Source organism: Epinephelus moara, chromosome 3 (assembly GCF_006386435.1).
Source record: "Epinephelus moara isolate mb chromosome 3, YSFRI_EMoa_1.0, whole genome shotgun sequence".
In the NCBI taxonomy this organism is placed as follows: Eukaryota; Metazoa; Chordata; class Actinopteri; order Perciformes; family Serranidae; genus Epinephelus; species Epinephelus moara.
In genome coordinates, this window is record NC_065508.1 from 22,851,036 (window position 1) to 22,923,124 (window position 72,089).

Below are 72,089 nucleotides of genomic sequence, written 5' to 3' on the forward strand. Positions count from 1 at the left end.
CATGCTACACTCAGTGGTCTTTGTAGCAAACACTTGTAGTATTATACTGATGCCATAAGAAACAGTACAATAGCTAAATAAATAACAGGGCAACACAAACCACTGTAAGCAGCACAGGTGATGTACTGTAAATGAAAACAGTAGGTTTGGACATGCTTCCTGTGATCAAGGGTGGATTACAAAACAGGCCTACCAGGGCCAGGGGCTGAAGTTTCAAGGGGCCCCTGGCCTTCACTTGCAAAATGTCACTCAAATTAACATGTACCAACCATGAAGAGACTCAAAATGACCACAAAAAAGACAAAATCACCAAAAAAAAGACATAAATCACCTGAAGGTGACACAAAATTACCTCAGTAAAATATAAAATTACCTAAAGAGACCCAAACAACAACAAAAAGACACAAAACAACCGCAAGGAGACGCAAAATGACCACAAAGAGACATAAAACAACGACAAGGAGACACAAAATGACCACAAAGAGACATAAAGCAACCACAATGAGATGCAAAATGACTACAAAGCAGCGCAAAATAACAAAAAAAGACATAAAATTACCTCAAAGAGACACAAAATTACCTCATTAAAATATAAAAACAACCTAGAGAGACCCAAACAACAACAAAAAGACACAAAACAACCACAGCAAGATGCAAAATGACCACAAAGAGACATAAAACAACCACTAGGAGATGCAAAATGACTACAAAGCAGCACAAAATAACAAAAAAAAAGACATAAAATTACCTAAAGGAGACACAAAATTACCACAAAGAGACACAAAACACCACAAAAAGATGCATAAAGAGATGCAAAACCACCACAAAGTCTATGTCGCTTGCTCCTACATAGGAGAGGTGGACGGCCCTTTGTACATTTGTGCCATGTGGGGCCCATTGTCTCATAATCCACCCATGCTTGTGACAAATAAAACCATGTCCTAACTGCATTATTGTGCTTCAAAACTGGTACATCAAGTCCACACATCTAGTCAAGAATAAGATTGTCCTCATCAATTTGTGGTGATGATAAATATCCACGGTCTGGGCCTCTTCATATTGACACAACGCAGACAACACTGGAATCCAGTGCTTACATAAAGAGAGCAGAAACATCTGAAACAAGTGCCAGCATTAGTGACATGTCACCTGTCAGTGCTGAGGAGAGAAGGTATGTTGCATCACTACTGTATCTGTGGCTTGCAGCTAGTGAAAACAAGCTCATGGCTGCTAGGACTCTGAGCTATGAAGCGCATGTGGCTTATCTACAGCTGTATTTCAGCAAGTGGTCTATTTCTGTTTCCCATATGAGGGTGTGTTGTCTTTTGAAGCAACAATAGAAATGCTTAGTGGAGAGTACAATTCATTCCTGTGTGTTTAAGATAAATAAGTATGTACACTGTTGTGGAGACAATGAAGGGCAGGAGCACATAAATGCACATGGTAATTTTCTTCAAGTTGATCCTGTTGCATCTAGTTTGAGCCGAGCCTGTGAAAGTCGCGGTGAGTGTTTGGTGTGATATCTCACAGATGAAGATGTCCAGGATACTAATCGTGTAGAGTTAAGGTTTGTTATCTCTCTCATCGGACTCCTTTTAATAGATTTCTTTTTTCTCATAACGTGTATTTGAATGTTTTTCTAGCCCCTGCTATAAACAACACACTCCATTTTCTGACCACACACGACCTTTGTCTTATATCTGTGTGTTTCTATTAAACTTCTATGAATTAAATCTTTTGTGCCGCTGTCATTGCTCACTATGACTAACCTTTATCATTCTCTGGACCTGCTGCAGCGTGCAATGAAATGCACAGTTGTGGCAGCTTTTTATTATTTCCTGTGTGGCCATGTGGACGGTTGATTAGTTAGGATGTACGACAATCGTCTACAGCCACCCATCATAAAGGTTTATTGTCTGCGACATCCCAAATTCTGCTTGCCAATTCCACTATTTCATCAGCCGTGGATACAATAGGTTTCAATTGTACTCATGGCCGCACTTGACCTTTGGCAGCATGACTCATTTATTTCTTTTTTGTGTGATGGGGATACACGGTTTTGCAAAAATCACAAAATTAAGAAACATGACAAGGAAAAAAAACATAATTTGGCAATTTTTTTCTTACAACAATTTAAATATGAAATTAAAAAATAAATCAAATTTGCAGTTATTGCTAAATGAGTGTGTGTGTGTGTGTGTGTGTGTGTGTGTGTGTGTGTGTGTGTGTGTCCGTGTGTGTGTGTGCGTGTGTGTGTGCGTGTGTGTGTGCGTGTGTGTGTGTGTGTGTGTGTGTGTGCAGTTGTTTTTCCTCCTTTCCTGCAGTTTCTCAGGTGAGTCCCGCCTCCCTCCCCGCATCTGATTGGCCCACAGGACTCATCCCCTACTGTCATTGGCTGTGCCGCGCAGTGACTGTCACCTCCAGGTAGCAGGTCCGTACTTGAGCTCAGGTAAACCTACCTGTGTGGCAGAACAGAGGGGAGGGCTGAGGAATTACTACGTAGTTTTCAGCTTTAGTAAGGCGCATTTCACAGTAATAACTCTGTATGTACTTATAGAAATAAATCTCCCTTCTGAATTTTGGTTTTAAGAAGTCATTTAAATGGCAGCGAGGGTAGGACAGGCCATGAATCCGCCGCATACGACAGAAGAAAGGGCGGTTTTCACGCAGCTGAAGCCGGTGAGGATGCCGGGGGCGGACAGCGCAGAGGAGGCGGCCGTGTTTGAGGACGTCAAACCCGGGGTGAGAGTCTCCGCCGACCCGCGGAGGACGGCCGGACCCCCCGGTTCACCGGGAGCCCGGCCTCTCCGGGTATTTTAACCACTTTTCTTCATCTCTTACCTTCACTTTCATGTTTTAACAGACAGCATGACTGCAGGTGCTGCTTCAGTCATAATAAAAGGGCGTTTTGGGTATACACAAAGCTGCTAATAAGCAGTGAATAATCGCAGAGCTGCATGTTGTGCATGAGGCAGCTCACCTGTGCAGGTTAAAGTCCTTCACAGACACCTGACATGTTAGAAAACGCAGGTAAAGTTCACCTGGAAGCTGTTTGGAGCAAAGTGACAGCTCTGCAACACAAATTATTCAAATCTAACTTTATTTGTGCTTCTGAAATGCAAGGTAGATTGGTTTTAGTGGATTTAGTTTGTTGCTGTTTTGTTTTTAAGATTTTTATACAGATACAGACACTTCCATTGATTTGTATTTATGCTAAATATATTGTGTAGTTACTTTCTCTTAAATAATTTCCATCACTGTTAACATATTTACAGGAAAGCAACAAAATGTGTATTGTAGTTTTTAATTGTTGGGGTTTATTTGCCAACAAACAAGCAATATATATGTATACCTGCTGTGCCGTGCTGATATGAATGTGTTGTTAAATTAATACTTACACTTATTTTTTATTATGCGAGGCTACACACACTATGTTTAATCAGAGAAGAGCTGAGGACACACTGTTTGTTTTACTCGAATGAGAATGACTGACCCTGCCTGCAGAAGCAATTCAGTCATGGGATTTGATCACATGATGGAGAGAAGCAGGTTGAATTTTAGACAAGTCTGCAATATGGCCCCCTCTCCATCCATCCATCCATCCATCAGTCCATCCATCCATCAACGCATTCCTCCGTAGATCTGTCTGTCCAAGATAATCAGCAAATAGTTGTCACTCTGATGCCAGATATGTGCTTGAACATCTCAGGAAGTGTCACGTTTTGGCGGAGGATTGTGTCCCTAATTAATCACAGAAAATTAGTGATACAAAAGGACAAACAGCCAACCACCACCTTCTTTGTCAAACACGAACAACAGCGGAGACGTGACAGCTGCATTAAAGTTATATGTCTGCGAATTGTACGTCAGCCCTGCACGGTCACAACAGAGTGCAAACAGAAACCAGAAGCCTTTGTACAGTGATGAGTTTGGCCCTCTGCCAGGTGTTTGGTAAACAGGCGGCAGACCCTGAGACCTGAGGCTAAAAACTGCTCTGCTCCTCTGTGGATCCCACATGGCCAGCAGCGCTGAGCCCCCAGTGGATTGGATGGGTTAAAGATGTTTGTTCGGGCTTTCATTTTGGTTTTTCTATTCCAATGCATGCTTTTTCGTGTGTTCCTCACAAGGCGTCATGCATTGAGTAGGCCGGGATCACGCTGTTGATTTTTATGCAAACATGGAAGGAAAGCGGTCACGTGCTGGAGCTGTTTTTGAACTGACTTTATTGGCACTGTCAGGTGGACAGGTGCGATTGTAGAAGCTAACCAATGTTATGTCTTGTATTTCTTTGGATAAATTCACATTATGACATATAATTACACTGAATAGGATGAATATTTATGCTATTTTAATTTCAGCTCAAGACAAAACATTTTGTAAGTGCTCAATTATCAAATCAGCAGTCGGTCTCTTAGTACTTCTGTATACAGGTTTTCATCCCGTGTCTTCTGCGTGATGTAAAAAACACTGTGTACCTTCTCTGCCTTGCTTGCAGCAGATAAATGTAGGTCAGAATGACATCGTAAACAGAAGTATTTTATAGCCTAAATGAACTGGTTTGTATGCTTGTTGGATTGCATGAATCAATCGCAATGTAATGCAGCCAAAAAACACTTGAGCATGAGCACAACTGCACGTTTAAGTTGTTAATCATTGATTTGAGCATCATAAGACGAAATGTTTTGTTTGCAGGAGGATCCTCTGATAGTCAGACCTGTTGCTTCAAAAGACACCTTACAAGTTTATATTTTTAACATGAAAACATGTCATACTTCCTCTCTACAACAACATTGGTTATGTCACTTTTGTTGTTTGCTCTGAAGTTTTGCTCAAAACAAAACGGCCAACATTCAACTGCTTTTTCTCATGTTTCTCATCGCTGTAACACGCTGTGCTTGATCTTATGCAAAACATGACTTTGTCAGGAACAAAGAAGTCAGGTTAAGTAAAATAGTTGCCCCCGCAGGCAAATGAAAGCAGCCGCAGTGAGAGGGTTTACCTTATGTGCTCTTGAGTCGCTGCAAACATGAGTGAAGACGGTTTATTAAAGGCATTCCTCACAGATCGCTGAGGTTGCTCTCTTTCATTTTCTCTTACCCCCCATTCATCCCCTCTCTTCTCCTGTCTCAGACACAGGGTGTCCGACTCAAACAAAGCACAACAGAGAGTTCTGTTTTTTTTTTTAAAAAGTGTCTGTTTCTTGTCTTTACGCTCTCTTTTTTAACCCTCTGAGACATGTCTTTGTGTCATTGTGTTGCTGTTTTAAAAAGCGCTTAACTAAGCCGGTGTCGTGACAGCAGTATGTTGCCCAACCTGTCTGAGCAGGGCCCGCATCTCCATAGGCCGCCTCGAGGCAATGGGGAGGATGATAAAGGGCCGACCTCATGAGAAAGTCACAGCAGCAGTGAAAGGCTCATGAGGCTCCCGTCACATGCAGGTCTTTGGTTCGCACAAGTGTTGTTGTCTTCACGGTTCTTATCGGGGAAGGAAAATATTTTGCTACAGAGAATTTGTCAAAAACCTGTCTGTTAATGAACTCACTGATCTTTAGGTCTTGAGCTCTTCCATAAGAGCAGAGTGGTTTTCTTTTAAACCTGCATCTATTGATCTTTTGGCCTCTTGGGTGCAGGGCAACAAGCTGTAAAGTCATCTTATAAAGTCCGTTTTTCAAAGGTCTATGAACATAGCACAGGCAGAAAACTTCAGAGCTTTGTTTTCTTCCTCAGCAGTTTGTTGAGTTTGAGTTGCGTGGTGGCGAGTTTTGTGCTTGGATAGATCAGGGCTGATCAAATCAAATTTCATTAGAGGAGCAGCTCCTGCAGAGTGAAAGCAAAATTTTTAGAGCCAGCCCTGGACCATGAGGTGCACCGTTTTCATGGGAACGCAGCCGTTTTCCTCTGAAGTAGGTTGGCAAAATGATGGACAACGCTAAAATGAAAGTTCTATTTCTATATGTATTAATGGCCGGTTAAGTTTCACTTCCACTATGCGGAGTGTGGCGCTCTGAATAACCGAATGGTATATATATATTAATGAACGGCCCAGCTCCAAAACTACAAAATCAACATGTGCCTGCTAATGCTGACATTGTGGCGCACCACCACAGATGTATGAATGTGTGGGGAACCATTTGGCTACATGTGGTCACTGGAAAGGAGGTTGATGAGAGCTGAGAAAGTGAACAGAACATTAAAGCAGCACGCTGCAAAACCAAAACAATTGGCTGAAAGACGCTACAATATCCTTAAAACTGAGGGAAACTTCAGAGTCAGTTGATAATACTTTGTGTGTTCATCACTATGAGCGACCCCTTTTACATTACACATAGTCCTTTGACCCATTATTTATATAAAGATATCAGTGCAGCTTTGAAACAAGATTTGCAGATGCTGCTCTTGCAAAACTTCTCGAGAAACTTCCTTTTGTCGCTTGAGGTATTTGGACTTTTTTTTTCCTTTTACAGTAGCCCAGTTAGGACATTTCTGGTCACAGGCCATTGATCTGGAAAACTATTCTGCAACAAGTGTTTTCACTGGATTAGTGTTTGTTATGTAGCGCAGCAAGCCAACCGTACAGCCCCTTTTTAATGAACACAGCAGGGGCATTAAACCATGCTGATACTAAATCTGCCTGCTGAGTTTGGAATGTAAAATTTAAAGAGGTCAACTTTGGGATCCAGTCTTTGTTATGCTTAGTCTGTGATGTTTCTGCAAATCACCTGACTGGATTTGATTGAATTGGATTTAATATCTTCATCAGTGGCCATACAATGGAGGGACATGTTGTTGTTGTTTAGCATTGTACGGAACAGGGCTGTAGCTTTTATTTCCATTATCGAGCAATCTGTTAATCAGTTTTGCAATTATTTGTGTGAGTTATTTAGTCTATTGAATATCAGAAAACAGTGAAAAGGTCTAAAATTCAAAGGTATCCAATGTCCTATGTTACAGAACAGTGACAAACTACAAGTCTGTCTCTTGGAGAAGTTAAACCACAGAAAATTTGACCTTTTTTCCCCCTTTTTGCAGCCAAAGTCTGAAGTCTGACCGCTCATCAAAACATTGTGGAAGCTGAATTTGTTTCAGTTTTGTGTCCATCTCCTGGAGGTTTATCCATCTACTTTCCTTTCAAACAGTACATGTTTATTCTGGAATTAATCTGCTCATGTAACTCGGCAGTAATAGCAGAATAAGTAACTAATATGAAACCTATTTCCAAATTCTTTTGTCGTTAAATCACCAGTGGGTTTCCTGTTAGACTGAGCACAGACAGAGGAAGTTACAGAGTAACTTCATGGCGTGCAGTTCAATTGTGTGCTACCAGTCACGCCTAATGATTCCTGAAGATCAATACTCAGATATGGTTTAAACTTGGTTTTCAAGATGTTCTTTCCATCCTGGGATTGTGCCGGCACCTCACCTTGTTTGATTTCATGCTTCTGATGTCATTCTGAAACTCTTCCTCATGTTTTCCCATCATGTCAGCCCTCCATTAGTGACTTGTGGTACATTCGCTTGTTTTTTCTTGTCCTCGTTGCTGACGGACCTTTTTCATGCTGCTGAAGGCTGAAATGGTTTTGGTTTGACTAATGATTTGACTTCTAGGACAACACACGCAGCTGCTTTGCATCTGAGCATCTGCTGACAACGAGTCTCAGCTCGCAGAATCCCAACCTAATGGGTGATGTGAGCAAACATGATTAATTTGTTTTTTACGTTCTTGAGTCAAACATTTGGGAAGACTTGAGCTTATTTTGGACTTTATGTCTTTACTTATCCAACATTGGGTTTGAGGCAAAAGGAGAGTCCAAGCTTTTAATTTAGGGACTTGTGTTGGTCTTTCTTCCTGTTGGTGTAATTAACTTGATATCATGAAACAAAACAGACTATTGTTTTAATCTCTTCTGCAAATTCATCAATAGATAAAACAGTTAACACAAACGTACTCATTTTACCTTCAATTTTGTGGTGCAGATTGCCTCACATCCCTCCATGTGAATATCTCTGGTTGGGAAAAAAAGGCTTTTGTGCAAGTTATTTTTTTGTTTTTAGCTTTTGCTGAGAGGTTTTATTGAGCTGTGGTGAACCTGCATCATATAGGCAACAACTGGCATAGCTGCAGACCCATGAATCAGTCTGATCCTCCCGCAGAGTGACAGTTCACCAGCAGACTGAAAAACCAAGCTTTAGGAGTTTTATCATTTGACTCATGCTGTTCTCTGTTCGGGTTGTTTGGTCTGCTGATGTCATCCGTACCCATCATGCCCAGCCATGTGTCTGCGGGCGGCCTGTGTTGTCTGGTACAGACAGTCCTGTTCTGATGTTTCCTAATGCCTGTGGTCTACAATCTCATCCACTGAAGCTGCAAAATCTCTTAAATGACTACCACTGTTTACCGTTCAGTGTCTGGAAAAACAATGAGAATTGCTCTGGTGAATAAAAGCAAAAGGTGAAATCATTTTGTGGTGAGTGGAGGAATCTTTTAGTATCTTTAAACATGTCGTTCAGACAGGATGTGGATGTACACGCACCGTACCATCGAACAAATGTCTTTATTCCCATTTCTTCAGGCAGTTTGAACTCCGTAGAATGTAAACTGATGGTTTTATACATATATTTTTATGCACACCTCACCCCTTCCTGTGAGCTAAATCTGAGAAGGACCCTTTCTTTTTTTGTGGGACAATATAGAACAAAGGGTGACAAGAAATAAGAGACAGAAATAGGACGACACGTGAGAGAGGTTATTGTTTGGATGAAGCATCAACCTGAATATTAGGATGTTGCAACTCAGTTCCAAAGGAATCTTTCCCCACAAAAAAATATGTTTACACAGTGATTCGTTGTAATTTTTTGGTGTTTTAAGAGTTGCTGGTTCAAATACAGCCCACGGCAAATAACAGAACTAAAACTAACATGCTCCATAAAGCAATCAACACAACAAACATTGAACACCAGCAAAGTTTTCTGAGTAATTTATCCCCACTGTCGGCTAACTCAGGTATTTAAGAAAGTCAGATTCCTGTAAACTATAAAAACACCTATAAAACTATTCCCATACATCAATTATATACAGTACATGTACATATATGGAGATTTACAATATGTTGGGTTGCCATATTTATCTTAATTTATGGGCATTTGTGTGTAAATCATTTAAAATTACATATTGTATCATCATACATACAGTACACTTAATCCAAAATCCACTGACAAAGTGGATTTTGACCACCCAGCAGTTAACTCTTGTCCTCACTCATCACTGTCCTGTGAAGCCAAAGCAAGCCTCCGTATCTCTCCCTCCATCAGCGGGGCCATAAAACATCACCACAGTCTCAAAGGTTTTGTTTTTGCTCTGATGACCCTCACAGCGAGCAGACCGGGGGCCCCGACGCTATCAGGTTTTTTTTTATTTTTTATGGAGATCCAAAGGCGAACAGCCACCATTTCTCCACATTCCTACGAGCCATAAAAGCAAACCTGGTGTGCAAATGCAGCTAGTTGTATAGCAGTTAGCAGGGGGACGGGGTCTGATGAAGATAGCCGTATTTGTAGCTTGGGGGCTTTTGGGTCAGAGGAAGCAGAGCGAGGTCAAAGGGCTGCTGTCGTTGTTTGTTTTTTATTGTATTTTTCTTCGGCATGATGATGACTGCTTCAGTATGAAGCTGGCATATGTCAGAGATGAAAAAGGTTTTGGAAATTAGGATGGCTGTCCATTAAGACAGAGGAGTAAGTTTGAAAGGCACCCCAGTCGCTTGAAGAAAATGTTGTACGTTTCTGCAAACTACAGATACGTTGCATTTGTATGTTTCATACACATTATATCAGTGTTGCTGAAGTGAAGCTGCAGACCACTGTAGACCAACAAACAAAAATCCGGTTGTTTTCTAGCGAGGGTCATCTCTGCGTTTTCAGCCGAGATCGTGCCACGAAAAGCAGTTGTTTTTTACAGTGACATCACCACATTTTCAGCCAAGATAGTGCCACTGATACTGGACGTTTTAAGCTAAAACATGGTCTTTCCCTAACTATAACGTAGTGTTTTTTGTGACTAAACCTAACCACATGTTAACCACAGCATTGTTGAAATTTAAAGTTTCAACTTATCCGCTACAATGCCAACATTTATTCGGGCCATTGCTTTGTAAAAGGAGTGCAGGCAGATCATGACACCTCATTCTTCACTGAATCTCCCAACACAATTTCAGCATGATGGATATTTGTGACATTATTAAGTGATCAAGTGCAGATATGTATAGATCATCCAGCCATTCACTCAGTGTCCTGATCGGTTAGAAAACTGATATTGGTGAATGAGTGGCTTTGATGTTTGGGGCATGTGGAAATTGCGAGGATGCCTGTTGAACCTTTGTGAATACATTGCCTAAGTAATGGCATCGCTGTGAACATCATGTCTGCTTTTATTTATTTAAAATCCATCCTGTTTTGTGCGAATAAAGTGCAGACTTTTCAAAATCATATCAGCTGCACTCAACAATAATCTAACTTTGTCAGCAAAAGCAGACAAGATGTTCGCTGTGGTGGATTCCTGTCTCACGCTAGCTTCGAGTGTCTACAGGCTGATTCTCATACTGAATGGAAACTAGTAGCTGCTGGGATTATGAGGGGGAAAACACTGCTATGATTGTCAAATAGATAGCTCTGTAATGTACATTCTCTTTGTAGTAAATATGGCTAAAGCATCGAGATCCTTTAAGGATGGATGACCATATTGGCTGGAAGTGTGGAAACTCCCACTCCATCCCATAAACCTGAACTGAACTGATAAGAGACTGTTATCAGGCAGAAGGATTCATAGCGGAGCAGTTGTACATGTTCTCTAATTATTAACTCAGTCTTGGCCTGAAGACATTCAACTCATTTACCACGTAAAATCATACAAAGACATTTTGAAATGTAGTTCATCAACTAGCTTTGAGGTCGCCGGGCCTCTTGTGTAATGTGTCGAGGATTGTTAACAATACTAACAAGGCTCTTTTAAGAACACTTGGAAGACGGTCGCCTCAGATAAACACAGACACACCTACTTTTTGAAAATGGCAGGGTTTTCGTTTAGCTGTTAGAATATTATATAAAAGTACGACTCTTTGAATTTTACAGTATTGAGATAGTGGAGTCATATTGTTCTTTAAGGGCTGACCAAAGATTTTAGTTTCTCTCTCTGAGAAGGGAGGAAGAGGAGGCACTTCTTTTGGGCAGGGACTCATTTTAAATGATTTATGATTTTTAACGGTTGTCTCCTTTTTTAGGTTTTTTTTTTTTTTTTTAAATCCAGGGGAGGATTTACTTTAAAGTGTTAGACAATCCACCTTTTTTGCACTTCTTTTATTTTGAGATAAGATACTAGTTTATCTCATAGCCATCCACAAATTGAGCTAAGCCAGGCTAACCTAAGCCTTCAGCATATCTTTGCACTGCATGCAGACACATAAATAAAGGCATTCTTGGTTTGTTTTTTTTAGGTTTAAACTTCAAAATAACTTCAGTATTTAAACTTTCGGTGCAAAATTGTACCTGGCATCCTGCCTTGATCCCAACAGCCTTTCTCTAAAAGCTAAACAGGGAACTGCCAGTAGTGGAAAAACGATGCAAGCAAATCAGGGAGCAGAGCTTGACAGCAAGAGGGATCAACAGCAGGCCAGCAGGGGAAGTGACCAAGGGCACCCAAGGGTTACAGCTGCCAGCAGCCCCCGCAGCACAGGGCCTGTTTGTGTCCCGGCCTGAGAGGCACACAGGAGCCCTCAGAGGGACGGAAACAGAGAGGCTGTATTTGTTGTCCTTTTTTTCCCCTCAGTAAATACCCAAGACTTTAATTTCACCCAGCACTCAGATTGCACTGATGACAAGGCGGTGTGAGTTCACCGGCGACGAACGATGGGCATCTATTAGCCACCGTGAGCACCAATGATTAAACACACACACACATGCGTTCTCAGGCACTTACACAGAAACACATTTTTTCTGTTTGTACTGAGCTTTGAAAAAAAAACAAATGTGCAGCTTACCATTCGAAAAAGATGAGTTGCATTGTTTTAAACACTTTCAACTGATATTATATCTGTTTAAAACCAGCTGAATGTGCATTAATACTAAAGCTCTAAAAAGCCTGAAATTATGGAGCCAGTGATGAAAGCAGAAACATTTCAAGATCACATTTAGCACGACATATCCTTCACATTACAAATATGTTTATATAGTATTTACACACACAAAGAATCGACCCCTCCAGCTGCCCAAAAAACAATAACCCTTTAAAGTTTGTGTATGAAAATATATCAGCAGATTATTAGGGGCTGTGGGGTGTGTGTTTGTGTGTTGATGGCGCTGGCACTTGAAGCAGCGTTGCACAATACGAGTGTTGAAACAGGTCTTCTCTGCTGCTTTGTGCCTCCTGTTCAGCTGCTTGGACACGACCTCGAGCACATCAGCACCTCGTTAGGTCATTTGTACCAGTTCATTCGATCCAGTCCAGGACTTCACTGTACACTCTGGGTTATGGTTTCTGTAGGGCAGCGATACTAAACTTACATCCCATGGGCCAGATCCAGCCCACATAACGGTAACATGTGGCCTGCTGACCATTTTATTAATCACAATGAAAATAAATAGCTTCATAATGGGATTTTTTTTGTACTTTGAATGTAAGTAAGGTGCCAGAATGCATAAAAAGGATCCCCCAAACCCTTCCTGTTTTTTTTCATGGTTGTTTAAAAAATCAATCAGTGTATAAAAAAAAGTAAAGAGTAAGAATTATTTTGAACATGCGTTTGGTTACACAACTGAGAGAAATGAGAACCGTCGTTACATCTGTGCAGCAGCGAAATGTTCAGCATGTTACTATGAATTCAGAAATGTGCAGATTTCCCATCAGGTGTGTGTGTGAGCTGTTTCCTGATCAACCGTCGCTTTGAATCCATTCTGTTGTCCTCATCGGGTTAGCTGCCCTCATTCTTGCATCATATCAGTTTCATAATTAGCTGCTCAGTCATTTTCTCCCTCTTTCTCTCCTGGTTTTTTGTTCTCTTTCACTTCCTTCTATTTTGTTTTGCTCTCTTTCCTCCCTCCCTTCATCCTTTCTTCAGAACCGTGTATCTGTTGTCACTGCGATGATCAGATTTGTCTGGCAGGTCTATTTTTACCTGACTCTGTTTAAGTTTCGCCACATCTTTCTCATGCCTTCAGCCTTTGTTTTGGTTTGGCTGATTGCTTTGTTTCTCGTCATATTCTTCACGCATCGAACCACTTCCATCGGCCACACCCATGGAGGGAACTCTCTGTTTGTGTGCCCGTGTGTAGTTGATTGCGTGTCGGTACATTGGCGTGCATCTGCGCATGCATGCCTTCATTTGTGTAGGTTTGTCCTCGCAGACATACATTTGCTTTTTTGCATTTGTGTGGCACATGTTCCTCGGTGTGTGTGTGTGTGTGTGTGTGTGTGTGTGTGTGTGTGTGTGTGTGTGTGTGTGTGTGTGTGTGTGTGTGTGTTTGTGTGTGTGTGTGGTCTCTGCAGCACAGATTCTTTACGAAACAGCTTGTGCACCTCTAAAAGAGTGAGTCTCTGCTTCATAGACTCTGAATGACACACACACACACACACACACACACACACACACACACACACACACACGTGCACGCACACACACACTAGTTAATCAGGATTAAGATCAGATAATGCCCTCTGCTTAAACAGGGAGAAAAATACCTGCAATTTATTTTCTTAGACAATCCTCCACCTGTCTGGTCTTGTCGCTTAAAAAAACCTCTCTCTCTATTTCAACAAATCCGCAGTTTCTTCACCTTTATCATCTGTTACGCAAGTAGATCGGATCAGATTTGATTGACTGTTGCGTCGCCCTTTTAACATAAGAAAACAGCAACAGCTGTCATCAGGTTTTCATTCTTATATTGTTCAGTTTTGTTCGGTGTTTGAAAATACCTGACATCACTGTTTTCCCCACAAGATCTCACCTACTTCAAACCTGAGCACATATGAAAACATGAATGTACAGATGTTTTGTGAGAAGTCAGCAGTTTGTCAGATAATAGTCTGATTATGTAGGATTTCATCATTTAGAGTGAAAAGACGATTAATGAAATAGGTTTTATAGCTTTGCATGAAGCTGCACATTTAAGAGGTGAATTCTTGCTGCTACTGGCAATTTTAACTCACTTTGTGATTTGTGTGAGTTGGTTTATTTGATTTGACTGTTTTCTAGGGAACAGGCTCTCTGCATGTTTTATGTCTGTGGTATCACCTCTCAGCGAAAGACAGTCTCTTAAGAAAGAAAAACACCACTCTTTTGTTGGAAAAGATAAAGAATGGACTGTGGTGGTGGTGCATCTATTTCAGACGTCTGTCTCAAATGTTAATGCATTTTCAGACAGGTAGTCAGCGACCAAATGTGGCTGTCAGGTGCACATGACTGCTAGTTTTACCAATATTTGCAGTTATCAATAGGTTTTACTGGGCTAATTTTGAGGTGGAGAGGAGTGGAGGTGGGTTCCTGGTTCAAACCAGCGTGGGTTTTCTCTGGGTGCTCCAGCTTCTTCCCACAGTCCAAAGACATGCAGGTTAATTGGTGACTCTAAATTGTCCATAGGTATGAATGTGAGTGTGAATGGTTGGCTGTCTCTATAGCCGCTTTTACACTGCCAGATTTTCGGCGAATGTTGGGCCATTTTGCCAGCAAGCTGCAAGCGTTTAGACACACAGAGCCGGATTGGCGAGTTGATCCGAGGTGCCCAATTTAGTTGATGACGCCGCATGTGCGAGCCACTGGCGGTGGATAAACAGGAAACAGCTGATAGCAGGAATTAGCGAGCAGCTAGTAGTAAGAGGGAAACCTGCCAGACATTGTAAAGATGAGCAACTCCTTGTCCTCGCAACCGAAGAGGCCATTAACCGGCAAATGACGGGAACGGTGCAGAACGGCCCGACTTACGAGAGAATCACAGAAGGACTGACCAGCCGCGGCTTCCCTCCCACGTCACTGTTTACGTCACACGCTGAGCTACACGTTTTGTTACTTGCTCACGCCCCCCATTGCCCCGAAAAAGGCGCATTCTGTATGAACAAAAGTAGGTAGGCGGCATTTTGCCGCACTCCCCGATTTTGAGTTTATACTGCCAATGCTGAAAGAAGACTGATTGGGCTTTCCTGCAAATTTGCACAATTCCTATTTAAAAAGGGCTCATGTATCAGCCCTGCAATAGTCTGGTGACCTGTCCAGTTCTCTCCTTTTTCCCTTTTCTTTACCTGAAGTGCACTGCATCATACTGATCTTTGTATTTCTTGTGGCTTGATTGCGTCTTCCCATCTTCATCCCAGATGAAATGGAAATGTAAAACACATCACTTCCCTAAGAAACAACTGTTGTACAATGAGATCTTAAATCAGCAAAGTGAAAAGCTTTTAGTGTCTAGGTTTTGTTTTTATATCAGCTGCGAGACCCACCTAATGATTAGCACATGAATAAAGCAACAACACCAATAAATATTCACTATTTGCTTTTATGAATCTATGACAGTTTGCAGATTTTAATTCCAACCAAACAGTTACTTACCACTGATTAATTCGTTTCCCAGCATGCAACAGGTGCTAACTAGTGAAACATGTTGCAGCCCTGAAGGTAAAAGGGGTAACATACATCTGGATAGGTGGAATCCCTCTTTAGCTGTCGGTCTCTCATCCTTGTTTTGGCTGTTAGTCAGGGCAGTGAGCTCCACTAGGGAACAGGAATGTGAGGTATGAAGGAGGGGAGGATGATGAAGGGATGAAGGAGGTGGTCTTGGTACCGACTTCTCTAAAACCTTTCTTTAATCCTAAAACAGCTTTCACTCTCTTTTAATTACTCTGCTGTCTCTCACCTCAATGCATATATATACAGTACGCACATCTGTATGTATTTTGGCTTCATTCTATTAGCTGTGGATTGGGTGGAACTGAGCCATGTCACAGTCACCTTATCACCATCTGCAGCCCATTGATCTCACAAAATAATTACAGCAGTTAAACAAATACTCTGTCCATGTCGATGTTAAACAAATATTGTGCCAAACAGTAGCTGCTGCTGCTGTTGTGGATGTTTCCACAGTGTCCTATAGCTGATACTTTGGTTAAATGCTTTAGTGGAAATTAAACCCCAAACCCTGGGAGTGACGATGCAGTATTTTAGAAGATGATAGAAGAAGTTGTTGTGTTTGCATGGCAGTGTGCTCAACTCTGACTGACACCAGGTTCATACTCTTATGTAAGGCTCAGTAAGACATTTGGGAAATCACTTAGTGAGGACCAGGCTCTACAAAATAACTAGTTAAACTTGTGGTAAATTGCAGTTTCATTACACATGTTTTACTCACCCTCTCCTTTGTTTCTTTTCAGACTCGACTAGAGTTGGACAAATACCTCCCCCAGGTCAACAGTCCTCTCTTGAGCAACCTGATTGACACCGTTGACAAGAAATACAGACGAGACAGCGCCTCTGTCGTCGACGAGTACTTCTCTGAGGACAAAACTGGCACCCCTTACAGCCTCAACATCAACGTCATCCTTCCCAGCACCACTCACCTCCGCACAGGCCTCTACCGGGCCAACACCAAGACTCTCACGCCACAGCAGATCAAGATAGAGCCCGGGCTGGAAGTGCCCTGCTCCATCCCCAACACCACCACCCAGGCCCTGCCAGACTTCACCTCTGTGTTCACCATGCCGCCTGTAGTCAACAATGTTTTCATCAAACCAGACATGAGCTCTGGAGGAGTGGTGACTGCGCCCGCAGGGTCCCAGCAGCAGCAGCAGCAGCAGCAGCAGCAGCAGCAGCAGCAGCCAAATTTGGACACAGAGCTTCACATCGGCCCCCCGGCCCCCCAGCCGCAGGTCTACCACATGCCCATCACCAGCGCTGCTGACCTCACCATGACTCTGACCCACACCAGCCCGTCTGCACACGCCTCCACGAGTGGCAGGACCATGCTGAACCTCGGCAATGTTGCGTTACCGACAAGCAACAGCAACTACATGATGGTAGAGCATCAGCTACCGCAGCATCACGGTTACTACCAGGCCTCTCCGGCCAACTCATCCCAGCACACAGCACCCCACAGCCTGCCACCCTCACCCCCAAACTCTCAGCCAGGGAGCCCAGACGTTCAGGCGGAGCTGCTCAGCTTAGCGCCCCAACTTCCGCCTCCATACCAGCAGCGTCTGGGAGGGATAAAGCTGACAGGGTTGTCTCCGCATGCTTTGCTCATGACACACGGCCAGGGTGTCCTGACAGGTCCCAAATACAACAGGCGGAACAACCCAGAGCTGGAGAAGAGGAGGATCCACTTCTGCGACTACCCAGGTCTGTTTGCGTTTTACTTTTAAATTTGAAACATGTTTGTCTTAATTTTACAATGACTTTTCATAAAGTGAGGAAATAATTCTCCACTGGTGACAGGAAACATCTTTTCTTTGTCGTTTGTGTTCTTTGATTTTAGTGACAATGTCTTGAACTTAAACAGATTATTCTACAAGCTAAAAGACAGTGTCACGGAAATGATCTGACTGTTTGTTACCTCTCACAGGGTAACTACCAGTGCTGTCTGAAAAGCAAACTAAAACACATAATTCACGGTCATTATCGGGCTTTTTGGTGCAGTTTCCTTCTTTCTGTTGACTTTTCTGGAGCTTTCCTGCTACATGACACATGCTGGTCATGCACTCTGCTTCTGTACTGTGCTCTACATCCAATATTGCAGTGAGCAGAACATATACCACTGATCACATGCAGAGCGTCTTTGGGATCATACAAACCAGCATGCCATCCAATATCTGCCCATACACATAAAGTAAACATTGAAGCGCCACTACCATACCTCCATTTTTAACACGAGACACACACACAATGAGAAGCTTAAGCCCTGCATGGATCCCTGGGATTTATTAACCGTTTGCGACAAAAATAACTAATGAAAACAAAACAAGTTTCAACAAAACCACTCCAACAAGTTGGTTCAAATTGCTTTCTACCAATGTCACTGTTGTGTAAATAAACTCAAAGCAAAAGCACAAATGCAAATCTGTCAGTAATACACCGCCTCTCTTTTACATGTCGCACAGATTCCAGGTTGCCGGCATATTTGATTACAAACTGCAAAAACATTGCTCTCAATTAGTCATTCTCAGCCTTCAAGACTTTGATTAATTGGGAGTGTATGAGACTAGTTGTTTGGAATGGTCCACTTGGTTTCCCTTACAAAAGATCCTGGTTGGCGAGTGCGTGTTTGTCTGCTGGTATGTCATTCTCACTGGGTCACAGGTGAAAAACAAAGTCAAGAAATGGCACATTTTCTCTGTGGATAACAGCTTTATGGCCAAGGTAAACTTTGCACCAGGTGAGCACCTCTCTGCTGTCAGCCTGGCTCATGATCTTTGTCTTTGATTTCTTTACAGGCTGCACCAAAGTTTACACAAAGAGCTCTCATCTCAAGGCACACCAAAGGACGCACACAGGTAAGAAAACACTTCTCTGGTTCAACTTGAAATAGATCCTACATTGGTGTTTCATTGCCCTGACATATAATTGCACATCACTGTCCACTATCAGAAATGAAAGCAGTCAATGCCAATCAGTTAAGGGAACTTTGCAGATTTTCAACCAGGTCTGTGTCACCGCGTTGTGTTGTGTGTGCAGATGAATGGCGCCAAGCCTCCCCCTGTGCCGCCAGCACCGGGTTGCCCCCCATACTGTGAGCAAAAGCTGCTGGGTGACAGGAAATGCATCATCAATGACGCATTTCACACCACCTAGTGCACTTTGCACACACTGCTGTGAAACAGACCTGGTCGAAAATCAGCAAAGTTTCCCTTTAATGCGAGCGTGACTTCAGCACTCTGAGTGAATCAACGCAATGTTCCATTTACCAACAAAGAATAATCTGGCTGACTTCAGGTCTGCAGTTGCATCAGGTGGCTGGATTTTCTGATAAGATATTAAGTCACTAACCAATGGCTACCTGATTGAAAATAGTAAGAAATATAACTTTGTATTGTGTATTATGGAAGAAAATCAGCTTTCTCGGATCTCTTGCACCTAAATAATAGCATTAAATTTTAATTTCTGAGAATCAGGACTTGCACAAATTCACACCTGTGTGCTGCCCTCTGAAATCAAATGTATTCACTCTTTCTGTCCAAATATCTGAACTAATTTTGGGATTCAAACCAGCGACCGTCCAGTCACAATCTCACCACTGTAACTGTTTAGCTCAGAGTTGAGTTGGCTTCAGTTTATATATTTGTGTATTGCTTATATTGTCACATCGCCAGTTTCGTTACACCCAGTAGAGGTGAAGAACACAATGAAAAGGAAAATTGACATAGAAGCATTAGCATTAGTTTTCTGAAGACTTTTTTTTTTCTCTGCCATGTTTATACGTGCTCATACCTGTCGTCTGAGCTTCCCCAGAGAGAGAGAACAAAGGAGAGAGGGAGGAGGGGAGGAGGAAGGAAAGAGGAAAAAAAAAGAGGGAAGACATGCTGTTAAAACACCGCTGTTAAAAGGCCAAACCAGTTACTCCAGCTTTTCAGTCCCTTTTCAGAGGATGGAGGAGGAAGGTGGAGGGGGGTTTGCAGAATGGGGGAAGGCTGGTTTCGATGTGTTTCCCTTCTGTAAGATGAAACCTGCGGATTCCCAGCAGCCTCAGACCTAGATTTTAGAGATTTACTCATGCGATAAAAGCTGCGGAGCTCCGCCAGTGTGAAAACAGTGACGAGAGAGAAAGAGCGAACACGTGAATGAGCGTGCAAATAGAAACAGATCTCTCTGTGGTCATAAACAGATAAGATGAAACTTTATGGATCGCTGTGGGGAAGTTGGCTTGTTGCAGCAGGATACATCAGCGCATAAGACAAATAGATTGTAAAATATGCAGTGAGAATAGTAAACAGAACAATACAAGAAACCAGTAAGAGAGTAGAGACATTATTCGGGTACGCTGTTGACAATTTAGACACAAATGTAAAGTGTATTAGAGAGAAATGTCATATATGGGCTGTATAACATGGTGAGATTGACACTCCCATCGTCACCATCTTACTGGCTAAGCTAACAAAGACGAACAAATACTGTAAGTTGTTATCAGTTTGTCTGTGACATTACTGACCACTTTGACAATAGTTGAATCATCTGTGGTAAACTCATTTTGCACCTGGAAGAGGTTTTGTTATTAACATGACATCAAATAAATCAAACTGTGAAGCTCATCTGCTCCCCTTAGGCATGATTCAGAATTGTTGTGGTTCTTTTTGCATCTTGTTCTCGTTGCAGAACAGTTTTAAGGAGATCCAATGGGCTATTAGTTAACAGTGTTTTTGGCTTTTTACCCCTCAAAACCAAGCTATGTCTCCCTGCATCACAGGGTGAATGACCAGTTCAAACAACGACAGGTTATTCCTTGTCAGATTGCTTGTTCTTTCTTTCCTTATTCTGTTTCTTTCCTTCCTATCCCATCTGGCATCCCCCTTTGGTGTATCCTGACTCTTGGTATGGGAACCACTGCACTTAAAATCTCCCCAATGTTGCAAACTTAGCAACTGTATTTCTAGATTCAGCAGGTTTTAAGACAACAATATACAGCCAACTAAGTTCCCCTTAAAGAGAGCCACTGACACTCCTTGATGAATCGACAGTCCCTTCTGCACGTTGTGTTAATTGACCAAAAATCGCACCATATCGCACAGCAACATGTAGCAGACTGCACTTTGTCCAGAGTTCGTGTGGAAAGTAAACGCCCCGGTAAACTCATTCTGGTCACTCTGAGAATCTCTTAAACTGGCTTCACATGCGATCTGGCAAAACCAGGCTTGCCTAATCTTGTTTTGTATCAGTTGATGATGACTAATAAGTTGAGCATGTGATGAAATACTGGCCTGGCTGTTGTAAATCGCACTGGAATATTTTAGGCAAAATAAACAAAACCTGAACAAGTGTGTGGACGTTGCATAGATCAGTCCTCTTCTCTCATTACTTTCTAATCCTGCACAAATATGGTGATCTGTAGGGCTGTCCCCTGAAAGTTTGGATATCCAAATCATCAGTCAGACGTTTTGGTCCCAAGATTTTGCTCCAGAGTGAGTGCTCATAACTTTTACAATACTGTTTGGTACAAGCTGCTGCAAACACGATGCAAAGAGGGAGGAGGAGAGACTCTGCACCGTGAGGCTCTGACATAACTTTATCTCCCCTCTGCTTCGAAGTGGTGAATTTTTCGGCTCACAGCAACTTGAAACACAGTCTCTGGCTTTTGTTTGATATTTAGTATAGTAGCAAAAATGTTGCACATTTCCGCTGTTGTTAGCACAGCAAGTATGTCACAGGGATGGATGCTTTTTGGCTAATAATCCAATTTTAAATGTCTAATAGCTTAACAAAATACTCTTTTTCTGCTCATTGAACTCATAGAATTTGGCAATCTGACACTTTACACTGCACCTAATTTTGGACTCCAAACTTTACTTTAAAAATCTAGTCCAGTCCCTTTTTGCATTAATTTGAAATTGTTTCAATATGTAGAGGTTTTTTTCACTCTCTGACTTGTATACTCTATCTTTATCAGAATTGATAAATGCAGCTCTCTGTTTGCTGACCTGAGTGGTAAAGCCTGTTCACACCTTCAGCTCATACAGAATGCTGTGGCCAGTCTTCTGTTCACAGCAAATAGAAAAGATAACATAATCCACATTGTAGCCTCTTTGCAGTGGTTTCCAGTTGATTTTAAAACGTTTCTAATTGCTGGCTTCAGACATAATTATTGTTATTATCGTTATAATTATTATTATTATTATTCCTCATATAGACTCTGTGTTTACACCCTTGTTTACATTTGATGACAGATTGTGATTGACAGACTTACTGATAAAATAAAACCATAGTGTCTCCATTCGTGTGACTAAGGGAGTTGAAGGCCAATACAGACACCAACAGTTAAATTCAACAATTGATCGTTCTATAAAATATCAACAGAGCAATACCCACCCCAATATCCCAAAGCCTAAGAAGTCTTTAAAAACAGTGAGTTTTGGCATTTAGCATCTCTAGATCGATTACTCAATTGTTTCCACTCTAGCATGCAGTGCACCTGTGTGTCTGATTGTGCATGCCACAAGGAGCATTGCTGTCATTCTATACAGTAATCTATACATTGCATCAGCACTCTGTCATGTGCCGGCAGCCAATCTTTAATGTTGTGAAACATCAACCCTCATCAGGGTCTGTTTCAATTCGCTGGAAGTGAGATACGAATTTTTTTTTTTTTTTTCAACCTTCAGGCGATAGTATCAGGAAGTTGTGTGGGTCTGAGAGTGTGAGTTACAGCAAGAGTATGTCAGTATCAGTTGAATTTCTTCACCAGAAGTAGCCTACTTTTCGAACACTGATACGCACTGATATTGATGTCGCACTGACCATTATAAAGAGAAGTCGTCTTCTCACAAGGTTTTCCTGAGAAATAAAGTTGGGGAATAAAGAAATAAAGCTCAGGAGATTAACCAACGCTGGAGGTGATTAGCTTCAGTTGTAGATGTGTACGTATTAAATTTGGAATTGGTCAGGGTTAGACGACTTGGTGGTTCATGAGTTTACTGTACCCTTGCAGCACAAATGATTTGAAAACCTTTCTGTGTGGAGTTTATATGCTCATAAACAGGTTGCTGCAGTTTCCTCCCACATGTCAAAGACAAGCAGGTTAGATCAACTGTAAACTCTAGACTGGTGTAAACGTCTTCATCTGCATGTATCCTGCATCCCACACAGTGAATGCTGGGACTGGCTCATGGCTGATGCTTGGCCTGCATGAGACTCATTAACTCCAATTCTTCCAAGTGGTGGTGACGCAGTTGTTTTCTACAGGTGAATGTATCTTATACTTTGGTATTCCCGCTGTCAACAACACCAGGCCAGACCACAAACAGGCTGTCAATTTGAATCCCTGCTTCAGCTTCAGTGTTATCAATGGACAGAGCAGCCTTTGCCAACGTGCCTTTGATCGAAGCGTGAACCACCTGGGAGCTGTTGATGTGCATGTTGTTGGAGTGCATCACTATCTGCGGTCACTGACAGCCCAATCTGCCCCTCCCGCCTGTACGAGCCAACCTTGACCGTGGCCTCAGCAGCCATTTGAGCTCTGCACGCTGACTTTTGTAATTGTGTTAGTGCGTCTACGTGTGTGTGTGTGTGTGTACAGAGTAGAGTGCTATCAGCCTGATTAGGGAACCCTCCAGCCCTCTTCACAAACACTAACTGAGTTGATAAAGCTAAGAGGTCCACAAAGAGTTTATGGGCGTCCTGGAGAGCCTGAAAGTGTTTGCTCTTTGACTCAGTAAAAACAGGAAGAGATGGTTATAAAGTGTTATTATCATGCTCTGGTGTATTATACTACACTGTGGATAGTCATGTGGGGCATGAATGGTTTGAGGTAGAAGAAATAAGTTTGCACGTGGTTTGAAAGATCTACGCATTTTAATTTTCTTGTCAATACAGAATCTGCTTTTTTGGCCTTTAAGTAAAGGAATTTGACTCCAGTTCTGTTGCCCTCAATGTGCATACACAGAAATAGACATACACTTAAAACAAGGACAACAAAGCTGAACAAAGATAAAACTTAAATATTTAACTGCTATGTAAAGATATAAATATATAATTCTAAAAAGGAAAGTATAAAACACTGTAACAATAACAATGATTTCTGTAAACAGTAAGACAATAGTGCAGTGGTGCAAAGTGCAAAGGGTGCTGGAATAGATATGAGCGGTGAGAATGGTCACACTGCAGCAATTAAGCTATTTACACCCATCCCAATGACATGTTATGAATCCCACTGCGGGCTGTGATTGGCTTGTACTCGTCATATTTACATGTCAAGGTCGGAGGCGGTTAGGATTAGCACAAAGATGTCACGGTTTGGGCCAGTACTAGACATTCTCAGATATTCTCTGAGATTAAACTGGTAGTTCAAGAAGAAAAAACCTCACAAATGTACCGCCAGAGTCAGGTTTATTAGACACAATCCAAGGAAGGAGTAACAGCTGATGGATGAATGGATGAAGCACAAGACTTTCACACAAGAGTCTGGGGTTAGAGTCCCTTGTGAGGCTATGTTGGCTCATGATTTTCAGTTTTCAGGATGTTTAAAGCTGCTGAATGCACATTGTGGACATAAACTTTAGCAGAATAGAAAAATACAAATGTGGTGCCGTGTCATGTTCTTGTTAACATCATATTTCAACGTTACTAGGACGTCCAGGAATATACAGCTGGGTGCAAACAGCATCTCACTTCATGTTATTAGGTTGCGTTACACACATGAGGTGGGTGGATATGACAGTACATACAGTGTGCTTGAAATTTGTATTTGACTTTGATGATATGTTTAATGTTGGAAAAAAAACAACAATGGGTATTTAAACTATGTAAATATATTTTAAGTATCATGGATGTTTAGTGTTAACATGGGTGGAAACATGCTGATATAACTACTGTTATTTCACTCTGATCTCACTTAAAAAAAATTTGGCATGAAGTGAAGTAATATTTTTGTTCATTTTTTTCTACAAGTGAGGGGACACTTTTTTTAGTGTAATTTTTTTTATACAGACTTGATTTTAACCTCATGTTGGCTTCATTCTAAAGTCATGTAGAGAACAGAATCAGCAGTAATCAGAGTACTTGCTAACTTTTAACGCAGCTGGTTCAGAGTGTCAGACAGAGCTGAAGTCCCCTATATAGAGTACATACAAATGTTCCTCACAAAGTACACAGCAGCACGTAACAAAAAGCTTTTCTTGTCCCTGAGTGATTGATGCACTGTTACACTGCTTGTACATTTCTGAGTGTGTGTTTTGCAGTGTTTGTGTGTGTGTGTTTGTCCATTATGGTTTATGACGTATTCTTACATGCACTCATTAGTGTGTTTGAAACAGAACGAGAGAGATAATAGTACGACCGTTTTAATCAGCCACCTGATCAAACAACCGCTGTCTGTTTTGTACGAATGCCTGTAAAGGCTTTTGAGTGCTGATGCCTTTTAGATTTAAAGGAGGACACGGAAATATATTGTGCAAGAAGCTGAGAGGAGAAACTGTGCATAGCTTAAAATCACTACAGAGTGAATAAGGGCAAGATCATTCAGCTGAAACATATACAAAAAGCTCAATTTAAGCCCCTACGAGTTTCAGTTTTTTGGAAAAGCTCATATTCAGCTATGTTTTCATGGGAACTGAAATAGAGACAGCTGAATTTCAATCAGGATCTTGACTTTAACAGCCATACAAGTATTCTCCAGTCAGTTTTCTTGTCACTTTGCAGGTAATAAGTTAATCAACAGGTAAATCTCCTCCTTCAGATGAAAGGAAAATGAAAGCATGTACGGATGAATGAATGAATGGATGGATGGATGGATGGAGGGGTAGGTTTTCACCTGACGTTTTGGCAGCTTGTTTAGGAATATATACCACTCAAGTGTGTTTGTTCTGCGCGTGTATGTGTCGTGTTTCACCGGCCTGTTTGCCAGCCCTCGGGGGATAATAGTCTCAGAGAGGCGGCTGTGCTTTTGACCCCGACAGCGCAGCTATAGAGCAAAACCAAACACACCTGCGGCTCGAGAGCCTCAGCCTTTTATATGGAGACGTTTGTACTCTGCCTCTACACACACACATCGAGAGCGGTTAACTCAAGAAACAGGATATCGTCCTGATAGGAGGCTGGAGTGCCTCAGAGTCTCTGATGTGGGGTTAGGGTGCTTGTTGTATTAAAGCAGCTTCTTAGGTTCAATCATGTGGGGATAAAGGAGATTCATGCTGCTGTAAATGTGTTTATAATCACTTTAAGATTTTGTTGGATTAATAAGGATGGGATATTTTAGAAACATGCCATATCAAGAGGCAGTTTTTTTCTTAAAACACTTTCTGTTATCCTTATTTCTTTGTTCTTCATATCACCTGACCCCCCTGTGCTCTTTGGACCCCCACGCTCTGCTAATGGCTGCCACTGAGTGATTGATGGTCAATAGAAGAAGCTATCTAATCAGCACTAACGAGGCCCACGCTGGTAATGAGTCCTTGATGGCCCCAACAGCCAAAGACAGTCAAACTCTCTCGACACTGGCTGATAAAACAGTTCCTCTGGGACTTTTCAGTCTAGGACGCAATTTAGAAATACATTTTGTGCCATTAAACCTCTGCAGGATAACTAACAACGAGAAAAAGTAATGTTCCGGCTCAACAACATATAATGTTAATTTAAAAAGATGGAAGATGCTGAGGTAATAATCTAAGAGAGACATTAGTATTCATTTTAGTGATTGTTGGGGGAAAAAATCAGTGATGAACACAAACAGGTTTCTTTGTATTAAAAAAAAGTGTCTTAAAATTGATGTACAGCATTATCCAAGTGTCTTGTATCCATTCATAGGTTTAAAAAGAGCATTTTAGGTTTACAATTTGGCTGAACACTGAAGGAATTCCAACATGGAGAAGTTTCAGCTGGTTGCAAGCTTTAATCCTCACCACTAGATGCCACTAAATCCCCCTAAATCTTACACACTGTTCCTTTAAGATGACATTTATTGAAAATGTCATATAATAATTCAGGACATGAACTCTTCCTTTTGACTCTGGAAAGTATCAAACCACAGTTCAAGGACTTTGGCTTCAGCAGAGTTTTACTGTTTAGTTATCTCCTTTCAGTTTTGTTTGTGCTCCTGCCTCGCATTGATTCTCAGACATTAATTTCCACCTTGGCGATGAAACATGCATATTTTTTTTTTCATGTTGTTTGCATACCAGCCTATTCAACAGCTCTTGCTCTGTGTTGATGATTAGCTCACTGTTTGGCAATAGCACGTTGTGGCACAGCAGAGAAATGTCAGTGTTTGGGTGGGGTAGGATAAGTGTTGTGTTAGATTGACTTGGCACGTTGTTCTTCGGCGCCTTGAATATCCGCCTCGCAGTTTCTGTCTTTTCATTCCTTTTTATCCAGAAGTACCTTATAATTATAAAACAATAGGGTATGCTTCGATCAGGAAAGCATTTCCTTACTCATAAACATTTGTTACAGCATTTTAAATTGTGGCATTGTTTGCAAGCGTGAGATACAAACAAAACAGGCACACGCTCATCAAACAATGATCCATAGACTGACGACTGGTTTAGCTGCCAAAACTTGAAACAGTTACTGTTGGTGCGTCTTTGTCCGAGCAGTGTGGCTGCCAGAGCAGAACTTTGTATACTCATCTAGCCATGAGGATTTGTTGATCCGTGTCCTGTGTGTCTTCAGCACATCTGGACTTTACAGCATGTTCGCACATACAGGCAGTTTTTCGGTAATATCAGAGGAACCCCTCTCAGCCATATTGGCATTAATCCCAGCGTGTAATAAATTCAAATATTTTCATAGTCAGATTCCTCCTTCTTGTGAAAAATGCAAATCACCTTTGTGATGTTTTTTAATCAACAGGATAAAAAAAAAATCGTTTTTCTGAATTAACAATATTATCTTCTTAATTTGGAAAAAAAACAAGCAGATTTTTTTTTCTCTGTCATTATCTCATAATTCTGAGATTATAATCTCATTAATTTAGAAAAAAAGCAGATTTTTCTCATTATGCCACAATTCTATGGTAATAATGTTAATTTAGGGAAAATTAATAGATTTTTTTCTCATAATTCTGAGATAATAATCTTGTCCATTCAGAAAATAAAGGGCAGATTTTTTTTGTCATTATCTCATAATTCTGAGGTAATGTTGCGAATTTAGGAAGAAAAGAGTAGATGTTTTTTCTCACATAATCTCATTATCCCTAGTTAATGATCTTGTTAATTCTGAAAAAAAGAGAGCAGACTTTATATACCGGTACATAATCTTGTTTTCTGAAAAGATGCCCTGTATGTTTCTAATGCCTTCTTTCTGTCCTCCTCTCTCTGGCAGGTGAGAAGCCCTACCGCTGTACGTGGGACAACTGTGACTGGCGTTTCGCCCGATCAGATGAGCTCACCAGACACTACCGGAAACACACCGGAGCCAAACCCTTCAAGTGCATCGCCTGCAGCCGCTGCTTTTCACGCTCTGACCACCTGGCCCTGCACATGAAGCGCCACCAGAATTAACTCCGACATACCTGTATATACAAACCATCCCAAACATCACACACAAATACAGCAGTCTCCAGACATGACAGCCACCTGAACTTAAGCCCATTAAAGGGATCATGAAGAGATACAGTCCCAAAATCATCCCTGTGCACCTGTGTTTATTCTGGCGCTCAGTGCTATAAGTTGAGTGATCGTCAGCATATAGCAGTATCCAGAGCACAGCCACATCAAACACATTTAGTTGTAAACCAGTGATGATCACATCTTTGTTGCTACACCTACTGGTTGGTCAGGCTTCCTGTTCAGTGTAGGGGTCTGAGGGAGATGGAGTTAGCTCTCTTTATGCTTCATGATCTCCTGGTGAAACTCCTCTGTGGCAGGTGAAAAGAGGCAGACTCCAGGTGTATTACAGGAGTCACATGGTGGTTTACACCTTCCACAGGCCAACTGGGGGTGCGGTTAACAGTGGGAATTGGAATGAAAAAGGGAAAATGCACAGAAAAGAGAATCCAAAGGCAGTTTTTTGACGAATTATGGACATTTCAGGCGAACTGGCCTTGTATGAGTTAGTTGTTCTGTTATCCAAACAGGGAAAGTAGTTCCCGGCAACAGAACTGTCACGGCAAGCTCTATGATATGCAATATTTCTGAGATAATACTCGTCATCTGCTATCAGTCAACACAGTGTTTGCGGAAACACCAAGGCTAATGATCTACCAGGGACTCTGGGATGATTTTGGTGTCTGTTCTCATCACTGAACAGATGCAGTATGTTCATTTAAAACATACACTGATCCGACTCATAAACACGCAACCCATACACATTCGCTCGACATCATGGAACTGTGTTGTCAGGCTCCTCCGAAGCCTTTGGAACAACCTGGAAACATCTCCTTCTCCTGTAAACATGAACTATATGTTTTCCTACCAATCTGCTGCCACCTTCATCATCAGCATCATCACTGTCAACTTTTATAATTTTGAGGTATGAACTTTTCACAGAGAGGGGGAGCTGTATTCCCCTCAGTCCTGCCTTTGTAAATACTTGTTTATATCTGTGTGCATACATGTGTCTGAGAATTCAATGAATGTATTGCGATTTATACTTGACAACCTTTTTTTTTTTTTTTTTTTTTTTACATCAAATGTTAATATGAGTCATATTCCATGTTGAAACTTCCTCCGGATATGATCTCCCTTTAAGGGCCAAAAAGAAAAAAGTAAACACAAAATCAACAAACACAATCAGAGAACTCTCCACGGAAAAGTTAATAATCGCCCAGTTATGCTTGTTTCAGCACAGGTAATACCTGTCGAGCTCAGAGAGCAGAGCGATTTGCCAATGTTTGTATCCATGACACTGCCCGTTGCTGCGGCAACCAAGCTCCTCTGACGACAGTTTGCGGTTTGCTTGCAGTTTCTATTCAGCGCTGTTTTTTCCCCCCCCCCTTTTTTTTCTCTTCTGTATTTGTTCAACACTTCAACTTCAGAAAGAAAGAGATGGGTGGATAAACCTGTTATGTAATCATTCCTTAATGTTTTAATGTACAGAGCGGCTGGTAAATTACTCTCACAGCACACAGTCAGTCCTGTTTCCTGGACGAACGGCAGGTTAACGTTCACTTGATTGCATGACATTAATTGTCAGTTGTGGCTCCAGCATTCTTTTGGGGTTTATAAAAAAAAAAGTCTCTTCTGCCAGCCCAGGATGCCCACACATTTTTGTGCAGTGGTGTAGCTTGAACGCCTGCCAACGACAGGAATTACATTTGGGGAAAAAAATGTTGCACAGTACAAATGAAGAGTTCGAGAGTCAGTGTCACCATCGTTGTTCCTGACAATCTTCTGCCATCTTTTTCTCTTGTAGAGAGAATAAGATTAGAAGTTAGAATAAAAGAAACTAACATTTAGGGTTAGGTTCATGTTTGAACCAAAACCAGTTATGGTGCCGTTACCTGGGATTCAGTACCTATACCCAATGCCACCTTTTTTAAGTATTAAACTCTTTTTAATGAACATTAAACTCTTTCTAAAGGCAGTAATAAAAATCTTTGAACAAGCAACAGTGAACAAGCGATTCTGCTTGTCTCTGCCGCCAAGCACCCCGAAGCCAGGAAGATGGCCATGAAGGTCTGCAGCTGGATTTAACATGAATTAGTACTTGGTAGTAGCGACGTAATTTGATCAATACCCTTAAAAATACCTAGTTCAGAACCCAAACTCTAGTGACATCACGACAGACAAACAATTTGGAGACTGAGTTAATGTGTAAATCTAAACCTGCCCTGTATGAGCTTACTGGTTATACTGGGTTACAGTGCAAACTTTTCCAGTTTGTCGGAGTTGAGAGTTGAGAAACTGTATTTGAGGCAGTGAAATACTTTATGTGCATGAATCATGATTTAATTGTCATTCATTCACTTTATCATTGATCATCCACACCTGATCTCACCTTTTCCTCACTGGTTCTAGCACTTTGCCCCGTCAGAATACCAGATACACATCAACATAAAGTGATGCATGTTAAGGAACAAAACTGAACGTTAGCAATGTCATGTTGAGAAATTTCAAGCAGCTCCAGTTGACTCGCAGACTTGCTCAGTGATGTTTTTCAAGCCGCCTTCCCACAAGGGGGAGCTGTTTGTTTAGTGCAAGAACAGTTCTATACCTGTACCCCCTGTGAATTTGTGTTTCCTAGCATAGCGAAGGAATGGCCTGCCTTATTCTTCCCTTTAATTGGCTTACCCTGACATTCTTACCATACCACAACCAGTTCCAACCCTTTTGCCGAGACTTAATCAATCCAACCAGTGAAGACAACGAGTATTAGCCAGTCACAGGCAGAGTGTGGCAAGTCATTCCTTCACTAACCTAGGACTCGCAGATTTGTGCCCTGCCTATTGAAAATGAACATAACAGCAGCAGCACGTCAGACCCGCTGATGTTGACATGTTGGTGTCGACCCCAACAGGCAAAGAAAGTAATAGCTCCTGCGATTGCTCCACCTGCAGGCAATGAATGTTAAAGGTGAATTTTATTTAGAGTACTGTTTGCATTGTGTTCAGTTACTATTCCAGGCATCCACGACCATCGTTCAAGGATGAAACTTTTCTTATTAGCAAAGTTAAAATTGTAGTAATTTTCTTACCGCAGCTGTACCATATCACCATGTCTACATTTGTAGTATTAAACTGCTGCTGCTGTTTGTTTTGTTGCCTGTAGGTGGCGCAGGTTGGGCGGTAACTGAAACTAAAATTTCTGGCTCTGCCACTGTGTAGCTGGATGATACTGGTTTGGTTGTTTTCCGTAGTTGTCTTTGCCCTTTTAAAAACCACAGACTTTACGAGCAGATACTTAAATTGGCATTAACTTAAGTGTAACAGGTTGGTGAAGCCAAAACATTTAGACAGTCGCAGAAACATTTTTTTAAAACAGTTTGGTTGATTTTATCGTCATTGCAACCTCACCCTGTTTGCTGAGGCTGCAGGCTTCACCCACCTGTACTCCATAAAAACAAGCGTGCCGCTTTGATTGACCCACATCTGTCCAACATGTGTTCATTTATGGGAAACACATCCTGTTATTTCAACACTATGATTGTTTGATTTTTTTAAGAGTTTCTTCTCGAGGAAACAAGTTCTCCTGTCTCCCTCATGGAGGGAGCACTGACCACCCACTGTGTACATAACTGTAGTTTCAGCTTCAACAAAAGAATTTGTAAATATTTGTTTGCTTTTATTTCCTATTATAATATTAATATTTTTTTTTTCTTTTTTTAACTAATGGGATTTTAGATCGGTTGTATGTGAATGCTTGTTTAATTTTGTTTTGATACTAAATATATGTGTGTTAGAGAATTTATCAGTTTATGTGCAAATTGATAAGAACAACATATTTTTTTTGTTTTCTGTTTGTGCAGATGCTGCAATGAAATAAAAAGATTCATAAAATAGTTGTGGATCGGGTTGTTTTCTTGTTTCTTTGGTCACATTTTGTTCACATCAGCTTTCAATACTGTCTGAAAAAATACATGATGACAGAACATTTTTAAGGTCTCAAATGCTAGTTTCAAGTCGTCTTCAATACAGCATGATGATCATTCTGTAAATTTACAGTCCTGTTTAGGGTAAAGAAGACTATAAAGCAGGGTATGCTTTAGGGCATTGCTACCTTGTGACTGGCAAGTCACTACAGTGGCAGTGTCCTCGGATTCTCAGTCAGATCCACTCCTCATTCCTCCACAGCTCCAACCTCTCGTCCAAATATGGTCACTTCTGGCTCCAAAAAAACAAAAAAACAAGATGGCAACGGCCAAAATGCTGAACTCCTATGGGTGACCTTTGGTGGCTACATTCACTTCTTTTACACAGTCTCTGGAAAGAATGGATGAAATGTTCAGTAGACATTAAAATGTCAGCAGTTGGATGAACTGACATCGAAAAACAGTCATTGTGAGACATTTGGTAATGGTGTAGAAATGTTTTTGTTTTGACGGTGTGAGTAAAACAAACCCAAAAATGCCTTTAAATGAACTTGTTCAAACCAAAGAAAACACAAAGTCAATGTCAGTTGTATGGTGCAATTTTTGGCATTGCCTTTCTTGAGTTCAGTCGTTAATTTGCTCTTGTCTTCCAAAGATCTGATTTTCTTGTCAACATGTGATTTTTGCACGGCGCCGATAACATCCTATCTGTGAGGAGATAATAGACTGGGTCAAACATTAAAAAGAAAATATTGACGGCTTTTGACAAAAACGTAGAGGAAACAAGAGTTAATCATTCCCCCGCATCGACTCCTCTGCTCCATTATGGCACAGCAGGTCGGAGATACCTGATTGTCTTCGCGTGACGTGGCAGGTGAAAGGTAACCCCGCCAGCAGGCAGCTCTGCTGGGGCTGCGTGACACAAAAGAGCCGAGGGGGGAAAAAGTCAACAATTAAGCAAGAAGAATAAGTCGGAGTATAAAGATATAAAGGCAGAGAGGGTGGAGTCCACTGCTGTATTTTGCTGGCAGGGAAAGTAATCATTATGTTTGTGCCAAGATGTTGTCAGCACAGAGCCTCGGAGATTTGCCTCATCATCTGAGACAACGCCCTTAATGTTAACACATGTACTCTGCATGTGCATGCACGGGTGTTGGTTTCTGTTATCTATGTACAGTATATACATCATGAATCACCAAGAAATGTGTTTGATGTGAATTCCTGTCTACAACACAGCTTGTGTATTCTTTTCTCTTGAAGACCGCCATTGTTCATAATTCCATTTCTGTCTTTTCCCCATACTGTTTCACAATCTTAACTCGGTCCATCGTTACAAATGGGTTCCATGTTGTACTGCCAAGCATTGCTCAATCAGAACCTTATTTTCAATATCTAGTCAAGATCCCATGTTTCCAGAGATAACAAATACTTGATGAGCCTGTTTACATTTGGTTTTAAAATGCTTTTTGGTTATCCCAACACATACAAAAATCAAATAATGTTTACTACTGTCATTCTTCCATCCACTAAGTACTTTGCTGCACTTTGAATACATTCATTCCTTTACTGCATTTTTATCCATACTAAATGTCCTGTGTCTTGTGTTTTATGCTCTTTGTTGGAATGCGTCACTTGAGTGGCACAATTAATTTCATTGTATTCCTCTGCAATGACAATAAAGGCTTCCTAGATTTAGATCATGGATTGCTATTCATTCATGCATCTCAGCTGACCACTTGCCTTCACATTTCGGTACTGCCTACGTTGCTTCAGCTAGGAGGTCAAAGGACCCGTGCACAGTTTGTACATCCACAGTCTCGCCAGTCATGTTAGCAGATTAGTCGGCACAGGTGGAGATCTGCTATCACTGTCAGCAGAATCCAACACATCTTCCATGGGACAAAATGGTGGATGATCACGTAACATTTCATCCAACGCAGAATGGTTGCGTCATAGAGCTTTAGCACGCTGTCACCAGAACAACCACCACATCCTGCATTGATTTTGTATTTTCCTGTTACGTGCTTGTCAGGGGAGCATCAGGACACATAAGCATTTATACAACAAAAGACATGATCAAACATGTCCCAGACCACCTCAGCAAAAGGTCTGAGTGATCAGATCACGATGCATCTTGATGATCCATTTGTGTTCGGATTGCCCAAGACACATTTTAAAACCAAGTGTAAACAGGTGTGACTGTGAAGACAATGTGTATAAAATAATGCAGAAGATGTCCGTCATATTTCCTCTCGATGTTATGTTGTGTTCACACCAAACGCGATACAAATGTTTCCCTCACTTTATTTATGCAAGTTTGAATGCTAGAATATTTTGTGTTTGCTTGCTACATACGCATGAATAACTTGTGTAATGAACTGCCACTAGTATGTCCTCGGCGTCCTCTGTCTCCAGAGGATCTCAATGCTGATTGACTATCGCGACACGAGTTGGTCACTGAAGTACTGGTTTTTCAACTGCACCGCTTCATTTGCGTATTTCACGTCATTCGTATTTCACATGAATAAATTAAAACAATAATAAAACGTTGTATCATCAGCATTAAGGAGTGGACTGTCCACCACTTTGGTCCAGACTTTAATATCTCAACAACTGTTGGATGAATTGGCGAGAAATTGTGGTTTGACGCATTCCAGGTAACCAGAGGATGAATCCTACTGATACTGGTGATCCTCTGGGTTTTTAATCTAACACAACCAGCATGACAAACTTCTATTATCCAGTGAATCATCGCAAAATCTACTAGATGGATTTGCACAGAATTTAGTGCAGACAAGGTTTCCAGAAGAAACTATGAATGTCTGCACTAAATTCATCTTTCCAGAAGAATACTAATACTAATACTTTCCTCTAGCCTCACAGTAATGTTAAAATTTCTGGTTTTGGGTGAAATGTTTCATCAACATTAGGATGGATTGCCATGAAATTTTGTAACAAGTTAAAAAAAAATTTTGATCAGTGATTTGAATATTTACAACATGTTGTGATGTTCACAGAAGTTAAAAGGCACTTAGGTTGGCACCAGCAGTGCTCCAGGCTGTTCCCTGCAGGTACCCAGATGACTCACCTGTTTATCTACAATCAGTTGCTTTTTCATTTGCTGTTCAGGTACATTTCTTTGGCCCCAGTCTCCTGAACGCTCACCTGAGGGCCTGATGAAGCTGGCTGCTCAGCTCGCAGCTCATTCCACAGTCGCAGCAATAAAACTCCTGTTAAAACTTGTCCGACTGTTTCTGCAGTACTGCCTGCAGTCCCCTCCGAGAAGTGAAATATCTCTCTGACGAACAGGCACAGAGGAACATGAGAGATTAAATAGCTGATACAAAGGGGGAAATAAACACCAAAAAAACACTTTAAGTCATCCAGAGATGTTGATTTTTTTAAGTCATGACTCTAGGGTTGTAAAATTTGGTTCTGTATCAATGATCCTATTTACATCTGCTACCAACATGTGTTCCAGTGATCCAAACACAAGTCAACAGCCAACACACCTCACTGTTCACACCTGTGTCTATCATGCATTTCCAGCTGATCACTCAGGTTTAGATTTCATTCCTGCCTATGGCACATTCACCAGAAGGCCAGTCTTCACTCTTGCCAGCTGTTTGCTAGAATGTACACTTTGCGGTCGTGTCGATACAGCTGGTGATATCACTGTCAGCTGAATTCAGCACGAGTCCTTTCATGGGGCAAAAACAATGGACGGTCACACAACAGTTTGTCCAACTCGTTGTGAAGTGGGCAAGTTATAGAGCATTACATTCCGTATTGATGACGTAGTCCTTGTCGGTGATGCATCAGCATTTATGCTACAAAAGATATGTGGTCGAATGCATCCCAGACCACCTCTGCAAGGGGTCTGAGTGATCTTATTGCAATGCATCTGTCCACTTGTGATTGGATCACCCAAGACACACGTTTATACAACCCAATCACCAGATTGTAATAACAACACACATGCTGTAGTTAACATGTGGTTAGGTTTAAGCGCAAAAAACACTTTGTTATGGGAAGAAAAAGATCATGTTTTGGCAGCAAAATCCAACCTGGAAATGCATCGTCTCTGAAAAAAAAAAACACTTTTCATGGCCCAGTCTCCAGCAAAGGGTTGCTAAAAAACATCTTTGTTTGGTGCCTAAAAAGCTACTTGTAAAAAGTGATGGGTGGCTAAAACACAACCAGTTTTGTTGGTGTTTTTTTGGTCTCGATCAGTGCCTTGTAGTGGTCCACAGCTCAACAGGTGTCTGGCCTCAGTGACACAAGTCAGCTCATATACTACATCACTTCAGAAACACTGATGTGATACAAATGAAACGTGCAAATATAACATTATATAATATTCATGGTTTGCAGAGATGTGCAATGCAAACATTTTTGTGTGGGGGACTGGGCTTGTTAATACCAGGTGTAGACAGGGCCTAAGATTTAGTGATGCACGTACTTGCTCTCTCATTGAAATTAAAGGGACACGCTGACAGCAGATTTATAAAATTTGAGCCAAATACATTGTGAATCAGTGGCTGTTTTCATCAACTATCTTTTATGTTAATATGTTAAAGACTATGTGAAAAAGAGACAAGAAGTTGAGCGCCAGTAATTTTAATACAGCATGGCCTTTCATTACAATAAATTGTAAAAAAAGTTACTTATTTTTATTCCTTAATTTTTTAGTTTTCTGTTTTTTAGTCATCTTGTAACTGTGAGTGAAGTGTGACATGAATGCTTTGTCTGTAGTAAGACATACAGCAACATCAAGGTGTATTAAAATCTTCCATTAGCCTCTATTGCATCCTGTGTTCCAACCGTCAAAGCCCAGGTGTGAAAGCACTCACGGTCCACACAGGTGTTTTCACTTCTGTCACTTGAGTAGGCCTCCTCTCTGGACTGTGAGTTTGTACATACCTTTCTAGATCAACATGTCCTCCACTGTCTTGTTAATGTTGTTGCACCTGTTAGGATGAGACAGCTTACTCCTTTACTAGCTTTTTTACTGGTACACTGGAGTTCAGTGACCTCATGTAACTCCTACAATAAGTCTACCGTACTTTAACCTGAGCAGAGGCCTAATCATGAGTGAAACTACCTGCGCTGGTGTGCAAGAGCTTTAATTCATGAACCAAACATGATGGAAATTCAGTCAAACTGATGATTCTTCTGTTTTATCAGATCAGATCAGAATAAGCAGCTTGAGAAATGGAATGAAAACAGAAAATGAACGACAGGCCTCTCTGCCTGTGAGAGCCTGGAGGCAGAGTCAAGGGTCGTTAGAGAGAATTCAGATCACCTGGTCCGACTGCGATAACTCATGTAACTCTGTGTCAGTCTCCTTTTGTCTCCCCTGGTGTTCACATGTTTGGTTTCAAGTTGTGTTTGGTGCTTTTGTATCATTTCAGCTTATTTTCTTTTATAATTTGCATGAGTCCTGAGGTGGAACTCGCGTGCGCTCTCCCGTCATTTCAAAATATGTTGAGTCATGTTTACAACCCTGCTCAAAACTTCTTTAAAACCCCTTTTCACATTCTGGTCTTTGTGATCTGTTGGAAAAGTTTTTGATTTTTGGTGTCGCTTTATTCTAAGAGTTGTAACTCCACAATTATTTTCTAACCATTTGTGTTCAATTGGTGCACCCCACTTTCAGTAATTCAGATTTATTTCTAATGAAATCCAGACAGACTTCATCTCAGTAAACAGCAGGTTGTGTGTTTGTCTGCAGGAAAACACACAGGTCAACATATGCGGGGAATTAAGTTGCTAAAAACAATTATGATATGGAATTTATTGATCCAAGTGCACACAGTATGTTACTTTTTCTTCAGATCCAAATTTTGTAATATATTAAAGGTTTCTGAAAGTGTTTTCATTTTATTACTCTGTGTGTGTGTGTGTGTGTGTGTGTGTGTGTGTGTGCGCGCGGGTGTGTGTGTGTGTGTGTGTGTGTGTGTGTGTGTGTGTGTGTGTGTGTGTGCGCGCGGGTGTGTGTGTGTGCGCGGGTGTGCGCGGGTGTGCGTGTGTGTGTGTGTGTGTTGTTTTTTTAAACAAATGATTGTGACATCTCATCATGCAAAACTGACCGAATGCCTTTTTTTACCAAATGAATGAATTGCATTTTCATGGGAGTACGGGGGGCAAGATGGTCATCTTTCTTTGGGCCCTCCAGAGTCCAGGATCGCCACTGCTGATTACAGAAAGACGGCTTGTGCATTGCCAAACTTGAACCAGGATGTGAGACTGAACAAAATATGCAGGAAGTGCAGTAATGAATGACATGTTTCAACAAAAGTCGGAGAACATCACTTGTCGTGTTTGGAATAAAAAAATCCCTCTGCAGGAAACCTTCTTATTTTTCCTTCCTTTGAACACTTGCGCAGAGAAAACATTAAAACAGTACAAATAGAACTAGAAAAACAAGATCTCACTGCTGTCTCAGTCAAAGTGCGTTCAAGGTAATGATCCTTTTGTCAACGTGGCTGGACCGGTATTGCTGTGTTTAGGCGTTGTTTTAACCGTTTACATTTAGGACAAAGTGTTGCAGACAAAAGCTGCCTGCACATGGTGCCATGCCCAGATGACATATGAGAGGATGGAAAAGGGAAACCAGCCAAAATAGCTGTCAAAACAACCCACAGTGCCTGCAGACTGTGACCTGTCACTCAGACATGCAGGAATCAGCTGTATTGTTCGCATGGTTTGGCAAAGAGCTGCTCGGACAAGACCCACCAAACCCACAAAGTTTATATCTTTATTATGATGTCAAAACAACTGGTCTATAGCGGTTATATTGCACAAATTCCATTCATGAAACAGTGTGTCCTCTGTCTTCTTAATCTGGGTGTACATTGTGCGATTTGAGCCCGTTTTTAGAAATGTTGCCAGCGCCCACTGTTCCAGTAAATCGATGGCAATGTAAGGGCAAAGCTCACGATTCATGTACTCACTCTCTTCAGGCCAATCATTAAACCACAACAGTGCTCACACTGTACGTATAAAATAGACAATAAAGCAGTCTCCGCTGCTGTGACCTTTTCTGGCTACTGACAGTTGTCAAAGATTGGTTTGACGTCGGGGCTGCAGGCAGACAGAAATTTGTTTGCAAGCAGAGGTACAATTCACAATAATGTACAGACATAGGTCCCAAATAAGCTTTTAAGTTAAGCCTAGTTCATATTACACGATTTTGACCACGATTTTGACGTCGCAGAGGATCTTGAGAGCCACCTTGGGTCAGAGGTGAGTCGGCAGATAGTCTGCCACGACGAGTCCTCATGTGTGAACAAGCCTACGAGCAAGTCGCCCCCTCGTCTGTGACTGGGACTGGATATCTGGCATGCTAGAAAACTGGAGAAGTCTGACACGACTGACAAAGAGCATCAGCCAATGAGAGGCGGGATACGTCCCACGTCAGCACGCAGGAGGACGGAAGAAATGTGAGGAGGACAAGCCGCAGGGTTGCCAGGTCCGCTTATTAGCCGCAACTTTGGGCTTGTTTTTTTTGTAAAGTCGCTTACATATATTGGTAGTCGGGTTTCTGAAGTGGAGTTGCTTATTTGGGCTTGCTCTCTAAACGTTGCCTTTCTCTATATATATCTGTCGCCTCTTTTGGGCTTGTTTCCATAGCCTTGGTTGCCTGTTTCTCTTCCATGATCTGGCAACACTGACAAGCCAGCCAGCAACAACAACAATGGCGGCGTCCACAGGATCACAGGGAGCGCGTTGTGTTTGGTCCCAGGCCCTGGAGGCAGATCTGATTCAACACTGGGAAGAATATCCATACCTTTACAATGTGTCGTCTCCAAGTTTGGTGACGTCATCGCGTTATCTGAGGCTCTGTTGGTGAGGGCTCGATGAAGAAATCTTGTGGCGTACACACACAGGTTGTAACGCAGTTGGCGAGACTCCCGCTGACAGAAACACACGTCGCCAGGTATGAACACTCAAAAGATTACGATAGTGTCCGCGACGCAAAATCAGGGTGAAAATCATGTAATGTGAGCTAGGCTTTAGTTAAGGCTGCAAACAGTTCATAGCAGGTTAGCAAGTTAGCAGCACCAACAAACTAGCCTGGTTTAGGCTATGATTGATGGTAAAATGGCAATGACCTTGAAAAATTGCCTTGTGGCTCTTTTTCAACTGTGCGAGAGCCTGACGACAGCCAACCAAAGTTTCTAACATGTCAGAAAATCATCCAGACATTCAGCGGCAGGTTGGGAGCAGTTGAATGGGCTATGATCATTCCTCGCTCCCCCGCAAACAATGCTCAACAAAGCTGAAATTTGTTCTGACTCTAAATTGCATTGTGAGGCTCAAAAATCGGATCAGAAATGGGCTCAAACTGTACGGTGCTTAAGTTAATAGAATGGCATGACTTGTTTACTTGATGAGATTCGTGTGTTAAAGTAGTGAAATGCTGCATAAGAGGAGGGAAAAGGAGACTTAAACACTTGTCTGACTCACCGGATGTAGACTGTGCCTATAAGTCTGGCATTTGTTACTTCTTTTGGCATTCTCTCTCCCCTCTGCTTACTGTATGTCATTGTTTTCAAAATCCCCTTTGCTATGAGAAACAACAACAACATCCAAGCTAACAACTAACAAACTGAAAATGGCAAGTTTTGATGAAGATTTTGCAGTGTGCAATAAGGCATGCCTGCTTTGATCTTGCCTATTTGAATCCCTTTTGTTTGAGACCATGCTGCAAGGTGAGTGTGTTTGCTGATTCTGTGAGTTAATCTTTTCTATCTCCTCACTGCCTGGAGCTCACATAAACGGAGCCTGGGTTTGTTGAAGGTGGCAGTGCTGTTTGGGCTGAGAAAGCCATGTGAGTTTATCTTCTCTATCTTCTTTAACTTTAGCTTATAGTGGAGTTCTGATATGTAGCATGTGAAATAGGGTATGGTGAATGTGCTAGGAAAGGTAGTATCGGCACGGTCACTAACTGGAGCTCGAATAAATGGAGCCTGGGTTTGTTGAAGGTGGCAGTGCTGTTTGGGCTGAGAAAGCCATGCGTAAGTAAGGTAAAGGAGGTTATTGGGTCGGTGCGGGGAGCAGTGAGAGCTGGCATTAGGGGAGTGTCTCTGGGATGCCAGAGATCACTGTCTAGCCTCCTGGAGGTGTCGTGGGACCAACTAGATGAAACACTGGTGAAAGGAGGTTCCCATCTGATGACCCCAAAGATGTGTTAGTTAAGCCTTGCCATAATAGCTTATCATGGGGATTAGGAGGTTATTCACTGAGCGCTGATCCTTTCTCTAGAGCACAAACTTCTTGTGTTTATTTGAACTGTAGTTAATTGTCAGCTTATGAACGTACCTCAGAAAAGTCTGGACTACATTTCACATGACTATCATTCGTGATGTTGATCTGTTTTCTTACACACTCCTGTAGCAGAACAGTAATACTGTGATTCCAGACTTTTTCCAAGCGTGGGTACAGCCCTGCCAATAAAGGTCTGGCTACATGAGCCTAAGGTAAAACGGACACGAAACTCTTGTGCATCCTTGGCCTCTCTGCAGCTGTTGTGCTCGTGCATGCAGAGATTACCACATTAGTTAAAAGATATTACACTTGTGTTTAACATTCAAGTGATACAGTACTAATTATCAGTACAGTGAAAAAAAAACTGAACTCTTCTTCTCAGAGTGACGACTCAGTCAATTCTGAACACAAACATGATACTGATCTCATGATCTTGATTTATCTCCACATTTAATACTTATTAATGTCCTTAAATTTGCTTAATATAGAAAAAGTATTGAAGTAATCCAGTGATAGCTCTCTGTATATCCATAATATATATACAGCTAACAGAAAATTTGGCACAATTTTCCCAAATATTAACACACAGGCTAAATGATTTGGACTCAAGGTAGTTTCTGACACCAGAACTTGTTTCCCTTTTTTAAAATGTGTGTATTCGTGTAGTTTATTCTAATGATAATTTTGGCGGTGAGTCTACGGTTATCGAAAGTGGTCTGAAAGTGTATAAAGTTCACTGAGTCACAGTGAGTGGGTTGTAGAGTTGTCATTAGTGATTGCACAAACACAGTTAAACCTAGATTCGGTTGCCGATAGCCGATACAACACACATGTTCACTATCTGTCTCCTGAAATCATGAGTCCTGCTTTTGAACTGTACACAAACATTCAAACTTCAAATCAAGATGAATTGAGACACTGATCCTCTGTGTGGGAGGCGAAAACTTTCTCCACCAAACTCTCTGGACAGGTTTGGACAAAAAGAATCAGGTGGTTATCATGGCAGCAGGTCGGTTATGACTCACGACAGTGATATGACACTATTGTGCGCGCAGCCAAATCACAAAGCAGCAAAGTTTTGTTCTTTATTGCATTTATATGGTGTGTGTCTGTCTCCGTCTGCATCTGTGTGAATGCAATGACTGACGCTGTGTGTGTTAATCATTGGCCTGATCATGACTGCAGGAGGCTAATAAACCCATTTAGAGTGAACAGCAAAGAGAGTTTAATTCAGAGCCAACACACACACACACACACACACACACACACACACACACACAGTAAGGTTTTTATGACTTAGTCGAAGCACTTTTTTTCTGTTTTTTTTAATTTATTAACCAAGTTTGATCTCAGTGTTCTTCTGTTTGAAATGCAAATGAAGGATCCTGTGTAAACTTTCTTTTTGTTACCATGCGGTCAGTAACTTTGAAAGAGTAATTTGCATTTTAAACAAGCCAGTTATTATCACCTGCAACACCTGTAACTTTACCTCATCTTCCTCAGTTGGATGTTTTCGGCTCTTAGTCCTCAGTGTTTGGATTCCTTCAGTTGTCCCGCCATTCCCTGTTGCAGTACTCCCTCTTGTGGACAAAGTGCACCCAACTTTCAGACTGCACAGGCTTTTCTGTCTTCCTGTCTCACATGTCCCACGTGGTCCATTGGAACAACCTTATGCCCAGAATTTGGTATCAACATGTTTGATTCCAGTGAATAATTTCCTGCAACAAACATGCTGTCTTCACTTAGAGACTATTCTTATTTGGGAGTACAGAGAACTGATAAAGAGCCCAATATAAGCAAAACCAACGAGCTTGTGATGGACTACCAGAGGAGCACACAAGATCTTAACAATCAGCACGGTTTCGAGGTGGACACCCAAGATTTGTGTCACAAATTCAGAATCTGACCAGTGTCTCAACTTCTGAGCTGTGACTTTTTTTTACCAGGCTGGATGTTCAATGTACCAATATTTTTGTTTAAATTGTATTAAAAATAGAATAAACAACACAGAGACACCAGGCATTAAATTGCACCAAAAACAGTTTTTATTCTATAAAAGAAGAAGGGAGGAAGGGGGAAATAATCACAACTGTACAGGGAGAAACTGACTTTTAAACACTATGAGTCACAGTATCAAAAAGCTCACGTTTTCCTCACTGATCTTTACACATTTGTTCTGTACAAATACAAAAAAAAAAAAAAAGAAAAAAATATTATTAATAATTGTATTATTATAATGATAACTGCATTGCACTGAGTAAATATAGTACTGGCCCATAAGTTACTGCATTCAATAGAAAATACCTAAAATTTGTGATTTGCAGAGGAAAGTGATTCGAGGTGAGTCGAGGCACTCGCACACAGACGGACACAGTCAGTGACGTCACCCTCGGACGTGAACTCTCGTCACGTCAAGGTCTCAGTTGAGGATCTTTAAAATGTCTCACTGTCTGTTCACAGATGAACATTCCTGCTTTTATACATGAACAGAATATCAAGAAGAATACCGAGGGGGAAAACAAGCTCGCACAAACTGCAAAAAACCAACAGGAAGCAGGACAAAACACGAACACATGCATCAGTCTCCCTGCAACAACTCCAACACCAGCGCCAAAGAAACAACAAAAAAATAAACTTTGTCTGGGTCATCGTCAACAGGCTCTGAGGTGTGATCACTGACCTCAGTGTGACACTGGAGGTCTCAGTGTGTGTTTGTCTCTGTGTAATATAATGTAATGGTCACCAGAGCTGATCAGTGTGCTTGTAATCATTTTCAGGTACATAATGACACATACATGTGCTACGTGGGGTAAATGTTCTTGGAAATAAAGGGGCGTGGGATCCATTTAATTTAATACAAATATTTTAAATATTATCGTCAAACTTTTCTCCAATTAATTTCACATGGGAAGAAATTTATTAGCATATTTCATTTCTGTAGGCAACTGTGTTCTTTCCTGTGTCTTCTAACAGATTTGATAAGTTTAACTACTACTTTTCAATGTAATTAAACTTCTATGAGTCTGGAGAGTGAAACCAAAAATCAAACCATGCTCATGTACCAAAACATTGATATTTTTTAGCCCCATCTGACCTGAAATTTTCTGAAACATGTGTTTTCCAACCCAGACCGACTAAATCTTGCATTTCCCTGTTCATGTTGATAATCTAAATGAGGTCCAGTGCAGAAATGTCAAGCTCTGTTCTAATAATGATAATAATAAATGGATCCCTAATTAATAATTGTCAATGTTTTTTTCTCCTCATCAATGTTAAGGGAACCCCACAGTCTCACACACACTGACATGCTCACCAACGTCACTATAAGAAAACAAGAAGGCTACTCTCCATGCAACAAGTGTGCACAACACAAGTGGGACCAATTCTTTTTTTTTGTTGTTTGTTTTTAAGAAACTACGAAACAAATGTCTTATTAGATCTGAAAAGAAACAACACGTGATGAAACACATTTCATCAAACCAACAGAAGAAGAAGAAAGAAAAAAGATTTTTTCACATTATCTAGTCAGTGTTAAAAATAGAAATTCACCCGTTACATTTACTCTGCACTTTTTGATTATATACATTTATTTACATGGATTTATCTTAATTATTTGTCATTGTCCTTAATGTTTTTATCAACAGTTTACAAAAGAAAGAAAATTGCAATCAAATGCATATACTCTTCTAGAAAGATGTGCTTAGTAACTATGTTTGTTTTTTTTAAGTTGAAGCAGGGGGGATGTTAGAAGAATCGGGAACATTGCTTTGCTCTGCACTGCAGAAAAGAACAAAACCGCTCCGAACAAGTGAGTGAATTTAGTTCAGAGTTAGAGTTAGTTCAGTTATTTTATTTTTTTTGCAGTGTACAGACCAAACAACAATTTGCCCTGTTCATGGCATGCAATCAGCTCACAGGAAGCCTGCACGTCCATCTCGGTTACCGTACTGTTTAAAGTCAGGCGTTAAATGTTTTGCTCTCGCTTACTAGCTTTTGAAATGACAACAACAACAGTAACTCCGAATGGCTAACTAGGACAGCGTTGCAAAAGCAAAATCTGTTTTTGCCTTTTTGTTTGTAAAGGGACGCATCAGGACTGCGAAAAGCGTGTTCCACTGATCACACCCTCAGCCCCTTGATTAAGACATCGCTGTCTGTGTCACAGCTCTCGGTGTCTATTCTGAAAGTGATTCCAGAGGTGGCTGCGTCCGGTGATCGACAGCACAGGCTCCTGCGCATCCGGACCTCCCTTTTAAAGGTTCTCATTACAACCCATTTGAGCTGCATATCAGCAGTGCAACTACCAGCTATAGTGCTCGACTACTGAGTTCAGAACAGCGCTCGGAGCGAGGTCTGCGTTATGTTGCATAATCAAGTTCAGCCCAGAACAGGAGCTGAAAAACAGCCCACTTAAGACATGGACAGCGTGGGTCAGGGGGGCAGGGTTAGGGGTTCAATCCTGTTCAAACTGCCTATATCTGTGACATGATCAGATATAGAAAAATGTGCTGATCAGATTTCAGCACAGGGTCGATATTAGGGAAGGTTTAAGACGACAAAGTATTACGCTCTAGTTTTTTGAGGCATTAAATGAAGTTCTGAGACCCAAACTCAGTTGAAAGAGAACAGACCCCTACCCTGGTAGAAATGCTAGTGAGGAGAGCGCTAAGTTTCCCCGCGGTTTAAATCGCAGGCACTACGGACCCTGACAGCCCGACACAGTGCCTGGTGTCTCCCAGAACCACTGACAGACGGCGTGGCCACTGTGGCTTTCAGTGGCAGCCATGTTTGCTCCATGTCCTGCTGCTCCACAGATGTTTGACGGTCATGAAGTCAGTGAAAATGGCATTTACGTTCGAGTTTTAGCATTACGGCTATCAGTGGTTAAAAGGAGGCGTTCATGGTGTTTTTTGCTGTTTGGTTCCAAATCGTCAAAGTATTTGTCTTTGAAATGAGACAGTCACTGCTACAATTTCCCAATAATAGGACCATGATTTCCATCATCAGCTAGATGTTAATTATTTCCTTAACTCTACGTGATTTCCCGCCTCTGTTATCTTTGAATCTGCTTGCTTGGGAATGCCCTTTTCATGTTTTGTGCCCCAAAAAAAGGCAGTCACGCAGATTTCCTGCTATAACTGTTGCTCATTATGTAAACTAGTGAGTAAAAGTCTGCAAGCTAAGGTTGCTAAGTATCACTACTTAGATACCTTTTCAATACCAAGTGTTTAACACAATGTAATCTCTCTTAATTGTACATTTAATAGTATTGAAAAGACAAACTGTAAAAAACAGATCAGATTTTCACCCCAACGCTGCACAAATCAAACTATGAGGAAGAAAATCAACTGGCCCTGAACTGATGGCTGTTACGGCAGGTTAATAATTTTTAAATAAAGAAAAAAATATCCTATTGTGTGTGCCTATGGCTTTTTCTTCTTGCTGTGGTATTAAGTGGTATTGAGTGTCGCTGTCGTTGTACTGCAGTTTAAAATTCTGGTACTGTGACAGCAAAAGCTTCCAGGTTTCTCGACTCTAGTTTAGATTTTGTCACCCAAATTAAAATGTTAATTTTAAAGGTCACTCACGTAGCACCTTTCAACCTCTTGGTTTTCAAGCTAAGTAATGAAACGTCCTTCCCACAGAAAGTAACGAGAAAAACAAGCCAATCCTGCAAAGATCAGGTGCTCACAGTGAGACTCAAAGTGGCCAAACGTCCTCTGTCAGTGGTTCTGGTTTCGCCCTTACAGATTGAATTCAGTTATTAAGGCTCAACGGGCAAGAGGTAAAAGAACAAGTGCCCGGAACACACACTCGTAAAAATCTTAAATTCTGATTATGTGTTTGTCTCAAAACATGCACACTCACCCACAGACACACACACACACACACACACACACACACACGAACAACACACGCAATAGAACACGCACTCAGAAAAAGCTCCCCGATTCCCTGCGCGAGAGTTTTACTTGTAATCTCAAACTACTTTTGTGTCTCCTCTGTCTTTTTCACAGCCTCAGAACACAACAAAAGGATCTGAATATTTTTTTTTTTTAAAAAGGATGCCATTCTGTTAAGAGTGCCAAATGTGGCAAAGAAAAGGGGGAGGGAAATAAAGACAGAACTGAAGGCCTTATCTCATAAAAACAACAGCAACAACGACGCAATAAAAAGCAAATACTGTTATCGAAGAACAATCAGGAAGGTGTGTGCGGGGGAGGGGGAGAACACGCAAATGACATTAATGTGATTGATACAATGAAAACAAATGAATCTTTATAAAGTTCACAGTCTTGTAGCTCCCTGTACCAGGGGAGGGGGAGTGGGGGAGGGGGGCGGGGNCAAATACTGTTATCGAAGAACAATCAGGAAGGTGTGTGCGGGGGAGGGGGAGAACACGCAAATGACATTAATGTGATTGATACAATGAAAACAAATGAATCTTTATAAAGTTCACAGTCTTGTAGCTCCCTGTACCAGGGGAGGGGGAGTGGGGGAGGGGGTGGGGGGTGATGCGGGTGTGGGGGGAGGGAGGGGAGTCGGGACTCAATAATCTACTTTTAGATCTCAGACAGATGTTTGCCAAAGAGGAAATACCTGTTTGACGTCACTTCAGCTGCTGTGAAAAAGCCTGTGACATGCGCATACACACACTCATACGCTGATATGCACAGGGATGGGAAGCCTTCACTTTCAAGATCCATTATTTTAAACCCTTTTCCACACAGTCCCAGGAACTAAGAGCTTTGCGGATTTCTTGCATTTGAAATGTAAGATTTTGCAAAAACGTCCAATTACATATATGTTTGAGACAGAATCACTGTGTTTATCATAGTAGACTGTTGTCCCAGAGCAGGGACTTTTTTGGGCCAAGATTTTGAGCTGGAAATTGAACTTTAATACTTTTTTGTTACCAACCGAAATGTGTCCGTAGCATCGACTGAGTATCAAACTTTTGTAGTCTTGTTAACCTATCCCTTGATCAGATATGTCCTGATTCAGCTCATCCATTTTGCCATCATTCCTCAAGTCACAATGGATAAATTGGATAGATAAGTTCTTGAGTTCTTAAAAAGGTTCCTGGAAATGCTGCTGTTGTTAGAAGGAGCGATTTGAGGCATGTTTTGGCTTTGCAGTCACATTACTTCCCAACTCTGGATATGTACAGAATGAATATTGTTCGGGCAGCTGAAGTGACATCCTGCTTAAGACTCCCCTTCTGTTTTGAAAGTGATACACACATGTCACTCCTCCTCTTCCTCCTCCTTTCCTGTGGATGGATGGATGCATGTGATGGATGGATGGATGAACGTCCCTGCTGCTGGGCGACCTTCAGTCCATCCCTCTCTGTCTGAGGAGGTGACGTCTCGCGTGACGGGTGGAGTTGGAGGATGGTAGGGAGGGGACTGTTTTTGGGGGGTGTTGGGTGGACGGTGATGATGATGTGTTGAAACACACACAGTAAAAAACCTCCACTGGGCGCACACACAAATGCACAGACACATCCCTCATTTTCCTGTGATTTCATGATGAAGAGGAGGAGGAGGAGGAAGGAGGGAGGAGGTACAGTGTCTTTTTTTATCTGCTGATTAAAATCCTGATGTGGGGGCAGCAGAGGTGAGGATGGAAATGGGGGGGGGGGGGTCACTGGTACAAGATGTGCTGTGAGGGACTTTGTCAAAGGGGGGTGGGGGAGGGAGGAAGGAGGTCAAGAGTTCACATCATGACGTGGCGGCGGCGGTGCAGGGAGAGGTGGTCGGACCGGGAGAAGGAGCGGTCGCACTCGGTGCAGCGGAAAGGTTTGATTCCGGTGTGCTTGCGGAAGTGTCTGGTCAGCTCGTCGGAGCGGGCGAAGCGCCAGGTGCAGCCCTCCCAGGTACAGTGGTAGGGCTTCTCTCCTGGAGGAAGCAGGAGACAAGGAGAAGAGTTAGGGGAAAGGAAAAGAAGAGTACGGGCCGTACACATGCCGTATTTTTTGCGCCTTCGAATCTATTTTTCAATGTAGATGTGTAGCTGACATGCTCAAATGCCAGAGCCATGTGTAAGTGTTTCTGAGCACCTATATTTCAGGGCACAACGGCTGCGTCCTGGGACAAACAGAATTAAGCTTTTGGAATGCAGCAGGGCGCACCGCATGTCATGTGACAAGGAAAAACCAATCTCAGCAAACCGATATCTGTCCCTTCTTCTGTAAATATCAGTCTGTGATCTGATCTTGTCCCATGGACAATATTTTAGGGCTACACCTTTAAAAAGCAGCTCCTGGAAGAAGATCAGCTCTGCACTCAGGAGCACCCAGTACCTGACCTCACGCTTTCCAAGCAGTTTAAGACATGGCATGTGTGCAGCCCGTATCTCCACCTCGACACAATTTACCAAACACATCTTATATCATTATTTATTTTCAATCACTAAATTGACCTTTCATTCGAATAATTACGCAAAAAAAAATTCATTACACTTTTTGAATTTGGTCTTACCTGTGTGTATCCTCCTGTGGGCTTTGAGGTGGGAGCTCTTGGTGTAAACTTTTTTACAGCCTTCATAGTCACACATGTGGATCCGCCTCCTCTTGATGTCCGGCGAATCTGGATCGACAGGTTCTAAGTCCATAACTGACCTGAGAAAGGGAAAGAGGTCAGTGACGCTGATCACTGCTAAAGACGCCAAAAGGAATACTTCACCAAAAAAAAAAAGATAATTTGTTTATCAATTAATTACCCCGTGTTAGGTTGAATTTAACAAGGTGTACTTTCTGTCACAGCTCCTTTGAGAAATTATGTGTTTTTCTCATCAGGTTCAGGTTCATTTGAAAGTGATGTTGGGCCCACCAGGGGGCGTCAGAGAGTCACACAGCGTTCCACACAGCTGCACAACAGCTTCCACTTCAGCCATCCTGTCTTCCTCTCCTTTATTCCTTCCTATCTTCCTACCCTTCCATTTTTTCACCTCTCTTTCAACACAGAGAATCTGAACCAACTCCCTCCACTCACCCTCCTTCTGCCTCTCACCGTCTCACATTAACTTTATATTCCGATGCCTATAAACAAGTTTTCTGTTCTGTGATAATCATGATTTTAATACAGTTGGTTTGAAAAAAAAAAAAAAGCCTCAGTGTCTCTCCCCTAGCCATTTTACAGGGAGGTGTGAGGCAAACTGCATTACGAAATCATGTTTACACCCCAGTTCTGGGACAGCTCTGCCCAGCAACACACAGAAACACACAAGCACACACACACACACACACACGCAAGCGCACACACAATCACACACAATTCTCCTCACAAATGATAACGCATATACCTACTTGTTCACTTTGATTCTATTAAATATTTTCTGTGTGTGTGTGTGTGTGTGTGTGTGTGTCACTCACTCACTCACTCACTCACTCACTCACTCACTCACTCACTCACTCACTCACTCACTCACACACACACACACACACACACACAGATTACAGCACTAAGCTAACTGTCAACATCCACACCCTGAATTTCAGTTACAGTCGGGCGGCCTCGCCTACTGGGTGTGGCAGGAGCTCTGTCCCGATCTACTAATAATACTAATAAACACACTGGACATACACACACTCTCACACACAAACACACGTGCACACACACACACACACAGACAAGTTACTATACGTGTAAGAGCATTCATTGGCACATTAACCTTCACTCTGCAGCCTTGAGCTTTACAAGTAACAACCTCTCAAATGTCCATACTTTCCTTGAGAGGATCAAAATGTCTTCAGCTATGAAGTGTGTACTGCACACACACACACACACATGCACACACTTGTCTCCCTGTGATACAGCCAGGGCGTCTCCAGTTTGTTCTGCTGTACAGTGGGTTATATAAGGTTATGTAAGTGTCCAGTCATGGCAGCGCTGCAGTAATGTAATTAGTCAGGAGGCTGCAGGGGAGGGAGGTGATCCACACAACAAGACCGCATTTCCCATAAACCCTGCTGCGCATTAGCGTCTCTCTAGCTGGCCCTGTCGACTCATATTGTGGATTTTACCCCGAGATGACATCACGCGTGGTTTATGGCATTTATGTCCCGTCAACAGTTTTACAACATCTGATTTACAATGGAGCACTGCAGTAACATTGACTGTCCACGTCATATCCAGTCCCAACTGTTGTGACATCAGCAACACTGTCCCCATAGTTCAACATTTTTTGGCAATACGAGAGATGAGAAAAATTAGATGAGAAATTTGATGCCAGTCTCATGTCTGTGCGTTACGTACAGAGCTGGAGTCAGGATGCAGTTAGCTTAGCTTAGCATAAAGACTGGAAACGGGGAAGCAGCTAGCCTGGCTCTGTCCAAAATATACCAACCAATATATCTACGGGAGTGAGGAAAGCAAATAAACGACAAACTGGTTATATGAGGTACTCTTTAGCAGAAATCCTTCGTAACTGTTTGTGCTGTTGTTCACTAGTGCACTAGCGTAAATATCATTTGTTCTTTCAACATCAGGTTTTGTTGTTCATGTGCTAACTGGCTAACTAGCATCTTGAATCCATCCTGTCAGTCTTAGTTAGTCTTACAGTAATTTTCTCTCCCATAGGCGCAGAACGAACATGCTGGTTGGCCGCTGGCTGTAGTCTTTGTGGTGTGTTCAAGTGCAACTCTGTGGCTGAGGCACAGGAGACATGAGCCTTTGTCGCAACTAGTTTGATATCGGTTTGGTGCGTTTGGGCATTAAAGCTCATTATGTAAGATGTTGTTATACCCGTGCAGGAACAGAAATGTAATAGTAGTTTAGGGTTTTTAAGGGAGTTATGTGCCGAATCTATCTCTAAGCATATTATTATTATTACATATAAGTGATTTTTCCAGAATTCTGAACTCTTCCTTTGAGGTCTTATCATCATGTTGTTTGCATAACCTGCTTCATAACATAAAACATTAACATTGTTTTTAATGTTGTCTGCAGTCTTTTTCTGTTCTTTTAATAATGATCTACTGCTACTGTTTACGACGTGTTACTGCCACCTGCTGCACAGGTGTAGAACTGCAGACAGCTGCCATCTTTTATTTGGTAGATACAGACTTCAAGATAGGCCTAAACAGCTGTTTGATTTAGCAGCACAGCAAAAAATTGGCGTTCAGTCCCAGGTAACGGTCAGGTAAAGCCTAGTTCACATTAGACGATGTTCACCCCGATTTTGCGTCGCGGAGACTATCATAATCTTTTGAGTGTTCATACCTGGCGACGTGTGTTTCTGTCAGCGGGAGTCTCGCCAACTGCATTATGACCTGTGTGTGCACACCACAAGATTTCTCCACCGAGCCCCAGATAACAAGGTGACTTCACCAAACTATGCTTTTTTAATGACAACATTGTAAAGGCATGGATATTCTTCCCAGTGTTGAATCAGATCTGCCTCCAGGGCCTGGGTCCAAACACAACACGCTCCCCGTGATCCTGTGGACGTGACCATTGTTGTTGTTGCTGGCCGGCTTGTCAGTGTTGCCAGATCTTGGGAGAGAAACAAGCAACCAGGGCTCTGGAAACAAGCCCAAAAGAAGCGACTGGACCTGGCAACCCTGCGGCTTGTCCACATTTCTTCCGTCCTCCTGCATGCTGACGTGGGACGTAACCCACCTCTCAATGGCTGATGCTCTTTGTCAGTTGTGTCAGACTTCTCCAGTTTTCTAGCATGCCAGATATCCAGTCCCAGTTACAGACGAGGGGGCGACTTGCTCGTGGGCTTGTTCACACATGAGGACTCACTGTGTCAGACTATCTGCAGCTTCACTTCCGACTTAAGGTGGCTCTCAAGATCCTCTGCGACATCAAAATCGCGGTGAAAATCGTGTCATGTGAACTAGCCTTAACGGACTGTACAACTGACTATTTTGAGATAAAAAGTACAACCAGTAAAGGCAGCATGGAGACCAGGGTATACTGCCACTAGATCAGACTTAAGCGGCTGCCCTGGAAATTCACAAATCTTCAAATAAGAATTCAGAGTACTTTTTGTGTAAATCAGTGTCAGTCTACAACCCACTTTATATTTGCACTCCCATCCTCTGCAGTTGGACTGCATCACCTGCAGGCTGATGCACATGTTTCTGGAGTACAAGATCCAATCGAAACATCGCTCCACTGCACCACTAGTGGTGAAAAACTCAGTGTGCCTCTTCCCATTTCTTCAGGAACATGCCTCTTTCATGTCTCTATATTTAACTGTTGGACAGAAGTGTGCCCTAATATAGTATGTTTGTTGTGTCCATTTGTGGACGGACTCACCCTGCGTCGAGGCTCTGGGCACTGAGAGAGGCCGATCCAGACTCCGTACCGCTCTCTGCATCGCTGTCACTCTGATACTCCACCGGAGACGTCGAACCTGGCTTAATACGAACTGCAGAGGGGACAGGATGGGGGGATAATGATAGGAGAGCGGACAGACAGAGAGTGAAACAGTGGTGTGAATGCAGAGAGAGAGGAAAATGGAAAATTAGACAGATGTGAGATGGCATGGAACGAGATTGAGAAAGGGTGATGAAGAGCATGAGAGGCCCAGAGAAAGAGTGAAATCAGTGAATGAAATTAGGAAATGGGAGAAGCAGAATTGAGAGAATAGAGGATGAGAGAGGGGGTGGAAACAGACAGAAGAAAGCAGCAGGGGGTTAATAACTTCTTTACAGAGATGCCTGGATTCCAGCAATTTAGCAAGACAAAGCCTTCCTCTAAGTGTGTGTGTGTGTGTGTGTGTGTGTGTGGTTAGGTGTGGTCTGCTAAACTGCAGAATTGATGGATCACATTTGAGTCCATACCCCATGCTGGAATTCTCTGCATGTCTCCTCATTTCTACATCTTTCTCAGAAATCCTTGACATATTTTAGTGTTCATCACTTTCTCTTAACAGAAAAAGTCCTCCAAGTCCAACCAGCCTTTCTTTCTCCCCCCCCCCCCCCCCCCCCATTATTTCAACAACCTTTTCACAATGTCAAAGCAGGAGGAAGACAATGTGAACAGATGTTAATGAAAAATATTCTGCAGAACTCATAGACAGTGCTAATTAGCAATTAACTGAAAGACAAATCTCTCGAGGCTATCGGAAGCCTCTGCTGGTTGTCCTCGAGTTTGGCAAGCTGTTAGAAATACTAACTGGGTTTTCACTTAAGAAGATGGTCCTTTCAAACCATTCGTAATTGAAAGTGTGTTGAATGACGGCTATTTTGAAATTTAAATTAATGTCCGCTTCAGAACGTGACCTGTTGTCTCTGGAAGGTCAGGTCCCTCAGTGTGAGACTACTCTAGATTAGAAGATCGCATAACGTGATATTCAAAGCTGCTCTAATCAATAGCTTTTAACAAACAATGGATATGAAGAGGTCACTTCCTGCTCTGGGTGGACGACAGTTTTATTCTACATCATATGATGCCGTCATGTACTGTTTGATATGTAGCGTTATATTGTGTCATTTCTCATTTACATTCATGACCCAGTCTTTCTTAAAGAAGCTGGGCTGGAACAATAAATATAACGCGAGTCTGAAACAGCATCTGAAAACATTATGGTGGTCATCTGGTAACAAAGGCTCTCGAATTACAGCTAAACAGTGCACTAAATATGTTTAAGAAGTCATTTTAGGTGAGAAATAGGCAATACTGGAGCTGCAATTTTGGAAGGTTACTGCAGACGACCCTATGGATTAAGGGATGGTGCTGCTTAGGTGCTCTTTGGGTGTGCTGGACCTGACAGAACTTTTTGGGCACACTCGAATGGATGGCGGTCGATGCACAATAAAACATTTTCATACAAAAATAGTTTTGTTTTTGGTCTTTTATTAAGGATATTTTCAGTGATTGCGGAATTGTAATTCTCATCCATATCTTTCTAAATATATTTCGGGCTGCGGACGCCTCAATGAAAAGAATCAGTTAACCACAATGTTCTATGATAGTGTGCTAGCTACTGAGCCTTTTGGAAATTGCAACCAGATTTTACTGCGCATGTGTTGTACCCCAATGATATGAGGCAATATGACACTGTGACGTCACCTCTTCTTAACCTCCTTGACAAAAATAAGGAAGTACAATCTGTGGTTCAAGCACAGCCCTGTAGCAAGCGAAAATCCGCCGGATGAGTTAAGTTTCCCTTAAGTCTTCTCCTTAAGGTTTCCTTAAAACGTTCACTTAAGTATTTATAGTTTTCTCCTTGTCCTGGTCTTATACTTAAGGAATCCCTATACCCTTGCACAAGCAACCAAAGCAAGGTAAAAACTTAAGGTACCTCTGACTCTATCTTAACTGCCACATGACTGAGTTTAAGTCGATAAATAAAAAACCAACACACCCTCAGGAGAGTGTTTTGCGACCAGGAGAACCCAATGAGTACGCTTTTGATTTTACAATACATTTGTAAAATTAATTTTGACTAAATTAATTTTCGTTGTAATTTCTTCCTACAATCGTTTTCTGTTTTTTGGTATTTGGGGATCAAATTTAATTTGTAATATGTGCTTTTTATGATTGCATTCCTCCAGAAGTATAATCTTTTCCTCCTCTGACCATTTTAACTACAACTATAAGCCAACTTTGTGAAACAATAACATGCGTCACAAGCTTGAGTCCAAGCAAACAAACAATCTCCATGGAAACTTTTACCACTGAAAAATCTCTTTCAATGCAGTAAATGATTTAATGTTCTTCCTTAACTAATGATGCCTTTTAAGGGATTTGGTGCAACTGTGTAAGTCCCTTAGCTGAAGAGAAATGAAGCCTTAAGTGTCATACTCAGGAAGAACACTTAAGATGTTTTGTGTCTGGCGTCAGGACACATGCAGTTATATAAATGATGATTAACTATTACTGTTTTCATAGGAAAAAAGTGAAATATGTATTCTTATATTACATTATCCATATTGATTTATTTAGTTGGACATATTGTGATGTGTCTGTAAATATGATCTCCTCTGTGGTCAGATGATCTGTGTCTGGATCAGACAGCAGCACTAATTTATTTAGCCTACTATTGGTCCATTACCCACACACGCACTAGCTCTCGCTCTCGCTCTCGGTCAAAGTCCCTCGTTCCTCTCATCTCTTCCCTGAATTCACAATTTGAAAACTTCACGGGCTGCTGCTTATCAGAAACAATATTACCAGAGCGGAAAACACGACATGAGCAAACAAAGAAGAGTTTATGCATTAAAATCGAACTGTGATAGTTAATTATTTGGTCTAAAAATATAATGAAAGAAAACAAAAAAGTGCCCCCTCCACCTCCACCTCCTCCCCTCACTTCTATCTGCAGGAATGTGGCAGCCATACTGTTCAAAGTCCACCCAGCCTGGAGAGAGCGAGGAGGGGTGGGGCGGTTAGAGGGGTGACGCAAGGAATTTGGGTGGAGGATCTGTGTGCGTGTTGGTATGGAGAGGGTCACACACCAAAAGAAGTGTTCTTTGTCTCGGGAGACAATTAAGCCACCCCCACCCCTCCGCCATTGCAGCCTTCTTTTTTCAAAGGCAAAACAACCCCATCTCCTCTCTCCTCTCGACCCCTGCACCCTCCCCGCCTCATCCTTCCTCACCCCTGCCGCATGCTCAGCCCATCTCCATCCCCACCCCCCACTTCCACCTCACCCACCCAGCCTTACTCCCTTCCTCCATCTGCGTCTACCTATCAAGCTCCCCCTTCCTCCTTTTCCTCCCACACAACACCACAACACATGAACAGCGAATGTCAGCTGCCGCCTGCTTGTTCGCTTTGCAGGTACCGGGAGGAAACAGAAAATATCAAAGTTCCCATCTCCTTCTCTCTCATTCCCCCTCACTCACTCCCCTCACATCTTCCCTCTCTGTCTGTTTTTCTTTTCAGTGTCGTACAGCACTCCTGGGCTCCTGAAGCGCACCAACAAAGCACTATTTCAACACGAGCTAGGAGAACAGGCAGCAACCGAACCTTCAGAAACCACCTGGCTCTGCTCACAGGTTTAGATGACATTAGATTAGTTTAGGGGACATTTCTCTCTGAGAGGAAACTGAGTGAACAATAACTGTGTTAACTGTGAGCCACTGAATGTGTGAGATCATGTTCTTGTCCCATGTGTTTGGTATAAAGGCTAAAGAGCAGCCAGGTTGGAAAATACTGACACCACCTTTAAAGGATAACTGTAGTTTATTACAACTTGGCAGAGGTGTGGACTCAAGTCAGAATCGAGGCACAAATTTGATGACTTTAGACTTTGCAACTCAATTTGGACTTGTGACTTCACTTGAAAATACTTGATGTCTTCCCCCAAGCCTATAGATATAAAACTGTGCCACGGATCACTTCATTTCCAGAATCAACTAACACCAACACAATGCCCAGCAAGTCGACACTGAATTCCCCAGATCCACTTTGTCTGAACTCACCTGACAGCATCCAATCAAGCTGCAGGAGAGAACCTGAAAGAACTAAATGTACATTAAGGTCCAGACGCACCAAACCGACTTCAGAGAACTAGCAGCGACAAAAGCCAACTCTTCACCACACGATGTCTGTGTCTGGGCCAAAAACTTGGACATGAACACAACACAAAGATTACAGCCAACGGCCAACCAACATTTGCATTCTGCCTGCATTCGCCTGCGTGAGAGGAAATAACTCTCCACACCAGCAGACGGCGGTAGTGTTCTGTGTTCATTATTCAAGAAGGGAAACCGGAAAAACAGCTCGACAATTGTCGGCCAGTTAGCACATTAACAACACAATCTAATGCTGAAAGAACAGAGCGTATTCACCATGCGCATATGAGCAATGACACAAACCACTCCCTCTTGATTTAAGCTGTTCAACATGCTGAATCAGCCAAAAAAAAGGCCTTGTGGTCAACAAAGAAAAATTAACCACAGGATGCAATGTGTGTGGGTCAGAAACTACAGATGAAGATGCAACAATTTCCAAAAAGTTTAAAAAGTGATCACTTTTTTTTTTTTGTAAATTTAATATCTAATTACTCAGTTCTTGGCATTATATCTTGTGAAGAGCACATTGCAACTTGTTTAGGACTCGAAACCCAAAGTTTACGACTTTGGACTTGACTTGGGACTTGAGTGGAAAGATTTGAGACTTACTCGTGACTTGCAAAACAATTAATCAGTCCCATCCCTGCACTGTAGTTCACCACATTAATCTCTGAGATCGTGGAACACAGCAACATCACAAAAAAGAAATCAGACAGCGTCCCATATATAATAAGACGGGTTTTAAACAAATCTGAATTAGCCAAATATATCTAAGGGGGGAAACGGTATACCAGTATTACCCAAACTGTCCAATCTGAACATCCATCACAGTTTACAGACCTACTTCCAACTTACTACCCACATTTTCTGTGCTCTCACTCCTAGTTTCACCCCTAAATAAAGTGCTTTGGACCGACATAAACTGTTGACTTGTTTACAACCTTTCTAATCGTCTCACTGCTTGTGTCTCTTGCCCCAGTGGACTTGTCTGAAGCGATGTTGTCATCACATCCAATAGAAACTATCATCAAATCTCCAAAAATAAGGCCCAAGTTGTAAACCGGAGTCATCCTTTTAAGGAGCAACGCAACCGTTGAGAATCTTTTTTTTGTTTACCTCAAACGCTGACGTGGAAGGCCAGGGTGTGTCAGCACACAGCCGCGTCACTGCTAGGTGTGGTTACAGGTGTGACACTGTGACACAAGCTGCTTTTCAGCCTGGTATTATGTCACTCTTTAATACCAAGAGATTAGCGTTTAAACTTGCTGACATTTACGGCCCCTGAATCAAGCGAAGACTCCAAACACGGCTTTAAAAGCCCAATGAAAGAGTATAAATACACTCTGTTAATGTGATGTAATTCCTCGGGGAGGGGAAGGAGAGGAGGAGAGCACGATAGACTGCAGTGCGGAATTTGCATTTTGTCAAATAAAGAAATGGCTCTTTCACTCTGTATGAATTACAAAAGCACAGGTGGCACAATTACATGAACACCTGTATAACTCAAAGCAGCTGCATCCAATAAACCTTTAACATGCACCTTTTCTAAGACTTTATAGACAAGATGAAATGCATGTTGGGCAATGATGTAAAGCAGAGGAGGCAGCTTGAGACAAAGGTTGTGAATTACACATATTGTACGTCACATCCTCAGAGCATCCTCAGGCCAGTTTGTGTGCTGGAGATTCTTCTAGACGTTTCCGAGAGTCGCTGCCTCCCTCGTTTACATTCCTGAGTCGAGGCCGCGCTGGTCTGGATTAGAAACCAAGGTGAACTGAACTGACTTTAGAGACGCACTTTACTGCAGTTTGTCAAAGAGGTGGAGGCCTGTTTTGCCAGCTTGCCTGAGCAAATGTCGGGCTTCCCCTACGTGTTTACTCAGGGATGGATTACACCTTCTTTAACCCCTCTGTTCGCCGTTGCTTAACGAGAATGAACTGGATCAGAATGTTTGAGGCGCTCCTGATTAACAGCTGACATGATGACAGCGTAACACCACTTCTTTTGTCACTGCTTCTTAGGCATTAATCACCTTTTCACACACTGATTAATCTCCATCGGGGAGAAGGTCAGGACATTTGAGAGGCAGAGCTTGTCCCAGTACATGCTCAGGTAGAAGTTAAAAAATGACAGATTAGTTACTCAGCAACCTCGTGTCACTGTGCCTGCTCAGGAAGGAGCGCTGTAAGCTCCTGTTTTTGATTAACGAGACATCTAGAGACTTGACTTGGACGGAATCAGCTGTTGAGACAGATTTCAATCAGGAACATTTTTCAGCAACATATGTAACATTTCTTTCCACGAGTTTCCTCATTTAGGTGGGAATATCAATCATCTGGCACATATGGAGAGCTTCCAGAATGACAAAGATAGACAGGCAGACAGACGGCAAGTCAAACATATCACTAACCACAAACACACACACGCACACACCACCTCCCTCAGGAGACTCACTGTAGTCCACCGAGACTGAGAGCTCCCTGCAAATGACAGTGTGGCCAAGAGTGACAGAGCCATGGTAGAACAATGGCGGGTGTGACAGCCAAAGATAGAAAGAATGGAAGAGAAGAGGAGAGGTGTAGTAATCAAACATCCATCTCACATTGCCTTCCTTTTCCTAACCCTGTATGATTTTAAACAACCACTCCCTGCGCAGCGTACCTTCCTGACATCCTGTTTCAACATGAATGACATTTAAGAAAGAAATATGCTCTGAAATTCTGTTTCCTTGTGACTTTAAACACCTTCCTACCCAGAGTCTGATGTGATGTTTGCCTATATGGTAAACTAAGTAAGACTGGATTTAATTGTAGTTTTAGCGGTAGCAATAAAGGAGTAGTGTGTATGATTCAGAGGCATCTAGCAGTGAGGACTGCAGATCGCGACTAGCTGAAACTTCTCCCAGTTAGGATTCTTTCAGTGTTCAATTTCAATTCAACAGAACTTTATCTATCCTGCAGGAAGTTCTTGTGCCAGAAAGTGTTTCAAGTTACACAACCAGTACCAACCAGACAACCAGTGGGGGTGCCCAGGTCAGGGTCACTCACTGGGCCCAGTTTTAGGACAATAGAATATCAAGTATCTGGCAAAATATACAAGACAGAAGTGCTTAATACAGTAACAATAGGAGTACAATGAGTACTAAAAATGAACTAAAAATGTGTGGTTCATTGTTCAGGAGGGTTTAATCAGGAGCTGAGTTACCTACAGAGGTCTCTTCCTCTCCAAAACAGTCGAGCTGATTTAAACCAGTAAAAACACTGTATGAAGCAGTTTAACGTCACAAATCAGTTCCTCTGATGCCTTTCAGCTCGTGGCAGAAGGGCTGCAAGCGCAGCACCTGCTCGTGTGTGCTCACCTTTTTTTTTGTCTGATAACTTCAAAGATCCAGATGTTCAGGTTTATATTGAGAGGTAAATTATCTGCAGAGGTGTCTTCCTCTCCAAAATAAACAGAGCCGGTGATTTAAACCAGTAAAAACACTGAATGAAGCCGTTTCATGTGAGAAAATCATTCTTATTCCGACGCTGCTTCTCGCTAACTACTGTAGAAATATGGCGGTGCAACATGGTGGACTTCATGGACGAGGACCTGCTCCGTATGAAATAAACACAGTTCTTTTTTTTTAGGTGATTATATACTAAAGAAAATTATAATTATATTCCATTTCTGCCAACATACCCCTCTATATATCCTTCACTCTGGACCTTTAATAACAGCAGTAAAGACAGTACTAGAAGCAAGTCATATGATGTGCATGTGATGCAGGGGAGGAATTCTTGTGCATCATGTCATGGGCACAATTTATGAGGCATAATAAAACATAAAGTGAGGCTGTTATGTTCTAGATGCACAACTCTTTGACGTTGTGTCTGAAGATTGTTTACCCGAAGAGTCGATCTCTCCGGCTCTGCCTCGCTGGAAATTGTTGTTTTTTTTTTTTAATATCATCTTTAAATAGCTGAAAGAGGGGGAAGACATGTCACGATTTGACGAGAAAAGAAGTCAGGGTAAAGCAGCCAATCGAGGGAGCAAGTCTGAAAATAGCGCAGTGGCCTATTCTGTGACAGTGTATGACTCTCTGCTGGTGTTTGGATTTATACAGATAATAACAGAGGAGGCTGTGGTTTGGACTGTGTTCTGCCACTCTGATTAGATCATTCCACACTCATTATAGTGGTGACACCACTGTCCTCCATTATGGTATCTCTCTTTCCCACTCACCAGATCCTTCTGAGCGCCCATCACTGCCTATGAGCGGCACTGTAATGGCTGCCGTGGCGACGCCATCAGTAGGCATGGTGGTGTAGACAACAGGCAGCGACTGCACCACCACAGGGATGGTCTGGAGCTGGCCCACCTTGCTGGGCATACTGACCGAGGGGATTGTGTGGATGACGTGCAGGATCTGCTGACCGCCGGCGCCCTGCGTGGCCAAGATGGAGCCCGGTGAGAGCACCTAGAGAGGGCAAGAGGAGGGAAAAATGACTGGCAGCTCTGACCACCCTGTGTGCAGAGTTCCGCAACTTCAGTGTAACATTAGAGGAAGTGGGAACTTGTAGTTACCATGGAGCCTATCGACTGTACTGCAGAGGGGACTGGTGTAGCCGACAGGCTGGGTTGGGTCACGGCATCGCTGGGTGCAGGGTTGACTGTGGTGTTTGTCGTAGAAGCAGGGAGCGAAGAGGAGCGGGGCTTGTTGAGCGACAGGTCGACAGGTTCGGTCTGATCCTCGGCCGCGCACGGCTGGGGCGAAGAGGGCTCTGTCTTGCAAACTGGCAACTCTGTCTTCACCTTCAAGTCTGTTGGCTGTGAGCAGTCGTCACCTACATCTGCCTGCTGGAGTAAACAGAGGGAATTAGAGAAGTTTAGAAAACGAAAACATATATTGCAAACATTCAAATGTCACACACAGAAACACAGACATCAGGATAGAAAGGCTCCTGAAAAGGCATTTACATTGTTAAAAAAAAAACCCTGCTGATGAAATTCTCCAGCAGGTTAGTGACTCTCTACATCACTGTGAGGCAGGTTTTTTTCCATCTTCAACATAGTGACTCCTGTCAGATTTTCTATTCTTAAAGACAGCGTAGGAATGATTGTATTGGCAAACTGATACATTAATTAGACCTGCTTGGTCTCGGTTAAGTGAAGCATGCCACAAATGCTGACACATGCTGCTTTATTGTTTGAAAAGCCAACAGGAGCCACACAATCCACCATAAAAGAAATGATTTCATTAGTGTTCTCTTGTGCAGTGAGATTAAGCTGTAGACGCATTAACGAGGGAAACACAGCAGCAAGGCTTTGTTAAAACTCCTGTCTCTGCCTGATACGCAGTCACCTGGCTGTTACGTGGCAGTGGCAGTGGACATAATGCATACACGTCAATATATCATGTTAATATATTACTGAGGTGGAAAGAAAGAAGTTATTTTCGATGTCAATGATTCCAGTAAGTAAAAGTCCCATTGATTTTCTGCACAGTGTTGACAGCTGAAGCACTTTAAAGCCTGGTTGGGCAAGAAACTCTCCTGGTTGAACCATTAGTACCATCAGCTTTAGGAAATATCTGGTTTCTATGGATAAATATTTAAAGGTTCAAACCAATGTGCATAAAAATCCACTCCCAGGATGCATTTTGGTACAAAGTACTCAGCCAGGGAAAGCTAAAGATTATGTTTTGAGTGATCAAACATTCAATGTTCGCCAACAATTGTAAAAACAAAGCATTTTGTATTTGCGAGTTTTCTCCATAACGTCTGCTGCTGATGCTCATGGGTACTGTAGTATTTAAAGCCAAGATGTCTCAGACACAGAGCAAAAACTTTAAACCAATGGCCACAACATGAACCTCGACATATAGACCCTTACTGTTCGTAAACAGTGACATTTTTTGGTGGGCGGAGTTTAGCTGGATGCAAAACAATTCTCCACAGACATTAGTTGGCGCTAGTGGTTGATTACTATGGTAATTTTACAAGGGAAGACGACACTTTAACGGTTTCCTCCGTCCAGTCCTTTTGACTTATCGCATTTAACCCTAGTTGTCTTGTGTTTGTTGACGGGCAGTGGCGGCTGGTTTTGAGCCAGGACTCCTTCTATTCTGGCTCCCAATAACACAACAAGACAACATTTTAAGACTCCTGTGTAGCCTACAGCCCTGTGGTCGTGAGTCGTTTTTTTGCCTCCAGCGAACAAACTGACGTCATTGTGACGTCGGTCCTAAATGGTTCTATAGTTAAATTATCCATGAGACTCCTGTTTCTTTGTTGAGGAATATTGAGGAAAGAAAACTTTTTAAGGAATTCCAGTGAGGAAAAGTATTTCTGAACCTAACTCAACCCTCCACGTACTGTATATCTTTGAACTTCAGATCTCTGAACTCGGTTTTCAATCCGTTAACATGGACTACGCTCGCTTGCAAGGTCTGCTTTGAGGAACTGCTTCATCCTGGAACAATGCTTTCATATAACTTGCATCAGGTTTTTTTCATGTCACGCCCTGGTTTTCTCAGCCTCCTCAGAGGAACGGAGCACCCCGCTCGCCTCTACAGCCACCCAGGGCTCAGCTGCCATGTAGCTCCAACGCACAGGGAACAATGGCTGCTGTGTGGGACTCTGGCGGGGGGGAGGTGGGGGAGAAAGTGAGACAGAGAGAGAAGGGCTGGACGGGTATAGAGAGAGACTGGTACTGACTGAGAGTACAAAAAAGAGGAGAAGTGAAAGAGAGACAGGAGAAATGGAGTGAGAGGGAGCAGCAGCGAGCCTCCAGTCCAGGAGTTGGCCTCCGTCCAGTTCAGCTGAGCGTGGCTCGGCTCTGGGTGAGGAGGAGAGGGTGGGGACTCCGCTACGCCCTTTTATCAGGGTCACGCAGTTCGCTCGGAGGCAGTGCTGTGTGTGACGGTCGGTGAAGGTGCAAATATAAAGGTTGGTAAACACCATCCTGCAGTCAACTATCATTACACATGCAAATAACCAGCGTTAAAGGAGATTTGCATTGCAGGGGGCTACATGTCGGTGTTTTTTAATGATTTTTGGCATTCCATCTATGTCAATGAACAACTGAACATCTTATTTGTCAAGATTTCCTTATTCAGACTTTATATATCTCTATTTCACCTTATCTTTGACACCACAACAAAAAACAAACGTAGATACAACCGGTACCGAACTTGGTTGAGATGAGGAGGAATTTAAGGAGCTCTTATAGGAAAAAGGAAAGGAGCCAGGAAAGAGGGAGACATCGAAGACACACAACAAACACACACACGCACGGAACCTGCACCAAACTTGGCTGAGGTAAGGAGGAATTTCAGGAGCTCAATAATCGGCAAACCGGAAAGGAAAGGAGAGGAGAGCCAGCGAGAGGAGATGAAGGAGGACAGAGGAAGAAAAAAGGAGGATCAGCAAGCAAAAAGGAAGCAGGGCCGTAACGTGATTATAGAGACAGCCACAAAAATACGAAAGAAAGGAAAAACTGAAAAGAAAATGAAGTGTGAAAGAAGTGAGGGAGTGGATGAAGGCAGGGAAGAGAGAAAGAAACCGGAGTGAAAGAGAGTGGGTGGGAAAGGCCTAGCGTTGCCATGGAAACTGGGAGCTATCAGCTGACTCCATGTTTTCCACTCGTTCCCCACCCACCACCAACTCCCTTCCCTTCCCCTCCCAGTCTGTTCATCTTTCCATCACATCACCCCCACCTCTTCTCCTTCCCTTCATTTTCTCTCTCCTTCTCTCATGACCACACCCCTTTCACCTTTTCTCTCCCACACCCCCGCCTCCCCCTCCAGCATCTCTCGCTCTTTACATCAACCACACCCTTGTTTCTTCCCACCTCACCCTCTCATCCCCGCTTGGCTTCGTTTCAACCCACTCCCTCTCATATTCCTCTGCTCTCCTGTTTTTTTTTTTTTTACTCCCCACTCCTCTTTTCCTCTTTTCCTTTTTTCCTCTTTTCACGGTTGCTCAGATTAAACCCACAACTCTTTGCAAAATCCCCAAAAGAAGAGTCTGAGGGGCTGAAAAAAAAGAAACCTCGCCGGACTGAAGCTCTGTGATCTGAGAGGCAGAATGAGGCGGAAAATATGAAAGAGAAACTTTCTGATATGAGGACAGAGTGATTAGCTTTAAAAGCAGGATGTATAGCAGCTCATTACCCATGGGAGGAAAAAAACTTGTCCTGAGAGTCTTCATACTATAGTCACATAATGGATTTTACCCTCTAATGTGGATTTTCAGGAGCAAAGTTAAGATTGGCCGACGCATATTTCCTGAGCTCTGATCTGAAGACAATGGATTTCTCTATCACCAATAAAGACCCTCACCAATCTTGATTTGAATATCAAAACAAAGACCCTCTGTCACTGTGTTCTCCGTTTCCACACAAAGGCACGAAACTGAGCTTCACCTTTCACTTGCCCTGAAGTCAAATTTGCATGTTTGTGAGCCATAAAATAACTGTCTCCGAAACAGTCACAACAATCTGCCATCGCACCTGAAAACAATAAACTCGACCTGCCTGAATATAAAGTAAAAACAAAAAACCCTCGCTGAGCTAGACGTGTTGCAGTGGAGCTCGCCAGAGTGCTCCCTTCTCCACCCTGCACTTCTCGGTTCAACTGCTCCTCCATAAAATGGGTCACCCAGTCTTCGCCTTGCAATTAATTCATGTGATCTCTAACTTGAATGGAAGCGGGTAGCAGCTGGGACTGCAGTGGTGAGAAAGCCGGGCACAGAGAGGTAGAGACGGATATGCAATATGTCCAGAGGACTTTAATCGTGTTGTACTCACACTGAGGCTCATATAGATAAAGTAATGAGTGATTTATGGAAGTAATGAGTGATTTATGGAAGTAATGCCGCTCTGCTATCAGTAACCTTACGTGCCCCCCAGATGGCTATTTATATGGTATGTATGATCATGGCACAACATCCATGTAAGAGAAGAGCAGCTTTTTTATTTTATTCTTCATGTTTTCTGCCAATTTGGTCGTATCAGAAGCCCCGCGGCCACAACTCACCCAGGTCACTGAGTGTGTTAGGGTTCTTTGTTATGTGACTGTGCCAGTTTCACATAGGGTTAACAGGTAACGCTAAATCTGGCACCTTTGTCAGCAGCACAGAACTCACAGGTTACACATGATGTCAACACTAACAGCTCCTGCACCAAATCCCCTTGGAGAAATTAAATTTTAAAGATACTGATTTTCCATACAGTGTTACAGTCTGCTTCCTAGGAGACTGCCTGCAAGTGAGCATCATAATCTCTATTCAAATGTCTCTTTTCCATCCCAGGGACTTTTCCACAAACTGTTGATAGAATAGATTACTTATTACTTTATCTGTACAAACCACAGTAACCAAGTTCAATTTCAGTTTATGGGCTGTAATTCTGCCAGCCAAAAAGCCCCTCCTCCTGACGCAAGACTTTCTAGTAGCCCAGAAACCATGAGGTGGAGCCTGCAGTGCTGTTGAACTTCAGTTACTGGTCCAGCACAAGATTCGATCACTGATGTACAACATCGTTTAGAATGTAGAGATGCACTGTGGAAGTATGGATGAGAATCTTTTGTCATTTTAATGAGGCTGACTTCCTTAACACTCTAGTGTAGGGGTTGGCAACCTTTGCTATTAAAAGCAGCTGTTTTTGGCCAAAAAAATAATCATAATCTGGAGCCGCAAAACATATTTGAACTTAAAGCGGGATATACTTGTGCATCAGCTCTATGCAGAGTCTAAGCCGTAGCCTATGCACGTGGCCTATGCCATTGTGAGCATTTATGTCTGTGTCACTCTGCAGTTACACCTCCAAAACACAAGTCAGCGGCGGCGTTTCTGTGAAGTGCTGTAAAGTTTAGCTGATTCAAAACACACATTAAACACACATTAAACATGGCTTAATAGAGACAATATCAAACACAAGTACACAAATCAGCTTCAGTATAACTCGCAGCATTCACAGACAAAACATTTGTCTTTTACTGGACACGTTTTCCCCACATATACAACATGCTAATGTTTTTAGCACAAGCCTATGGCATTTTACATTGCATAAATTAGCCTAGCGGCTAGCAGCCTTTTCCTCTACTCATATGAAGTCAGGGACAACAGCAACATTTAACAATGGTAATGTTACAAAATTCAGCTCCATTACAACTCACAAGGTTCACTGACAAAACAACTGTCTTATACTAAATACTTTTCCAAACAAATATAACATGCTAATGTTATTAGCATAAGCTTATGGCCTTTTACATTGTATAATATAGCCTAGCGAATTAAGTTATCTGTGGTTCTTGGAGACTTTTCCTTTTTGCATGTGGAATCCATAGCTAGCGGCTAACCTACCAAGGGAGACTCAAGACTAGTCACTGCTATTTAAGTAAGTTTAACACTTAGAGGAAAAGCCATCAGGTCACAGACGTAGGAAGCACATTTTAGCTGCTGAATGCTGAAACTTTTTTTTCGGTGTATAGCACTTGGAAATGTAAAAATCACTTTAGGCCTTCAACAATTTTAAATGAAAATTAAAATTTAAAAAAATGGTCCTTATTTGTTTCAATGTGACTTTTTTTTTGTCAGAGCCACAGGGAGAGGGGCGAAAGAGCTACATGCAGCTAACCCCGGTCAAGTGAGAGTGAAAGAACGGGAGAAAAAGCCGAAGAAGACACACTGTACTTTGCACGTTTCCTCTTCAACAGTCACTCAAACATTACACAATCATGCAAATTACAAACAACAGGATGGCACTGTGTTGTTGTCTCAAGTGAAAAAAGAAATACGCCTTTAATCTATTATTATTCAAATACCCCTCGTCTTCACTGTTCTTTAGATACCATGAAAATGCAAACAGGTATGCAAAACCAGCTTTTAGTTCCTAGGTATTTGGTGGAAAAGGGCCAAAAGGTACTGCCCAGTTGGTGCAGGAGGGGACCTACACAGAAACACATTGAGTGAAACCACTAAATTCCACCGAAGCCTAATAGGCTTTCAGTCCGCGTCACTGTTGTTGTTTTTTCTACAGGAAGAAAATCAATAGGTCCCAATGTGACACAAACAGTACTGTGTCTGTATATGTTAAAGGCAAAGGGAGGATGGAAGTAGAGAGGGATACAGTGGGAGGTAAAGAGAAGGGAAGGATAGAGGAGAGATGAAGGGAGAGGCACCTTTGGTATTGATTTGCCGGGAGTGCGTATGTGTCAATGTCATCTGTGATCAACACTTCTTAATTCTGATTTTTGGGGGCAAACACGTGCGCTGAATCTGTATGTGCATGTACTGTATCTGTGTGTTTGTGTGCGCCTGAGGAGGCGGAGTGGGAAGGCAGATATGGACGATATAATAAAGACAGAGAGCAAAAACAACAGCTGGGGGAGATATTAACTGAGAAGCACGCAGCCCCGCCCCACCCAGCGCACACACACACACACACATGCAGCTCCACCCCTTACAGCCTGACCCACCCAAGGAAACTCCAACTGCCCCCATCCCGCAGCTTATTCCTCTCTATCTCTCTCTCTGGCTCACCCACCTGTTAGCAGGCTGATCCCAGCACAGCTCTCTGTGTTAACACTGACTCTCAGCCTAATGTTACCTAATAGGAGCTGCCAGTGTTGATTTCCTGGGTGCTTAGTAACTTAGTCGTCCCAACCGTCCACACACGATGGCCTCGCTCTGACCTTAACGCAAACTCTACTTGAGTTTTAATTACGGCTGCGTGGCTCATTGCACATAAATGTACACTGCCACTTCAGTTTCTCCAATTTAAAAGAAAAATCTACCATCACACACACACACACACACACGCACACACACACACACACACACACACACACACACGCTCACACAGTTGTTAAACATAATATTTAAGCATTTTGGTTAAGAGGGTAATCAGCACTTGTGCTAAACTCCAATGCAGATGAACGGAGGAATCCAATTCAGGGCCTGGATGTCTAATTATGTATCTGCAGCAATTAACATCACGTCTATGCACCTTGTAATCCATACAACCACCGTATATGAATTTAACATATACAGGCATGATTAGTAGACTTTTGTTAAGCTTTTACACACCGAGGGCAGTTTATTCGTGCAATTATTTAGCATGTACCTATACAGGAATAAAGGCATTAACCAATCACACTGTGTCGACAAAAGTTGCCAGACCTGTTACAACTGTCGCAAATTTGCATCAACTCACCAGTCTGTAAACTCTCCTACTGCTGCTTCTGTTAGCTAGCCAGGTTGAGGTTTTCAAATGTAAACATCAGTAAACGTCAAGGAAAGATGAAGAAGACGGGCACCAGATGATTAGCACCCCTCGAGCCATTGTATAGGCATTTTGAAAATACACTGGGCCGCATCATTTTCCAACAGGATATCAGGAACAGTAATATCCTTTGATTCACCAAAACTTGGTTAAATCCATGACAGCACCATTAAACTAGGAGGCTCTTTTTCTATATGCTGATCTGACAGAGCAGAGGACTCTGGCGAGAGATGGAGAAGAGGCTTGTGTTTCATGGTGAAGGACTTGTGTAACAGTGAGAACGTGAGGTGCTGTCCTGTTCCTGCTGTGGATCATTGCATTACAGGTTTGATGCAAATATGTTGAGGCATGTATTTTGCATTTTTATGTCATTTATTCGTCACACCCCCTGGTGAGTGAAGGCCTATGGGAGTATCATTAGTATTTTGTGAGCTTCTCGATGTAAGGATGCTACGTGCTATGATCAAAAAGAATCTGAGATGTATGACTAATACATAGCACACTGTCAGTTAGAGATGACCAGGATGTAGACAAGAGTTGCAGTTAGAACTCAATAAGAATAAAATAAAATTCACAACTGTTTCACCTATCCCTCTTCAAGTCTTATATCTACAATGTCTACTTTGCTTCAGGAGAAACAACAACAACCATGGCTTTATATTCATGGTTTCGGCAATCATTCATGTCCATTTTAAACCCATTTTACTAAATAGATTTCCTGTTGAGACAAGGAAATGTGGAGGCACAGAGCTCTGCAACAAACTAATGTAGATGCTTTTATTGTTCACCTTGGTTTTCACTTGCAAGTAAGTAGTTTATGTAACCGGGCTAAACTGGACTTGTTTGAAACCTGTCTACTTGTGATACAACGCCCCATCCACTCATTCAGTTGCAAAAGTCTGTCTCCACTCCTTGAATCTCCTCACTGAAGACTCTGTATAAGATGTCACCATACCTGACAGAAGTGATGGCAGATAATATAAGATCAAGGTCATGAATCAGACTTAGCTGAAAGTGAAGATGCTGAAATATTTAAAAAGCTTATAATTGGTAGCTTTGATACTACTACATTGTGTATTTTGGTAATTAGGCTAAACTGTGGCAATTTACATTTCTCGGTGGCACAACAACTTCTCTCTTGACATTCTTTATGATTCTTTTCCTGTGTTTTCCTGCAGGCTTCCCTGTGTAAGAATGTGCCTAAACTTGTTGCATCCAGCTGTGGGAGAGCCTCATTATAGTTCACAGGTCAAAGAAGACAAGACAAAGCACATGGCTCATCATTCCGGTCTTCAGTTGACACCTCTGAATCACTCATATATCAACAATGTCTCCAGATATTCCTGTAGAACATGTCTACATGTAGAACATGTCAGTTCTCCTGTCCTCTTTCCAGTTGATTAACAAATTATTACAACTTCCCTTCCTTGTCTGAAAAAACAAGCTTTCAGTGAGCAAAGTGTCGGCTTCATAACCAAGCATACACTGCATATAATAAAGACCAATAAAATAAAAGAAATTCAAAGGTAAAATCTGATTACAGCTGTTGCATTTCTTTAATCTCCCTCCTGATGGATACTGTTGAGGGTGACGAAACAAAAAACTGCTGTTGAGAAAATTCTATTGACCTATTTCAAAATCACCAGTTTCATAAATGAAAACCACAAACATCTTGGCTCAGTGTCCTGGCAGCAAGACTTTCAACACCATGAATGGTCGTTACAGACAACGTCAGCCCACGCGATGCCTCACTTTAATTCAGGAAACAGACTGTTTGTGTTGGAACCAGGTGAATTTATCTCACCCCATTTGGTTGAATAACATCCTAATTTTAGAGCTGAGTAGACCAAATGCACTCTTAACAGGAAGACATTTACTGATCATGTCATATGACAAAGCTAATTCATGACACATTGAAGCATGATGAATTTACTGCAG

General features: G+C 42.2%; 2 protein-coding genes across 4 annotated transcripts in view; one reads left to right on the forward strand and one right to left on the reverse strand.

The window, feature by feature from the left end:
• The first annotated feature begins 2,474 nt into the window (after nucleotides 1–2,474).
• Nucleotides 2,475–29,287, forward strand: klf5l (Kruppel-like factor 5 like). Of its 2 annotated transcripts, none has more exons than XM_050038822.1 (4): nucleotides 2,475–2,811; nucleotides 16,402–17,365; nucleotides 18,457–18,516; nucleotides 27,986–29,287. In XM_050038822.1, exons 1-4 carry the CDS (start codon nucleotides 2,602–2,604, stop codon nucleotides 28,162–28,164), a joined length of 1,413 nt encoding a protein of 470 aa, XP_049894779.1. In that variant the 5' UTR covers nucleotides 2,475–2,601; the 3' UTR covers nucleotides 28,165–29,287. The 2 variants fall into 2 exon arrangements, with proteins under 2 accessions (XP_049894779.1, XP_049894786.1); XM_050038829.1 differs by having other exon boundaries at nucleotides 2,475–2,742.
• An 18,472-nt stretch (nucleotides 29,288–47,759) lies between these two features.
• klf8 (Kruppel-like factor 8) overlaps nucleotides 47,760–72,089 on the reverse strand; it is an 82,480-nt gene continuing 58,150 nt past the window's right edge. The window contains exons 3-7 of one of the 2 annotated variants that reach the window (XM_050038853.1): nucleotides 62,451–62,720; nucleotides 62,109–62,343; nucleotides 53,677–53,788; nucleotides 49,888–50,027; nucleotides 47,760–49,305 (exon numbers count right to left, since the gene is read on the reverse strand). In XM_050038853.1, the coding sequence (XP_049894810.1) occupies nucleotides 49,124–49,305; nucleotides 49,888–50,027; nucleotides 53,677–53,788; nucleotides 62,109–62,343; nucleotides 62,451–62,720 (939 nt within the window). In that variant the 3' untranslated portion in view covers nucleotides 47,760–49,123. Of the gene's footprint in view, nucleotides 49,306–49,887; nucleotides 50,028–53,676; nucleotides 53,789–62,108; nucleotides 62,344–62,450; nucleotides 62,724–72,089 lie in introns of both variants that reach the window. The other variant, XM_050038845.1, reaches the window with a different exon arrangement.

Coding starts and splice junctions, on each gene's coding strand:
- klf5l (XM_050038822.1), top strand. CDS start 2,602: ATGGCAGCGAGGGTAGGACAGGCCATGAATCCGCCGCATACGACAGAA. Junction 2,812..16,401: donor CGGGAGCCCGGCCTCTCCGG/GTATTTTAACCA, acceptor GTTTCTTTTCAG/ACTCGACTAGAGTTGGACAA. Junction 17,366..18,456: donor CCACTTCTGCGACTACCCAG/GTCTGTTTGCGT, acceptor ATTTCTTTACAG/GCTGCACCAAAGTTTACACA.